Source organism: Panthera uncia, assembly GCF_023721935.1.
Source record: "Panthera uncia isolate 11264 chromosome B3 unlocalized genomic scaffold, Puncia_PCG_1.0 HiC_scaffold_1, whole genome shotgun sequence".
Classification (NCBI taxonomy): Eukaryota; Metazoa; Chordata; class Mammalia; order Carnivora; family Felidae; genus Panthera; species Panthera uncia.
This window is the reverse complement of record NW_026057582.1, coordinates 106,092,372-106,164,195: the sequence shown is the minus strand read 5'-3', so window position 1 is coordinate 106,164,195 and position 71,824 is coordinate 106,092,372. Positions and strand designations below refer to the sequence as shown.

The window sequence follows — 71,824 nt, the reverse complement described above, 5'->3', positions numbered from 1 at the left end:
GGCCTGTTCAGTCTACACTAATCACTACATCCCATTCCCCTTGCCAGGTGTTGCTTCTGGGAAGGGATCCTGTGACCTAATTCTGGCCAAAGGAATGTGAAGGAAAATTGGGGGCGGGGCTGCAGGAATGTTTCTTTTCCTAAAACGGCTCCGGTTGGGAACAAGAAGAGAGAAGTACTTCTCCACCTCTGGGCCTGCTCATTGACATTTGTCAACTGGCATCGCTGCAGCCACCCTGTGACTAGAGGAGCGACATCACCAACACACTGGGCATATCAGGGCAGAAAGAAGTGGTATCAGGCAGGGTCCAGGCAGGAGTCGGACACCATACAGGCTATGTTAACAGCAGACATTACTAATTGTTAACTAGGTATAAAGAATATTAACTTGGGGCGTCTGGGGCTCAGTTGGCTGAGCGTCTGACTTCAGCTCAGGTCATGATCTCACAGTTTGTGAGTTGGAGCCCCGCGTTGGGCTCTGTGCTGCCGCTCAGAGCCTGGAGCCTGCTTTGGGTTCTGTGTCTCCCTCTCTCTCTGCCCCATCCCCACTCATGCTCTGTCTCTGTCTTAAAAATAAATAAAATATTAAAGATTTTTTTTTTTTTTTTAAAGAATGTTAACTAGGTCACTTGAAAGGTAAAAAGGGAGGTAGCAACTGCAGGAAGCAGAATCATTCGCGCTGATCTAGAGGAGAGGGCCGCGGAGCTGACATGGGGGCCGAAAGCTGCGGAAGCTGCTGGCAGGTGCTGACGTCTCCGAGCTCGAGCTCGGAGGACGCGCGCTGGGGGCCTGGTCCAGGTTCTGAGGGAGTGTGCGGTGAGGCTGTATCTGCGCGTGTTGGAGAAACAGCAAGCTCACTGGGCCTGGCTGCTGGAGGCTTGGCCTCTGCCGGGAGGAAAGGCCCGAGGCAGGAGCTGGAAGCCTCCGGGAGGAAGTGGGAAGCCCCTGCTCCGCCGCGCGGTTGCCCTCCAGCGCCCCCTCTTGGCCGACTTTGAGGGAGCGGCGGGCCACGCAGAAAGGTCTGGTTGCAGCGACCCAGGCCCAAGGCCCAGTGCAGGAGGGCGGCTTTGCCCCTGATCCCTGGTACAGATGGGGGGCGCCTAAATTCTGGAAGACATGCTAAGCCACTGAAGTAAAAAACCATGGAGCTGTCCCCACCCATAACCCGTTCCTGTGGGCTTTCCTGTCACTGACCCAGCGTTGGTACTGCCACGCCTGGTCATATTCAGCTCTGTCCCCCACAGGTCTCGTGCAGGGCTGCGTGTCTGGAAACATAAATGAAGTCAAATGGAAGCCTCTCTTGCAGCTAGTGGGGGGGTTGGGGGGGGAAGGGACTCCTGGGGTGAAGCCCTGTTCCTCACTCATTATGCCATTTCAGGCCAGTTTTCAGCTCTCCCGGCCTCCATTTTCTCATCTATGAAATGGGGTGTTAAGAACAGTTATCTCATTGGATCCCGCTGAAGGCAAGGTGAGAAGCTGATGTCTACCCGCCTTACACACCATAAATGCCATTACCTGTCCTTGCTGGTCATCAGCTTTTAGGCTGCTGTTCTGACAAACGGGCTTTGGACTGGCTCCCCCAGCACCCAGCACCTCATAGGTAGAGCGCCAGGCTCCATGCCTTACCTCCCTGGACTCAGGTCACAGGCTCAATGACCTGCCTAGTAGCCACCACCAAGGCCCAGGACTCCTCCCTGTGTCTCTGGGCCAGTCCATCCTGCTGCCTTCCTATTGCCGCTGCTCTGTCACATATGCTACGTTGGCTACAGGGGCTGTGTCCTAGCAGCCTGGACTTCCCTTCCTTCTGCTCCTGCTTCCACATTCCACTCCCTTCTGGGCAGCTTGTGCCATTCCCCCCATTCCCGAATGGGAATGGAATGGGGGGAAGTCCACGGAAGCGTGGCCTTCATGAGACAGGTCAGGGATGCTCATTTCCATGCTGTCATTCTCCAGCACAGCACTGGTATCCTAGGGCTGTTGTAACCAATAACCACACGCTTGGTGGCTTAAAACAACAGAAATGTATTCTAGAGGCCAGAGGTCTGAAATCCAGGTGTCAGCATGGCCACACTCCCTCTGAAGGCTATAGGAAAGAGTCCTTCCTTATCTCTTCCAGCTCTGCTCACTCCAGTCATTTGTTGGTTTACGGCGACATCATTCCAGCCTCTACCTCTGACTCGTCCCGGCCTTCTCTCTGTGTCTCTGTCTTTTCTGTCTCTATAAGGACACCTCATTCGATTTAGAGCCCACCCTGATCCAGTACAATCTCATCTCAATCCTTATCTTAATTACATCTACCAAGCAAGACTCTATTTCCAGTGAGTTTGGGGGACATGCTATTCAACCCACTATAAGTGGCAAGGCCCAGACCCAGAGAGGAAAGCTAAAGCTAGAGCAATGGCTGAACCCACTGGACACAGGGGGTTCTTCTTCGGGAGCCAGCTGTCACGCGTGAGTCAAACCTCAGCCACTGTAACCACTCAGGCTTTGGCAGTCAGTGGTCACACTAGAATCTCTCCATAGGTTACATTACACCACCCCTTCTGTCTCACCTACAGGCTGTTGGTAAAGTCCTTCTGTCCAAGCACACACTGTAAATAAAGCCATTTCCGTTTGGGGACTGGCGGTACAGCAAAGGGAAAGAATTAAACAAAGAAAGGCAAAATCTTCATCATCCACAAAACAATACGCAAAAACCAGGGCATTCCTCCGGACCGTCGATAAATAATCCAGACCACAAAAATAATAGATTAGACAGCTTGTGTAATGGTAGCATGTGAAAGACTGTGGAACTTTCTAAAATTAATTTTCTTCATTTTGGTTTATTAAAATTGCACTCATCTATCTCCCCTGTTAAATATTTTATTTTTTCATATTAATGGCTGCAATTTCAGCTTGTGCCTGTTTCTGTCATTAACACTGTACAAACTTAATATCATTAGTAGTTTTTCCCTTAATTATGTGACTAGAGAAGAAAAACATCAAAGTTTCCGTGAAATTGGAATAGTAGATCTAAATTGCCTCATGTTTATTTTAACATTAACAGTAAATGAAGCTAATGGGCTTTTATATTATTAAAAGCACTCATTTGTGTCCTGCCTGTTCTAATATATAACAAAGCTTTAAAAGATGTTAAATAATTAGTTATTTAATAGGGATGGGTGGAATAGATCAAACAAAAGGAAAAGTTGAGGGTAACCAATGCACATGGTTGAGGGGTCTGTCCCTTTTAGGGCTTTCAAAAGGGATTCCCTCTCCTCAGGATCCCTGCCCCACTGTTAAGGGAGAGCTCTAATTTACAACTACCCTGGAGAGTTAAAGCAACAAAATCTATTGCCGCAGCCCTGCAGAGGACACACATGTGGGGGGGGGGGCAATAATGTTTGCAATTATTTCTGGACAATCTCCATTCATAATTCAATACCTGCACAAGGCCCATGTGAGGCTGGGGCTCAGAGGTCCTCTGTGGGAGGGAGGCCGCGGGGCTGCTGCTGGCCTGCCTTCTCCCTTACAGTTTCCTCGCCTCATAGCAGGATATCCCTGGCTTCAGGGGATGCTGGTGCAGGTAGGTATTCATCTGCCTTCTGAGCCTAGTGAGACCTAGGGAGGGGCTCTAGCCTGTGGGTCTGGAAGAGGTACCAGGCTGTCACCACTCTCCTGCTCAAAAACCTGCAATGGCTCCCTTGGCCTGCTCTGTCAAGGTCAACCTCCTTCTTGGCACTTGAGGCCCTTACCTCTCTGACCCTAGCTCCCACTGTTCTCAGTGTTTGCACCCTGTTCCGTCAGCTGGTTCCCTCACCGGACCCAGTACACGCCAAGCTGTCCTGTCTCCTTGCCCCTGCTCATACTGTTGCCCTTACCTGAAACCACATTCACCCTTTCTTTTGCCTATTCATATTCTAGTCCTTCTTTATAGTTCCAATTCCAGATCCTCCATCAGGCCTCTCCGGGTCCCCCTGGCTCCCGAATTCCCATAGAGCAATGGTCTTCAGACTTGAGTGCGCTCAGAATCGTGGAGAGGGCTTGTTACAGCACAGATCACTGGGCGCCACCCTTAGCGTGCTGGGTTTCCTCGGTGGTCCCCTAGGTCTCAGTGTCTAATGAGTTCCCAGGTGATGCTGACGGATGCTGCTGGTCCGGGCACCACACTTGGAAAAGTACTAGAGCATATACTGTCCATCCAGTCCATGAGGCACTGTACTTGTACTAGCTTGAAAGGTTCTCTGATAGCGGCGCATGGCCACTGTCTCCTCACATAGGCAGCAAGTTCCCGGAGGGAAGAGACACCGGCATATTTCACTATATCCCCCGAAACGCCCCGAGCTCAAGGATGGGTTCATGGTGGATGGAGACAAGGACTCCTGATGAACCGACCGACCAGTTGCCACGGACTTTCATTCCATCCTTAGAGAAATCTCCATCTTACAGGTGAGGAAGCTGAGGCTTTGAGAAATGAAGTGGATGAAGGTCACACAGATATTAAGTGACGAATTTGAACCTGGGTTCCGCGCCAGAGCTCTGGCCAATACGTCTTAGTTGAACGATTTCAGACACGCGGTCTTGGAGGACAAGGAGACCAGATGCTTTTGTCACTGCTGTGGTAAGGAGCTTGGGCTTCCAAAACAACTATACCTGGTAAGGGGGGAGTGGGTGGGTGTGGAATTGAGATAACCACCCCCTCCATAGATTTAGTGATCCTTTAGTCTGGGGAAGGTATGCATGGTAAATAAGCTGCCCTCCAGTCACTTGCTGCACTGTCACCCTGATGTTAGGGGCAGTCTCAGAATCCTTAACTGATTGGCATTTCTTTGGCTAGGCGATACGTATTTGCCATTCACAACGCAGCCCAGCTTCTCTGCTGCACAGTCAAGAAAACAGAGGAAGACGTTTCCAGAGAGGAAATGCAGCCATGGTCAACAACAAATTAGTGATGTGTAATTCCGTATCTCTTGTGTGTAACAAATCATCCCCAAACTCAGCAACTTAAAAAAAAACAAACATTTATTGACTCATAGTCTCTGTGTGACACAAGTTTGGGCGCAGCCTATCTGGGTGGTTGTGGCCCAGGGTCTCTTGTGAGGTCACAGTCAGGATGTTGGTGACAGCAGCTTGTCATCCAAGCATTGACTAGGGCGGGAGGATCTGCTGCCCAGGAAGCTCTTTCACTGAGCTGTTGGCTAACAGTCCAAGTTCCTCATCACGTGATGCTCTCACAACATGGCTTCCCCCAGAACAAGCAATGGAAGAGAAAACAATGAAGAATTTACAGCACCTTTTATGGCCTGGTCTCTGAAATCACCCATCATCACTTCCACATTATTCTATTTGTAGGAAACAAGCTACTAAGTCCAGTCCACATTCAAGGGGAGGAGAATTAGGTTCCATCTCTTGAAAGGAGGAATATCAAAGAATTTATGGACACCACATGTTGGAAAAGGATCTAGAACTCAAGAGTGTCCAATTTTTTTCCAGTTGTTAAATAAATTGTGCAAAAATACATTAACTTTATATATATATAGTGTAAAGCATAATTATGAAATGAGCCCTGACCACTAGACTTAGAACTTCACTGGCACCCCAGAACTCCTGTGTGGCCCCCCTTGGGATCACAACTGCTTTCCTCCCAAGATGTAATCACTATTCTGACTTTGGTGATTTTTATTTTCTTGCCTTTCTTTATAATTTTACTACCAATTGTGGGGTCACTAAACAATGCAGTTTAGTTGTTTCTCCTGCTTTTGTTTTTTTGAACTTAATGTCAATGGAATCGTACTGTAATGATGCTTTGGTGTCTCGCTTCTTTCACTCATCACTACGTGTGAGTTTCACCCATGTTTTTGCATGTAACTGCATTTTATCCTTTTTGTTGTACAAAAGCCTTCTTATCTTTAATGATTCTTTTTGCCTTAGACACTATGCTGTTTGATATGGATACAGCTCTATCAGCTTTTTTTCAATACTTGCATGAGAGGTTTTCTTCCATCCATTTGGATGGATCTTTGTACTTTAGATGTTTTCCTACATTATTTTGTGCTATTTGCCCCACCTTACTGTGTCCCTTGTACTCTCCTTTCTTGTATTTTTGTATTAATGGAATATTTTTGGACCATTCAGAATTGCCCCTCCAATTAGTTCAACGGGTGTGTTCTCTGTTTTTATTCTTTTAAAAGTTCACCCGGAAATTACAACAACCTGTACTCAAAAACTATCATTTACCAGTGCATTACATTACCAGTGCACTACATTAACCAGTGCATCCTCCAGGACTGTACAAGGATGTTAAAATACTTTAAAATCCATTCAATCCCTGACCTAGATGTTGGTGTTTTCATTTTTTAAATGTTATCTTTTTTAAAATCTCAAATAACACTATTGTTACAGCTTAAAGCAGTTAGTATTTATTTTGTCTACCTATATACTTCCCAGCTTCTATGCTCTTCATCTGTCTATACACTTTGTTCCTCATTCTGGAATAACTTTCCTTCTCCCTTTCGTACAACCTTTGGCATTGCCTTTGGTGAAGGCTCTGCGAATGGCAAATTTTTTTCTTCTTACTTTTTATATGAATAGCCTTAATTTTATTTTATTCGTGAAAGACATTTTTACTCACTACAGAATTCTAAGTTGGTGGTTATTTTTAATCGACAATATGCTAAAATATTCTACTATCTTCTGGCTCCCACAGCTGCTGCTGAAGGTCAGCTGCTAATCTACATTTTTCTTTTGAGTAGATTGTAACCTGTTTTCCTCCTTCTCCAGAAGCTTTAAAAATCTTTCCTTTGTTCTTGGTGTTCCCAAGCTCCACTCTGAGGAATCTACGTGTGAATTTTATTTATTTAAACTTTATGGGTTTCATTAAGTGTCTCAAAATGATGGATTAAAATCTTTTTTCAGGTCTGGAAATTCTTAGCCATTATTTCCTAAATGATTGCCTCCATCTCATTCTCTTAAGCTTCTCCTTCTGGAACTCTGATTTGACGTATATTAGATCTTATCATTTTATCTCCCATATTTCTTAACTTCTCTTTGATAGTCTCCATCTCCTTTTTCTCTTTGCTGCATTCATCCAGTTCATGGATTCTCTCTTCAACTATGTCTAATCTACTATTATACAGATTCACAGAGTGTTCAATTATTATGTTTTTCATTTCTAAATGTGATATTTCCTTCTTTTACAATCTGTTAAGTCTCTATATCTGTTTTTTGTTGTTGTTGTTGTTTTAACATTTTCCTGTTCCCTGCAGATATTATCATCCTTATCTTTTTACTCCTTCTAAATAGTTGTTTTATATTTTGTATCTGATAAGTCCAATATCTGAAATCTTGCAGATCTGCTTCTGCTGTTTCTTCGGGTTCTCATTCCCGGTGCCTTGCTTCCTTCGGTACTTGGTTATTTTTTGTCTGAGTTGTTCATTTTCCTTGGGAAATTGTTTTTGGTAATGCTTTGGAAACTGGGATGAAAAGATCTGTGTTTACTTCTTCCAGGTACCTTAAGGTCTTGCCAAGACTACAAGACTTTAAAGACTACATAGGTTCATGGCTACAGTTATTTTGACTATTCAGGTGATATAGATTTGGGCTACAAATCCATTTTTCATGGGTGACTTTTTACTCTCTATTCTGCTCAGAACCAAGGCAATTTTTCTTACAGTCCCTGGGTGTGGGAGAGATTGGGCAATTTTTCTTTTGGTTCACACATGCACTGAGGGTTTCCCTTTGGAGTTCCACCTTTATGAGGGAGAACATCCTATTAGACTCCCCATCTTTGCTGATGGGTTTTATATTCTCTCCCCTGAACCCTTGGCAATGTCAAAACTGAAGCTCAAGTTTGCTGGTTGGGCAAATGCCCTAAGGCACAAGTAGCTGCAGCATTCTCAGAGCCCCTGCTGTCAATGAGGTTTTGGCCTTGTAGCTTTTTACTCTCTTGTCAGCTCTTTAATGCTTGTAAGAAGATATCTTTCATTGTATTCAGCATTTATAGTTGTTTCTACCCTGAGGGTTAGTCTAAATGACCCAAACTGTCATATTGCTAGAAACAGAGGGTGTTCTATGCTTTCTTCACAACGCTAGATTAGCATGTTTTCTCAATTTGAGAAACGAAAGCAGGAAGCAGGATGGCCCAATCCAGTGGGTAGTGGCAGTGATGGATGGTGGCTGTTGGGCAAAAAGTCCTGCTGAGGACGGTGGGGGTTCCTAGCCCACTAACTGTGAGCCCTGCTCATGCGCCTGAGTAATTGGTATGTGTTCTCCAGGAAGGATGGTCCTGATTCTCCTAACCTCCCACTGTTTTGTCAGTCCTTGGAGGCTTTTAAGCAGGAGGATGACACAGTCAGATGTCACACCAGGATAAAGGTCGTGGCTGCTGTGTGGAGTTGGAGACAGTGCAAATTTAGATGGACAGTCCAAAGGCTGTTGAAGTGGACAGGGTGAGAGATGATGGCAGCTGGGACTGGGGTCAGGGAGGGGGAAAGGAGTGGAAAATTGATTGATATCAGGAGGTGCCATCAACAAGAAACATGCTGTTGGCACGGTTGTTCCAAATCCATGGCCTTGACACCGTGAAGATTATGGGTTTTAAGACCTGTGGTTCTTCATAAGTCTCAATTGACACGAATGGCCAGAAGGCAGCTTGATTCCAAAGAACCGGTCCTGTGACCACACTGAGTTAACTGAGGGATACAATGCCCCTTCCTTAAATGGACACGCCAGATTGCCAACCACAAAAACAGTGGGAAGCTGATGCATCCACCCATCCCCAGGTATGCACAGGGCCCTTCTTCCTTATGATTCCCTTGCACCCATTCATCTTGCTGTCTGTCATAAATGGCCACTCCCAGGTAAAAAGGGTTACAAAGAGGACGAGAAAATAAAGAATGGAGAAATAATAAAAAGTAGGATAAGAGGGGCACCTGGGTGGCTCAGTCAATTGTGCATCTGACTTCGGCTCGGGTCATGATCTCACAGTTCATGAGTTCGAGCCCCGCAATGGGCTCTGCACTATCAGCACAGATGGCTCTATTCCCCTGTTCAGATCTTCTGTTCCCCTCTCTCTCTGCCCCTCCCCCATTCTCTCTCTCTCAAAAATGAATAAATGTTTTTTTAAAAATAAAAGTAGGATAAGAGAATTATAAAAGGTCAAAATTAAAATGAGAATAAGATGATAGAAATTTTTAAAAACAAATATTAAAGGGAACTCAAGGGGCGCCTGGGTGGCTCAGTCGGTTAAGCATCGACTTCAGCTCAGGTCACGATCTCACGGTCCATGAGTTCGAGCCCCACGTCGGGCTCTGGGCTGACGGCTCGGAGCCTGGAGCCTGCTTCCGATTCTGTGTCTCCCTCTCTCTCTGCCCCTCCCCCGTTCATGCTCTGTCTCTCTCTGTCTCAAAAATAAATAAACATTAAAAAAAAAACTTAAAAAAAAAAAAAAGGAACTCAAGAGTTGAAAATAGGGAGTTTCAATGGGATTTAAAAAATAAGATATTAGAATCTGGGAGATACAAAGCTGTATAAGTGAGAGGGACTCGCTTGGAGCAACCGGCAGAGTGGCTCAGTTCTAAAAGTCAAAGTGACAGTAAATTAATTATTTAAGTGCAAAAAATGGGAGAATTGGTAAAGGGAGTCCAAATAGTAATGCGGGATTAGAAAAAATGAGGTAGATGGTAAGACCCTAAAATGAGAGGAAGAGAAAAGATGATTTAAAGGTAAAATGAAGTTCAAAAGGCACATGCACGCCGTCTTTGAAGCAGCATTATCCACAGCAGCCAGGATATGGAAGCAACCCAAGTGTCCACTGACTGATGAATGGATAAAGAAGATGTGGTGAATATACACACTGGAATACTACTCAGCCATCAAAAAAGAATGAAATGTTGCCATTTGCCACGACATGGATGGAGCTAGGGTGTATTATGCTAAGTGAAATAAGCCAGACAAAGATGAACAGCAGATGATCTCAGTCAAATGTAGACCTTAAGAAACAAAACAAACAAAACAAGAGACCAAAACTACAACAGACCCAAATACGGAGAACAGACAGAAGGCTACCAGAGCAGAGGAGGGGGCGATGGGTGAAGTAGGTGAAGGGGATTAAGAGGACACTTATCAGGATGAGCCCTGGGTGATGTATGGAAGTGTTAAGTCACTATATTGTACACCTGAAACGAACATAACACTGTATGTTAATTACACTTTGTTTTTAAAAAAAGATGAAATGAGGGAACAAAAAGGAAAAATCCAGTGAATGTCAGGTCTAAGAGCTCCTGGGGAGAATGAGTGGGCCTCGTCCAGAAGGCTCCTATTCTCTCTGCCTCTCAACCCCTCCTGCAACAAAAAGAGGGGGCATGTAGTTGGGGGGTTCCTATGAGAAGTGGGGGGAGCCCCAGTCTGAGAGCAGAGAGAGCTGGGTCCCAGTGGGGTCTGACTTCATCCCTGAAAGGCTTGAGCCAGCCCCTTCCCGGCCAGACCTCAGTTTCCCCAGCTATAAAGAGAGAAAAGCCCAGTTGACATGTGTGGAGTTCCTTCTGTTCCGGTAGTTCTGGGAGGGGAATGGGTGCCAGCAGCAAGCAGGAGACAGGATCTTTGTTTTGTGGCTTCTTAGGGGAAGCACTAAATTTGGAGTCTGAAGTCATGGTCCCAGAGCAGCATTTCTTCAGCTTTTCCCCATCTGTCTCCCTGGGCACTCAGCTCCTTAAAGGCAGGCCCTTGTCTTATGCAGCTCTTTATCCCAGGCTCCCGCCCCCTGTACAGACCTTGCTAAGACCCTGCTCAGTGCATGTACGAGGAAGAAGATAATAAAAATGATAATTCTACCTCCTTCTGGTGCTTACTAGATGCCCTCACTTCATCTGAATGGGTTCATTTAGTCTTCATAACAGCCCTATAAGATAAGTAGAATTCGTAGCCCATTTTACAGATGGGTAGACTAAGGCTGAGAGCACTGAAATAACTTGCCCAAGATCACCCAGCTAGGAAGAAGCCAACCTGGGGTTTAGATGCAGGGATGGTGGCTCCAAAGTGGTGAGATTCATCGTTCTGCTATGTGGTGAGTGGGAGGGAGCAACTGTGGGCCCCACAGCCCAAATGGTACAGGTATGATTTAGAGAGGAGGTTTTCTTGTGTCCTGCAGGAGGAGGCAGCCATAGTTTGGCCAGGGCATGGATGAGGTGACCTTACCTTATTGTTGGCATCGGGACCCCAGCTCTTCAAAGTGCTGGCTCATCCATCCGCTAGGGTCTCCTCTTTGTTGCTGCTGGAGCACATGGAATCTTCTAGAACAGAACAGAGCAGCCACTTCAGTATAAAACCCAAGGAAGAAATAGCCAAGGGACTGGTGTCCCTGGCAAGGGGAGATGGACATTTCCCTATGGGGAAGGAGCTTTGGGCCTGGAGACTGGAGAGCCTCCTAAGGGGCCTTGCCCCCTTCCAGTCCATTCTTCTCACCTTCTTCCTTCCCAGGGTCTCCCCACAGCTCCTAGCCCTTCACTAGGTACTCAGGATGCCTAGGAGCTTGCGTCCGCGCCCCTCTCCCACTCCAGCCTCTTGCTGGGCCTCCCACCAGACCCAAGCGCTGTCAGGATCCTTAGGACCCCCTCATTGGGATGGTTAAGATCCCACAGCTCGGTCTCAAGTCCTGGGCCAGCAGAGTTGACAGGCAAACCAAGTTCCGTCTGTGTTTAAGGCAAACTTCCGGAGAAGGCTGCTGGTTCTGCCTTGTAAATGTCTCCTCATTAACCAATGAGGACACTTCGGCCTCCCTACCAGGATGTGGACCTGACCCCACCTCCGCACAGACTCCTACTGATGAGAATCAGTTCAGTTCCACGGCTCCCGTGAACTCTCCCCTCTGCCTCCTCTGAATGGTTCCAACTTCCTCCTTCTGGGCTCCCCTGGCGGTCACCTGCAGGGTGTCCCTACTGGAGTCCCCGAGAGAGCCCTTCCCCTCCCACTGAAAGTCTTTCTAGTCCTGTCAGCTATAACCTGTGACCTGGTAGAGGCCTGCCAGACCAAGCTGGCCCTGCCTTTGGGAGACACAAGGAGGGCCTGTCCCCAAGGAGGGAGGATGGGTACGGAGAGAAGCCAGAGAGAATTCTGGCATGGAGCCTGGTGGACTATGGAAGCCCAGCATGGGAACTGGTGCTTGGCCGCACCACTCATTCATTCACTCAACAGTGCCCGGGGTGGGGGGCTGCTCCATGCCAGGCACTGGACAGACACTGGGAAAGAACCAGGCAGATGTGGTAATTCCCCAAAGGAGCATACAGTGTAGCAATGGTCGAGACACAACCATCACAAGGTGCAAGGTCAGAGCTGCGGCCAAGCCACTCCTCCCTCCTGAGCCTCAGCTTCTCGTTTCTAGAATGGACACACCACTACCCACCTCCTGGGCAGGTGGGCTGGTCGAATGAGTACACACAGAAAGCCTCCCACATAGTGACAAGTGCGTGTGGCATTTTCCAAACCAAAGGTTGCGTCTCAAGTACAGGTTGCAAAAGCATTAAGTGAGTCATGAAGAGTTTCTTTTACGAAAGAAATGGAATAATAAAAACATTATATGCATCATATGTAATGTAAAAACATTACGTTTGTGAAACTTCTACTTTAGTTATAAGGGTGTGTGTATACACTGGGTCATATGGGAAAATGCATTATTTTTCAAAGAAGGTTGAAGGCCACTGGTGGTTCAGAGCAGGGTGCTGGGGTGACTCGGACCTAGTTCAAATCCCAGCTTCACCACTTATTACACTGCGTGATACAGACACCTCCCTTCACCTCTGAGCCTCACGGGGGACAGCACATGCGAACAAGTTGCTCAGAACAGCACCCAGGACATCACAGGGCCTCCAAATATCACTACCTGGTCTTTGTGTATCGTTTGTGTACAGCCGGACCTCGGGTAAGGGCTAACCATCTCGGATTTAAATCAAGTAAAAAGGAAACTAGCATTTGTGTTGCTGGGGTTTCCTCAGTCAACAAATTACCTTTTCAGGCATTGGTGCACCAGGCACCAGCCTCACAGCAGCTCTGTGAGGTGAATTCTAGCATTATTCCCATTTCACAGCTAACGGAACGGAGGAGTAGAAGTTCAGACTGAATGTGGCTCTGGCCGGCGGACCAACCAAACGCACACTCCTGCCCAGCACCAGAGGCACTGCGGGCCCTGATTCCTGCCTCCTCCAACCCCGAGGCCCCTAGTGGCTCCAGTTTTGAGGCTCCTTGTCTGCTGGAGCCCCAACTCAGGAGATGACCCCTCCCCCGGAAGTCATGAGCCAGCGCAGAGGCCCGAGGGCGGGCCCAAAGTGCCAGTGTCGCCTAAGCAGGGAACACAGGCAGCATCCCAGCATGATGTCAGCCGCTGGCTCTCACCACATCGATCATCCAGTCCTTAAGACATATTAAAATGGATTTAAAAAGACATTTTGCATTTTCTCTCCTTAACACCCACATTATTGCCACACATCGGCTTTTGTTTTAATTAAAATCGGTTTTGAAATCCTCCATGAAACTTCAGTGGGATTGTTAAAGGCGGCAATTTCCTTATCGGCAGTGCGTCCCCACAACATACTGTAATAGTTATTTTGCAACAAAGCACAAGTCTTATTAATTTAGCTCAATCAAATCAGCACCACGTTAATTTATGGGGCTGTAAAAATCTGGCAGTGCTGCTCTAGATCAAGGAACTTAGGGCAGGCAAGACACCAAGTGGGATGTTTATTTTGTACAATGGTCCCTAACTGCATTTCTGTGATTTAAAAGCTTTCCGAGGCGTGCGATGATAATATTACATGCATATAGAATTGTGTGTTTGCTATGCCTCATTACTCCCCACAGAGACCCAAAATCATTTGGTATTCAACTCCTACCTAAAATATTTCCTTTTACATACAAATATTTTTTCTGCTTTAAATGGCTTCTCTATGTTAAATTTTTTTTTTTTCCCAGGGCTGTGAAGCAAGATCATTTCCTACGTAGGATTCTATTTTGGTCCAGTATTGATCTTTAGTGGTGGTTACTAAGTGGGTATTAGGCTTTCCCCCCTTCTTTTCCTCCAGCCAATCCCTCCAAGGCGGTTTCAGAGGGGTTAACTTTGCATTTTCTGCCCTTTTCTCCCCGCTCCCTTCCATATTCCCGCTTTGGGGGTTACTTTTACTAATGTCTTCTTTGGTGACTAGGAATGCTTCTCTCTCTCACTCATGTCTTAACAACAAAGCTTCACAATAATAATTACAATGATTTACCGGGAGATGCAGCTTAGCAGCCAGCAGAGAATTTGACAGGCATGGTGGGGAGGGGGACTGCAGCAGATGTGAGGTGGAAATCAGGAGATGGAGGTTCAGAGAGAGCAAGTGACTTACCTGATGTTACACAGCAAGTTAGGAAGTGCACTGGGCTCTGGGACTCAACCTAATTTTTCCATCAGTTGAATGAGGACCACAAGAATTGGAGGGAGGGGGGCGCCTGGGTGGCTCAGCCGCTTAGGTCCGACCTGGGCTCAGGTCATGATCTCACGGTTCATGGGTTCGAGCTCTGAGTCAGGCTGTGTGCTGACAGCTCGGAGTCTGGAGCCTGCCTCAGATCTGCGTCTCCCTCCCTCTCTGCCCCTCCCCGACTCATTCTCTCTCTCTCAAAAATAAACTAGGGAAAAAAAAAAAAAAAGAATCGGAGGGAGGTCACTCACGTGACACAGGGCTTGGCACAGAGTGGGTGCTCTGGGCGTAAACACGCGGCCCGTCCTCAGCAAGGCCCGGCCCGGTTTTTCAAGCACCTGGGTCTGAATTGCAGCGATGGACTCTGCAGGTGTCAGGAAGAGCAACCGACAGCCTCAAACACTTGCACCTGCCACACTTGGTGTACGAGACGCTTCCTTCTTGCGTCTACTCCAGGACAGCACAGTCTTGCTCTGGGGACACGGACCGGGCACTGAAATATGATGCAAGCATTAACTAGTGTCTCAAGACAGGCATGCACGAAACCCCATTCAGGGGATGAGAAAACTGAGACTAGCAGAGACTTTTGAGGGCCGCCCTAGGGTCAGACAATCAGTGGCAGAGGGAGATTCCAACCCATGGCTATGGCCAAGGTCAGGGCCCTTTCCAGCACACTGGTTGTGTCTGGCACGTTGGCCAGTCTGCAGGGGCCCAGGGAGATGGGGGCTAAGGTTTGGGCAGGCAGTTCCTGCTGGTGGTATAAGCATCCGCTGATGTGACAGCATTTGAGAGGCCCCAGAAGGCACTCCTTGCTCCCTTCCTGGCTGTGGCCGAGCCTTAGAAAGAATTGTCCCTGGGTTAAATCTTGCCTTTTCCCCCACACATGTGTGTATTTGCTTTAATTATATAACCTGCACCATCCAGTCCCATTCCTTCTGTGTCCTATTAGCGAGAATGAGTTTCTAGTTAGCCTAGAAACAGGAGAGCTCCCAGTGCCTGGGAGGGGCCTCTGGGTTGGGGGTGGAGATTCTGATGTGTGACTCCCAGATGCCACCACACCTTTAGGGACAATGATGTGGGACTCAGCACCTCCAAGGCCATTAACATCCACACCATTGTTGGACAAAGCCCTCGTTTGAAATTCACCCTTCCTGGGTGCACCTGCAAGCAACATCTTCAGGAAAGCATTATGACTTCATTTTGAGTGTTCAGGCATCCTCTCTGACCTACCAGTGCCAGGAGGCTCCAGAGCCACCTGGAGATGGAGGTGTCTCAGCCACATAAGTTAGCGGAGGCGGAGACAGCGGTCTCTGGGGCTGGGAGTGTAGAGAGGCAGAGGTGAGGTTCCCGGAGATGAGATGGAAGGGGTGTTCAGGCCTAGGCCAGATGTGGAGTTCATGGCCTCAATGCCTCTAGTGAGGAAGGGGGCCGGAAGAGTCACAGCCAGGAAGCTCAGTTCTAGGCAAATGCGAACCCTTTGGCTAAGTTCCAGAAAAGGACCACTGAGATGGGAAGGTGAGGTGTGAGCCTTAAGTCTGCTGGGTGAAGTCTCAGAAGAGGCTTCACCCCAGGGTAGTGACGTCAGAACCAAAAGCTTCACCCTGGACTTCATTCAACAAGTTCTCTGGAAAACGTGCTGTGTGCCCAACACTGGGGCGCGCTCGGGAAAGGAGAGGAAAGCACTCCCCACGCAGTCCTTGTCCTCCTGGAGCAGGCTCTGGGCCGCCTGCTGTCCTGGTGAGAATCCATCTTCATATCCTGAGGCATTTGCTTTCTCCCTGCTTAGGGAGCTGGGCCCAGGAGGAAATGAAAATGCTTGTGGAGGAGGCTGCTCTTTGGACATCCCAGCTCCACCTCTGCAAACAAATGTCAAGCCTGTGCAAGGCCAGGCCCCATGGTTGAACCAATCTGAGGGTGGCAGTTGCCACAGAAAAGAGGCAGCGACTTGGTTGCTTTCAAAATGGCTTCTCTCAGACAAGGCCACAGCTAGGTCACAGAGCGCCTTTGTGTGAACTTGAAGAAGGAGCCGTCTTAGGGCAGACACAGCCCCACAGGACCTCAGATTGGCGCAGGGATCCCAGGATGGACCTCACCTTTTATAGCGCCCTGGGCTGGGCACACTTGTGCAGTGAACAACCTGGACAACTGTAGTTGGTGGCTTTGCCCCAGAGCCCAACTGCATGGTCAAAGCCGCCAGGCCCTGACGATGCAGGCCAAGGCTTCCCCTACACCTATGGATCACCCCAGATCTAAACCAAGACTCTCCCCCCAAAGATGAAGGAAGCTGTATCCTAACACCTCCTCCCCTTCTGACACAACCCGCTCGCCCAGGCACCGGTATCACACCCATGACCTCCTCCATCACTGCGTCTTTCCTTTCACGGAGGGACAGGTGGACGTGGCAGGGGGAGGGGGAAAGACCGCTGGAACCACTTTCCACAGCCAGTGCCAAGCCTTCCCCTCTCTCCGCGGTTCTTTAAGAAGGCTTTCTAAAGAAGAGGAACCTTCCGTGGTAGCAGATGGCGGATAAGTAGGAATGGTAAATAGTTTTAATTACTGCATAATGTAAGTGAGACAATAAAGGGGAGACAGTGGAAGCAAGCTGCTGCCGCCGAGGCCCTGAAACTGTTGTGGGGCCCAATTTGTCTGGCATGTGCTGTTCTCAGTCTTGGGAGGGCTTTAAAGAGAACGCCGAAAATATTAATTGCCCGCCTCACTGGCCCATCCATCTTCACAACCGAGTAACACGCTTTTTTAATTTCAGGGGAATCGTTTTCAAATGGGAATCATGCAAATGAGTATTTTAGCTATTCATTTGTTTTACTGCGAGCGCTTTGTGAGCAAATGGCCTACAGCTTGCAATGAATTAAAAGACACGGGCACTGGAGACCGATTTTTAATACAAAGTCTTGACTCGGAGACGACCCCGACCAGCAGCACAGAAAATGTTGGCATAGCAACTTTGGGCATTTTCATGCAAATTGGCTTCTATATAGATGATACGAATGCAATGTTTTCCTTCAACTAATCATCATAAAATTAGTTTCACTATATTTAAATGCCTCCACTTAATGCATTATATCCATATGCATGAAATTGCCTCCGCTAATGCAGTACATAAAATGCCAAAGATACAATGAATAGCCAAATTGCAAGCAGTTATGTTATCTCCCATAAAACGGCTCCCCTCCCCCCTTCTTTTTTGTGAGTGTGGGTGTTATTGAATGTGTGGGCGCCAAAGGCATCTATCACAAATTGCTATTAACACACACACACACACACACACACACACGCACACACACACACGCACACACACCCCAAAGTCCTCTTCAGTTAAGTAACGTTAAGCTTGTAACCCAATCTAACAAAAGCCAAATGAAACTGGGCCTGGGCAGGCTGTGTTCACCTGGGCCGGCCGCCCTCTCCTCGCACAATCTGCAGCCGTAGGAGATGGCAGAGCAGAGAGCACCGCCTGGCTTTGGGGTTAGCTCCAGTGTGGGTGGTTTCACGCCCCGCCCCTGTCACCCGGTGGATGGGGAGGCCCCAGAGAGATGTGTCTGAGCTAATCGGGGACCAAGAGGCCATCCGGGAATAATAAAAAATGGAGCCACTGTTGGTGAGAAACGGCCTCTGAAGACTGGCCACGGAAGCCTGGGGAGAGGAGGACTCTGGCAGAACATGATCAAAGTCAACAACTGAGGAAGGACAGGAGAGGAAGGAAGGCAGGGATATCCATGGAATCCCTAGGTTCTGGGTGCTGGGCTTGGAACTGTACGTCCTCCATGGCATGTCATCTTTACAGCAGGGAAAAGGTCAACATGATCATCGTTGGTCTTAAGGACTCTGAGATGAGTCTCAAAGAAATTGAGGAACATGTCCAAAGTCACGTGAACAGTAGGCAGTAGAGGAAGGATTTAAACCCAGGTCTCTGGGAGTCCAAAGCCTCACTTTCCTCTGTGCCAGGCTGCCCCCTGCAGATGGCATCAAGTAATGGCAGGAATCGGTTAAATTACTCTTTGCTCCAAGAGGAGCTGTCCTCTCTCCAAGCGAAGTAGGGGCTGCGAGGGTGGAAGGAGATAGTGGTTGAAGGGGACTTTTCTTCAATGTGTAAACCTGATTCTCCTTGGGTATCTGATGAGTCCTCAGTACAGATGCCAAATCCCCCCAGGGTCACACGATGTGTTTATTACGTGGACAGAGGGCTGTGCACCCCAACTTACTATCTGGGCCTCTACCCTCCTCCAATCCCACCAAGGGAGTCCGGGTTCTTCCCTGCCCCAGCCTTGGTGGGTTTGAAATTTGGCTTAAATATACGGATGCTATTCATGTTCAGGGTGGGAGTTAGGAGACAGAGAAGCAAGAGGTGAAACTCGAAAAACACAAGCCCTTCTTTTCCACCCGGAGATGGTGTTCCATCTCCAGAAGGCTCCAGTTCTCATTCCCTGGGGGACTTTGTGTCTGGCTTAAGTAGGGGTGGCATTTCCTCACAAGAATGCGTGAGGTTGCTATGGAAACAGTATGGTGTTTCCCCCCAAAATTAAAGATAGAATTACCATATGATCCAGCACTTTCACTTCTGGGCGCCTCCCTAAAAGAAGCGAAAGCGGGGACTCAGATGTTTGCTCAGCCGTGTTCACGGCAGCATCACTCACAACAGACGCAGTGTGGAAACAACCCAAAGGCCCACGAGGGGATGAAGGGGTAAGCAAAACGGCATATATACATACGAGGGAATATTATTCAGTCTTACAAAGGGAGGACACAGGCGACAATAAGGATGAACCTTGAAGACATTATGCTACGTGAAGTCAATCGGTCACAAAAAGGCAAACCCTGCATGACTCCACTTATGTGAGGTCCCTGACACAGCCACATTCATAGAGAAACCACACTGGTAGTTTCTAGGGGATGGAAGAAGGGAGGACAGGGGCGTTGGTATTTAACAGCCACTGAGTTTGAGTTTGGGACGATGAGGAGAGTTTTGAGGATGGATGATGGTATATTTGCACCACAATGTGAATGTACCTCATGCTACTGAGCTGTACACGTAAAAATGGTGAAGGTAGTAAACTTATGTGTATTTTACCACAACTAATAATTAAAAAAAAAAAATGCATGAGGTAGGAAAACATCTCTTCAAGACCCCATGCAGGCCACCGAATTCAGGAGCCAAACCGTCCGGGCAGCTTCATGAAGAGGTGAGAACAGTTCCTCCCGACTGCTCGGGACTGCTCACCTCTAGTGAAGCACTTACTTCTGTGTTCAATACGAGCCAGTTGAGTTAAACTAAGGGGTAAAGTGAGGGAGACACCTATGAGTGATACAATTAGCCAGGGTCTAAGCCACAGATCAGGAATCCCTCCAATCTCATTGAGTTGGTCCATTTTCATTTCCTTCTTGTCCTTCTCCCTTTTGTCTTCTATCTTGTATGGACAACCCCCTCCACCCATCCCCAGCATACAAAATACTCCTCTTACATTTCTGTCCACTGGCCTATTTTGTTGTTGTGCCCCCCCCCCCAAAGTGTTTTTCTCACCACCTGGAATTGTTAATAGCTACTGTGGCTTTACAAACACTAAGTCAAATTGGCGTGCTTTCTTGCAAATTGAGTGATTTATGTGATGCACCCCCTTACCAATGCATATGCTGAACACCGGTCCTGTGATTCTCCTAATGACCACCAGGTGGCATGATTTGGAAAACCCAACCTGTATCACTAATGGCAAATACCACCTCAGGTGGCTGTCCTCCTGTGAGATCTGGAGGCATGGTGTCTAGGTGGCGATTAACCAGGACTTGAAGGAGGGCACATCTGTATTAAAAAGCCAGACCTTTCAATGACTGCAAGTATAAGGGCTCTGATGATGCCCCATAGTTCCAGCTGCTTTTCATGTTCCCTCTCATATCTTAGCTCCCAGAAGAACCATTATTGGGTTATGTCTTGGGTATAACCTGCCTCTAGGACAGGACTGCATGCTTCAGCCCTCGTAGTACTGGATGGACCACTCTCTCCCAGGGCCTAGCTCCTAAGGTCAGATGATATGTCCCATGTCATTCTGTTTTGGCTATGTTTTCCAGTTTCAGCTTTTAAAGAGTTTTCTCCTGGAAAACGTCCTGTGGTGAGAACAGCTCCTTCCGATTGCTCGGGAAGGAACCACCTTCCCAAATGCAGCTTCCTGTGCTAGTTCCTTCCTGCACCTCCTCCTGCTGCCTGTGGGGGAACCTGGGGCTCCTGCTACAGTGGAATCCTGCCATCCCTGACCTGTGTAAACCTGTTGTCTCCCTTCCTAGAACTTTCTTTTGTGACTAATCGTATTCTCCTGGTTTATAAGCAGTCAGGGAACAAAGAAATGATGACTATTAAGAATTAGTGGGAATTCAGCAAGAAAAGGCATATGCTCAACTCACCTGGTTTCCCTCTGATGGGACGCTTTTAGACATAATGCATTTTGATTGCTAGGAAGCATTTCTTAAGTCTCTGTTGTTAGCCTTGTAGACAAAATGGAGGGAGGGGGCAAGATGAGAGTTTAGAGATGCAGATTCATGGCTGGTTAGTCAACCCCACACAAACAGTAGGGGAAACTGATTGGAAGGCAGTCACTGGTGAAGTGTTGTAAGGCCTACCCTTATCTCTGTTCATTTCTACCTGTTACTGCCTTAAAGGGAGACTCTCAAAGCACACGTTCCCTGTTTCCAGGCATTGCAGAAACCGTTGCGTGGCAAAATTGGGGCTGGAAAAGTCCTTAATGGGCTACAAAAGAAAAAAATATACAATAGGCTGGATGCAAGCAGGTGAAGTTCAACAGACAAAGAAAACCGTGGTTTCCCATTTAAGTTCAAACAATCAGTTGGCTGAGCATAGGATGGGGGACACTTAACAGCACGTTCTTGTTTAAAATCCCTGGAGTTTCAGCAATCCAAAAACGGATTCCTAACTAAAGATGGGGCCCAGCTGCTCAAAGGAACTAGTGCCAGCTGCGATGGTATGAACACAAGCGTGTGGCAAAAGGGGGTCGTGGTGCCCGAGCTGCTAAGCACGCCGGGCTGAGTGACCGAGTTGGTCAGGATAACGTAGTCATTTGATGATGCTTGAGCCGCAGAAACAGGGACAGATCTGGTCTCTGCTCAACGACTCTTGGAGGGGAGGGACCACATCCCGTTGCGTACATTCCCAGTATCTCTTATGGAAGAAGAGAAGGTGATGGTCCTGTTGGTCAAAAGAATGGATACATGAATGATTGGAGGGGACGGGAGGCTTTCTTGAAAGACTGGAAAGGTTTTCCCAGTAGAGGGAACCAGGGCCCAACTGTGATGTCTGCAGTACTCTGAGCCTACCCACAACCCTACGTGTGGCAGCCCCACTCCTGGGATTCCAATTATAAGTGATTTGCATATCCTGTAGTGGAAGGAGACATCCACTGCTGGGTTCAAATTCGCATTGGGCTCCACACGGGGTGTGGAACCTACTTTAAAAAGGGGTGGGGGGAGGATGCTCCAACAAACCGTGTAGAATGGATGGATTTTCCCTGAACACATCTCATCACCCACTGGTTTCCCACTGATAATAAACACCCATCTGTCCCCTAAACCCTGCTCTTCAGGTGCAGAGTCTCTCCTAGGGGAAACCTCCCTGACATCCCCCAACCATGATTTTCCTTGTCTCTTCTGCTTCCAGCCCTGGCTGTTACAGAACTGGGCAATTCCAGGCCTCAAGGAAGGTTCTCCAGACTATCCCTCACGTGTGGCAATTCTCTGTCATATTTTGGCTCCGTGGCATTCTCAGTAACTACCAGATAAAGACAGCTCCTTGGAAGAAGCAGGTATTTATGGGGGCAGCCATGTTTACCTTCCAAAGAAGATTCAGGAGACAATGACACGCTGCCCCTTCCCATCACATTTGTCCAAGTATTTCCTTAAATGGTGAGGGGATTTGGTTCTTTAACTCTTTCAGGATGCATTAATGGCCATGTGAGAAAGATTCCTTTTGAGGCCACTGGAACCTCTTGCTGGTTTTCTCAGAAGTAGAAGTCCCTTAGCTGGGAGTCTCCAATCCCTGGGAGACCTTGGGGGAGGTTGCTTTCCCTCTCTGTGCCTCATTTTCTCTAACTATAAAATGAAAGGATGTGGGTAGAGAAGCTCTGAGGTCCCTACCAGCAACAATGGCACAATGATATATTTTAGTGTGGGCATACCCCCAATAACTGAGGCTGAAATATCAAAACAAGATCTGGGGTTAGTAAACAAAGCTTATTAAATGGAACCCTCAAACAATTATTCTTCTGATCTCAATCAAGAGACCCAAATAATCTGGCTTCTCAATTTGCAATTTCCTTGAATTCCTGCTGTTGATTAGTTCGGGTAGCCAGTTAATGGATTCTGGCACACCAAACCCATTCGTTTTGTTTTCTTAGAGGCAGGCTCCCATCTTGGAAATCAGAACCAGGAGGTAATGGCTTTTGATGTATTGTCAACAGGAGAGTCGGGAGTTCTCACACAGCGTCATCACCGCCTGGGATCCCACAAGAACAATGACATTGAGGCTGGGGATGAAGAAAGATGGGGAAGATGTCGCAGGCAGAGGGTGCCACTGGGCATCATGGGGCATGGGCAGGGTAGACGTCTGGTGAGACAAGGCTGGAAGAGGCAGAGCCCATAGGCAAGTTGGTTAAGATCTGGGGTGTCCAGTGGTGTCCATCGCAGGAGAGCAGAGGGGTCAATAATAAGAATTCACAATTGGGTACTGAGGGCCCAAACCAGAGAGGAAGTAGAAATTCTAATTTCAAGGACCATGTTAACTTGCTGTCTTGGAGAGCTGGCAGATGCCCGAGGCAGGAGCAAAGGCTCAGGACCCAGTTGGCCCAGAGTATGTCCATTCATTCAACAATATTTATTGAGGACCTACTATGTGCTAACTGCTGTTCTAGGCACTGTGGATACAGTCATAAAAGGCCAACAGAAGAGCCTTGCCCCTGTGGAACTAACTCCCGTGGAGGAGGCAAGTAACAAATAATCACATCACATATTGTCAGGTAGAGATGGACAAGAACCGTTACAAAGTAACACAGAGAAAAGGCATGGAGAGTGATGGGAGCTGCTATTTAGATAGGGTGGTCAGGGGCGCCTGGGTGGCTTGGTCGGTTGAGTGTCTGACTTCGGCTCAGGTCATGATCTCACAGTCCGTGAGTTCGAGCCCCGCGTCAGGCTCTGTGCTGACAGCTCAGAGCCTGGAGCCTGCTTCCGATTCTGTGTCTCCCTCTCTCTGTGACCCTCCCCCGTTCATGCTCTGTCTCTCTCTGTCTCAAAAATAAATAAAAACGTTTAAAAAAAATGTTTATTTAGATAGGGTGGTCAGGGAAGGCTTCCCGGAGGAGGTGACAGGGAGCAAAGACCTGCATGAAGCAGGGAGTGAGCCATGTGAATACCAAATACATTTCACCAAAAGCTGCTCTTTGTACCATGGGTGACGGAGCTGCTATAGCATTCAAGCTGTGAGTGCTGTAGAAAATGCAGCTAATCAAGGCCTCAGCAGAGAACATTAATTTAACTCACTGAATAAGAGATGCAGTAGGCAGCCCAGGGCTGGGACAGAGGGTTCAAGGGGCCTTGCGACCCAGGTTCCTCTCCTCTTTTTAGCCTGTGGCTTTTGTCCTCAAGGCCATGAAGCAGCTTCTCACTCCCAGGCACAGAGTATAAGTCAAGATGTGAAGGGGGAAGAGAATGGGCAAAAAGATCTAAAAGGATATCAGCTGATTCTGTCCCCATTAGCTCCAGCCAATGACTTCTGCTGTGTCCTCGTGGCCAGGACTGGGTCACATGGCCACCTCTGCACCAGTCACTGGGAGGGAGAGAGGGGCTGTGTGTGGGAGCCAGGCCCACCCATCAGCACCATCGACCCTGGGCCATTCTCTCAGGGCCTCCCTTCATGGAGGGCAACTCTCTGACGGCTTTCGCCCTGAGTCATCTGAAAATCCCAGCTCTCCTCTGATGAGTAACAGCCCTGTAGGGAATCAGGAAAACCCAGCTCCAGTTCAAGCTCTGCCACAAACTTGCTGTGTGACCTTGGGCCAGCTGCTTCTGGTCTCTGGGCCTTGCTGGAGCAATCACGAGACTGCTCTCTGCATTAACGGTCTAAGGTTCCAAGAGCCGCCCTTGTCTCTGCCACCATAAATTCTACCACACAGAGACCCTGAGAACTCAGCTGGGTCCTAGAGGGGCCCACAGAATGGCCATTTGACCAAAAGAGACACCAGCTCTCAGAGGCAACCCAGCTGGCAGGGCCAGGACAAGGATTAGGTAAGTGAGGCACTTGCCCAGAGGAATACAAGTGGGTGCCAAAAAGGTAGTAATTAAGATACATAATATTGTAATGCAATATTTTAAAAAAATTTTAATGCTTATTAATTTTTGAGAGAGAGAGAGACAGAACGTGAGCAGGGGAGGGGAAGAGAGAGAGGGAGACGCAGAATCCGAAGCTGGCTCAGGCTCTGAGCTGTCAGCACAGAACCCGACGCGAGGCTCGAACTCACAAACTGTGAGATCGTGACCTGAGCCGAAGTTGGACGCTCAACCGACAGCCACCCAGGCGCCCCTGTAATGCAATATTTTTTAAATCAAAGCTAATATAAAAAAAATCCATGTTGAACAAAATATCAAAATTTTTAATAAAGAAAATCAATATTACTGATTTTTCCTTTGACTTCCGACTCCCAGATGGTTCAGCAATGGCATGACATCGTTACTGACCCTCTTTAATTTAAAATTGTGAAATTTTGCTTATCATCAACATTTTGCATTAAGTTTGGTTTTTAAAATATATTCTGTTAAAATACTACTATTTGACCGCTGAGTATTTGGGGCCTTTATTTTGCGCCCAGTGCAAATCCCTGACCGGCCTCACCCTGCCCTGCCAGCTTTAAGGAGCCTTTGAGAGCCTGTTGCTGGACAGTGGCCAATCTGTGCAGTCAGGCATTTGCCCTGTCTGGGGACTTCAGGGTCACACAGTGGACATGGGCAATTTTTAGCACTTTGCCACGAGGTGTTTGGATTAAAGGCCCTGGTATTTCTTTAATAAGAAAAACAGGCTGCAGCCATTAAAAATTTAGTCCTACAAATAGCTCCTAGTAGCTCCTCTCTGAGGTGCTGTATTTATTTAATCATAGTAAATTTGGGCCAAATCCTCTCCTGGGGTTTCCAGCACCTGCCTCTATACTCCTGAGGAGTCTGTCACTAGGACCATGCCATTCGCACAAAATCCCTCTGCCTTTGGCTCCCCTGGCCCGCTGGCTCACAGGGAGATAAAACACCTTAGCCTCATTACTCAGATGGCTAATTGCGAACTGATTTAATTAAAGTATACAGATATTTCCCCAAGTTAGTTACATTTCATATCACTCCATTAGGAGTAATTGGCTGGAATGAGAAGCGGCAGAAAGGGAGGCTGGCCAGGTAGGTGGGGAGCAGGGAGCCCCCTTGGTCTGTGGAACGTGTGCTGCCTGACTGTGGGGGCGGTCTGAAGGCGTTCCCGAGGGTACAAGTTCACTGAGAGACGCGCCTCCGCTCAGAAGCCCACTGGGGACGTCCCTGGGTCATTTTAACCCCAGGCACTAGATTGCGCACAGCCTGGGTCAGGAGCCTGGGTTTCAAGCCCATTCCGTACTTAGGGGTTCTGTGACCTGGAGCAGTCACCTCACTCACTTGACTCTTGGCTTCTTCCCCTATAAAATGAGAATAATAGTACTGCCTGCCTCAGACGGTTGGTACCAGATTCAGGGGAACAAGCTTGGAAAGCCTTTATTTTAGCATAGTACCTGGCACATGGTTAATGCTTAATAAATAATAATACTGTTATTTGGGGCCGGGAGTGTGGTTACGGAGTGAAGCAGTATGGATAGGAGAAGAAGCATCTGCCTTGGAGTCAGAAACCTTGCGGTCTGGTCTCAGGTACGCCCCTAACTGTGCAATATTGGGCAAGTTGCTTCCTTTCCAGGGCCTCAGTTTACTTTTCTGGCCAATTAAGGGAAGGAGGCAGAGGCTGAGGTTTGCCCACGCTATATCCATTCTCCCCTTCTTCCTTACTAGCAAAGCCCTGACTGGGGCAGCAATGCCCAGCTACAACATCCATAGTTCCCAACCTCCCTTATAGATAGGGCCGGCCCCATGAATTCTGGTCAACGAAGTGAAAGTCAAAGCTGTTCCCTTCTAGGGTGGGGTTCCCAAGAAGTCTCCTTTAAAAGGGGCTGACTCAGCTGGCAAGCACCCCTCCCACCCTCCCCTCCTTCCTTCTTTCTCCCACCTGGAATGTGATCCTGATGGTTGGAGCTCCAGTAGCTATCTTATGACCAAGAGGTAACCTTGAGGGTGGAAGCTACTTGCAGAGCCACTTGGCCAAGCAGAGAGATAGAAGATGCCAGAGACTCTGATGACATCTTGGAGTTGTTGCCCCAGCCATGACCACCCTGGATTTCACAGCACCTGAGAGAGAAAAATTGACCTGCCCTTTTGTGTTTTGTTTTTGTTTCTGTTAAGCCTGAGCCTTTTTGGGTCTCGATTACTTGCTGCTGAATGCTATCCCTTATGGATACAGGGTGTCCTGCTCTATCAGAAGAGTAAAGCTTGATCTCTGAGCTGGTCACAACTTTCTGTCCTCTTTCTGCCCCAGGGGGATCCCTCAGCCTGCAGCAATGTTACCTCACCCCCACCTCGGCTCCAGCCCCAATCTGCTCACCCACTTTAGGATCTTCACTACACAGCCGAGATCCCCATATTCCTAGGCTATAAGTCTCAAAACTTGAGGAGGTAAGAAGCAACCTCTTCCCACAGAGAGATCATGTACCCAATCTACCTATTTTCCAAGCACCTATACGGCCAGCCCATTTGCTCACTGCCATGGCAGGGGTAAGACAGCTTCGGACAGCTTGCAGCTCTGGTGTACTGGAAAATGCAAGGATTCACTGCTGAAATAACTGATTTTCATCCCTGTTCTGTCCCTTACTGGTTGTGTGACCACTAGAGACTGAATGTGCCCCCCAAAATTCATATGTTGAAACCTAATGCCCAGTCTGTTGGGATTAGGAGGTGGAGACTTTAGGAGATGAGAGGTCATGAGGGTGGGGCCCTCATGAATGGGATTAGTGGGCCTCATCAAAGAGGCCCAAGGGAGCTCCCTGCAGCCTCTGCCCCATGAGGTTACGGTGAAAGGATGGCCGTGTACAGAGAAGCAGGTCTCACTAGACACCGAATCTACCAGTGCCTTGAGCTTGAACTTCCCAGCCTCTAACACTGTAAGAAATGAATTTCTGTTGTTTCTAAGCTACACAGCCTGGGCTATTTTGTTATAGCAGCCCAAATGCACTAAGATAGTGACCTGTGGAAAGTCTCTTAAGTCTTTCTGGACCTTGGTTTTCTCATTTATAAAGTGAGCAGAATAGGGCCGTCTGGGCAGCTCAGTTAAGTGTCTAACTCTTGATTTCGGCTCAGGTCATGAACTCATGGTTCATGGGATCAAGCCCGCACTGGGCTCTGTGCTGACAGAGCAGAACCTGTTTGGGATTCTCTCTCCTTCTCTGTGACCCTCCCCCTGCTCATGCTCTCTCTGTCTCTCAAAAACAAATACATAAACGTTTAAAAAAAAAAAAACACCAAATAAAGTGGGCAGAATAATACCATACCATTCTGTAGGGGACAGGATGTAGAAACGAAATGTGGGAGAGATGCACTGTAAATCAAAAAGTGTAGTACTCATCAGAACCTGTCATTATCATCAGAGACATTTTTTAAGCCAATCCACAAGATTTCCTGAGCTCCTTCTCTGAGCCCTGTAGGCATGGTGAGAGGAATACCAAAAAAGTACAAGCCACTATCCTCCATTTTGCAGAGAGAAAAGGGGAGTTCAGAGAGGTTAAGTAACTTGTCTAAGGCCACACAGCTAAAGAGTGGACGTGCTGGGATTTAAGCCCAGCTGTCTGAGTCTAAAACATTCCACAGCCTCGCCACATAGAGGTGAAAGGCTATGGCCAAATCCAGCCACACCTGATTTTAAAAATAAAGTCTTCTTGGACCACAGACACACTCATATGTTTACATCTTGTCTCTAGCTGCTTTTGCACTATGGTGGCAGAGTTGAGTAGTTGCATAGAGGTTGTGTGGCTCACAAAACTCAAAATATTTTCCACCTGGGCCTTTTCAAAGTTCTCCGAACGCTAATCTCTAGCATCCTATTTGTCCACCGTCTGGCCCCCAGTGAACACCCTTTTCCACGCCTGACACCGCAGCCACCGGTGATGCAGAGACACATCCGACGTGAGTCTGGTTATTTCTCAGGTTACGAGTGAGGCTGGCCCCATTTCACAGATGAGATTTCCTCCATGAGAGGAGCCTGGAGATCCACACCAGGACATGGAGTGGAGGAATGGAAGGAGAATGTGGAGGAGAGCCGTGGGCTCTCCTCGTGTCTCTCTCCATCCCCTCTACCGACTCCCACTTGTCAGAAAGTCAGGGAAAGTTGATAGGCTGGGTGCTGGCCGCATGCTCTGCACGGACACCTCATCCACCGCCCTCTGCCCTTCCTCTGCCTCCCAACCTGCTGCCCCTTCCAGACGGGCTCAGAGTACCAGGGCGTCCACCTCGCCTACCACGCAACCCCCCAGAGCCCTTCCCGGCCCCTCTGCCCCCACCCACCTCACTGGTGTGTTTACTTAAGGCTGGATTCTATATCTGGAAGTTCATTAATTTTTCGTGGGTGCCAAAACGCGGATCATTTGTGCTTATCCTCAACTAAATAAGTCAGGTCATAAGAGGTAATGCCATGGGTAGTGGAATGTAAACAAACACATTCTACCTCAATAAACATGCTAATTTCCAGCTATAATATTCACAAGTAAAAGATCCATCACGCCGACCCTATTTGGCAAAGGCAGCGGGCCTCATCCGTCAACGGGGGAGGCTCCCGCCAGTTCTCCGCGGGAGGGAAATAGTACAACTTAACTTGCTTGATGACGCCCTCGGGGGGAAACATGAGCCTCATAAATGAGTCTGGAAATGTGATAAAAGGATAATCTTGCATAAATGAGCCTATATCATCATTACCTGCACCGACCAAGGCCAGGCACAGGCTTTGAGTGATGGAGTCACATTTCATATAAATTAAGGCCGAGGAGCTAGTGCACCAGGCCAGCGGGGGCTCTCTGTCCTTGCTGTGTCCCGCTGCCCACCCTCGCCCGAGGCTGCCACACAGGATGCGCGGAGGGCCGAGCAGGAGGTTCAGGGCTGGCTGGGGCTGGGGCACCGGGATGGGAAGACTGCCCAGGCCCAACCTGAACACGAGTACACCCTTGGCAATTGGTGACATCAGAGCGGGTATTGGTCCTTCCTCCCACCTCTCAGAAAAAATTAAGGAATCCATTATTTGATTTGCTCAATTTAGTGGACACCTATTAAAGGGCAAGGCACTGAGAGGCACTTGGAAAATCAAAATAAGATGAAGCCCTTGTTTATAAGAATTCACCGTGGGCTCAGCGAGGCAAAGCAAGTCGTCCCAGCCTGCTTGGTCTGTGGTCAAGTGTGGAGGGTGCTCAGAGGACAGAAGGGCTCCCCGGCCTGGCTAAGGCAGAGAAGGTCAGGCCTTCGGGGCATAAAGGAAGACAGGCTACTACTCAGTGAGTGGTGAAGAGCTGGGTCTCCCTCTCCTTGCTGCCCCTCCCCAAGGCCCTCAAGGACACTGCCCCGCGTGCAGCTTCTGCCGAACTCCTCTGTTCGGCCTGTGAGGACTTTTAGCAAAAGAAAGGGAGATGAGGGGCACCTGGATGGCTCACTTGATTGAGCATCCGACTTCGGCTCAGGTCATGATCTTACAGTTCGTGGGTTCAAGCCCTGCATGGGGCTCTGTCCTGACAGCTCAGAGCCTTGGGCCTGCTTCAGATTCTGTGTCCTCCACTGTCTCTGCCCCACCCCTGCTTGTGCTTTGTCTCTGCCTTTCGAAAATGAATAAACATTAAAAAAAAATTTTTTTTAAAGAAAAAAAAGAGGAGGGACAAATACACAGAACCCGTAAGCTGTCTCGGAAAAGATCTGGCGGAGATCTTGACGCTCTTTCCTGATCCTCCCTTGCCCCTCCCCCCGCCCCGTGATGTTGTGGGTGCCCTACCCAGCTCCCTTATTCACACGGCTGAGGCACCCGTCCTGGCAGTGTTGACAGCCACCGCTCACAGCCACCCTCTTCCTCAGAGAACTGTCTTTGGCCAAAGAGGAGCCACCTCACCTGGGAGGTTATCCCTGCCTGCTCCTCTGATGTCAGACTAGGTGACTCTGGGGGTACAGAGGCTGGCCCCCTTGACTGACCCCTTTGTCAGGGGTCATGCTCTGAGGCGCGGCTCCCACCAGGACGGGTCAGGCTGAGGCCAGACTCCAGCCGAGACCACATCCTTGCTGCCCCCTCCTGCTTCCCTTACCCACTTCTCCCGAGAACATGCCCCTTGCCCCTGATAAACTACATGCATCAAAATCTCCATCTCAGGCTCTGCTTTTAGGTAGCCTGACCCAGGCTCTCCATTTTCCTCAAAGACAGACTTGGAAACAACCCACCACAAGGCAGCACAGCAGGGGCAGTACCGGGTAATGACGAACGTGCTGGGGGGCTCAGAGAAGGAGAATCTAGCTATGCCTCAGGGGGTCAGGGAGGGCACCTTGGAGAAGGGCTGCCCACCTTCCCTGGGCTGGGTCCTGCATTCTCCAGGTGGGTGAGGTGGGAAGGGGGTTCCAGGCAGAAGGAACAGCATGTCCTTCCGTTTCCCAGGCACTTTCCAGCATCACTTCATGGCAAATAGCAGCATCCATGTGACATGGAAAGGGCTTGCTCTAGAAGCCTCCAGAACCACCAGGGCTGAGGGGTGGCCAGCCCGTAAATGCTTATTATGGGAATGAGGGAATGCGTACAAGCAAGTGAGTAAAATCATTCTGAACATTCCCCCAGCGGACAGTATTTCATCCGTCCCGTCACTTACCCTGTGCCACCTGCTCCCCCACTAGACCAGAAAATCCTTTCCAGTAGGGGCTGGGGCCGGGCATCAAGAGTGTCTCCCTGAGGCCTAGCTCTGCTTTTTGCAGTGGATGCTCAGGAAATAACTTATCCCATGGCTTTGAACCACTGACCCGGGAGGAGAAAGGATCACCAAGACCAAATGTTTAGATGTATCAAGGCCTTCATTCATTCATTCACCAAACAGCTTTGTGATGTGATAGAAAATCGGTGAATCAGAAATAGAGACGAGGGTGCCTGGGTGGCTCAGTGGGTTAAGCGTCCGACTTTGGCTCAGGATCTCACGGTTTGCGAATTCCAGCCCCGCATCCAGCTCTCTTCTGTCAGCACAGAGCCTGCTTTGGATCCTCTGTCTCTCTCTCTCTGTCCCTCCTCTGTTCTTTCTCTCTCGCTCACTCAAAAATAAACATTAAAAAATTTAAAAAAAGAAGAAGAAATAGGGAAGAGAGGAAATTATTATGTGCTAACAGTGCACAGAAATTGTCCTAGGTGCTTTCACATGCTGCACTTAAACTTCATGATAACCTGGAAGGGGGCATTGTTACTGCCAGGAGCAGATGTGCAACTGACATCTACGTGTACCTAGGTCCAGAGTCCAGGGTCTTTCCATCCTCTCTCCCTCCCTTCCTCTCCACGGGAGGATGTTGTAAAATCAAAGTTGTCAAGGTCTGGAATCAGTTAACCAGATCTTTCTGGAGGCAGAAGATCAGGAAGACCTCTGAGTCTCTCTCTCAGCAGAGAATCCTCTGATTTAGGCCACCCGGGCCCAAGGAGCTCTGATGGGCAGATCCCCTCCCTCCACCTCCCAGACCCAGGCCAGCTCTCCTCAGGTGCATCCAAACACCTATAACAGACAGAAAGCCATGCTTCCAGGGATTGTAGGATTCAGAACCGACTTGAGGGGTTAATTTTTTGAAGGAAAAAAGAAAGGTATAAACACTGCTGAAAAACTGAGCCGACAAGCTCAGGGGAAACCCGAGCCACAGAAGTCTTAGTCAAAAGTGCTGGCTGAGAAATCGCTGGCCCCTGCCAAGCCCAGGGAAGGGAAGCTTGCACATTCCCGGGCTGCGTGTTTCAAATACTTTCCGCGGTTTCGCCAGTGGAGGGCCAGGAGAGAGGAATCTGTCATTACCAACTTGGGTCTGCAAAACAGCTTGGCTGGCAGGGAGCAGTGAACTCGCAGGAGGCAGGAAGCGGAAAACCTGAGTCATGAGCTTCAGGGGACGGGGGAATGTGCAGGAGGGAGGAGGTGAGAGGCAACCGACCACAGACCAAAGGGTCTGCGCGGATCCTTTGACTCCCAACGCATTCTTGCCGGCTCACCACCGTGACTGCCCCTGCCCTGTGGGGTAGAGACTCGTGCAGTTTCCCAAACGTTCTTCATCAGTGTAAACATTTGTGGAGGACCTACTAGGTGCCAGGAATCCTGCTGAACATCCAACACAACGACCCGAGGAAGCAGAGCGGGCACCGTATGCCCGCTTTTCAAACAAGGAAACCGAGAGCCAAAGAGGCACTGGAATTGCCCCACGCCACACAGCAGATGGCCAAAACATCAGTTCGTCCTTTGTGTATTGAGGGCCTACTAAGTGCCGGGCACTGGGTCAAGGACTGGGCTGCAAAGATGGAGATGTCAAGGCCTTTTCAGTGAAGGGCTCAAAATCTTATAGATTAGGACCATTGTGTGTGTGTGTGTGTGTGTGTGTTTTCAAGATACATTTATATCTGCTACCCAAGTTTTCTTATTACACCGTGTGTGGGAGGAGGGGTGAGAATGCTTCGGAGATGTGACAACATGGAGGTGAGGGGCAGGAGGGATGTGATGGCGGAGTGCTGGGTGACGAGCCGTGAGGCCCGGCCTCACAGTTCAGGCTGTTGCTAACGTGCTGTGTGACGCAGGGAGCCGCTTCAGTCCCTTTGGCTCTTGATTTCTGAAGAGGACACCACCCGTGCGTGTCCAGCCTCCCTTTGGAGGTACTGTTCGCGACACACCGTTGCCTTCATGCCGGTGGCTTCTTACTGCAAGCCGCCATCCTCTGCCTGAAGATCTTCTCTGGCTGCAGGACGATGCTGCGTCCAAGGTGGGGCAGGCTAAAAATGGGGGGGTTCATGTCCCCAGGAGCAGCCGTCAACAAAAGACTGATGGGAGTTGGGGGATGAAGACAGGCCTTCCTGTCTCCTTGAACAGGACAACTCTGAAGGGCATGTTCACAGCAGCCTCCCTCCCGGGGCTTCCTAGCGGCAGGGGCCCCAGCTGCCCACAGGGGTACTCCGCCCATCAAGCACCCTGTGTTCTCTCCTGTCCTTCCACCTCCCACATCCCTTCTGGCTCTGTCGGTTAAGTGTCCGACTCTTGGTTTCGGTTCGGGTCATGATCTCACCGTTTGTGGGTTCCAGCCCTGCATCAGGCTCTGTGCTGAGCCCCCACCTTGGAGCCTGGAGCCTGCTGTGGATTCTAGGTCTCCATTTCTCTCTCTGCTCCTCCCCCGCTTGCGCTCTCTCTCTCTGTCTCCCAAAAATAAATAAATAAATGTTAAAAAAAAAAAAAAAAAGAAGCAAGCAGCCTCTAGCCAGGAGCAAGGCCTGAAAGGTAAGGCTCAGGGTCGCGGAGAGCACAGGGGTGAGGGCACCAATGCAGGGCTTCTCCCAGGCCATAAATCCCCTGTTGACCCCTACCCACAGCCTAAGCAGCCCCTCAGGGTGCCCTGAGGGGAGGGGTCCTGTGGAGAGAACTGCAGAGGAGGGGGCAGCAGCAGGGCCTGAGGGCCACGGCCCCCTCTCTGGGCTCCTCATCTTAGCTGCGCCCGCCTCCCCAGCCCCGCCTCCCACTGCCTCCACTTTATACCCCGCACCTAGATGAAATCACACACAACGCCCTCTGCTCTCCTGCCTTCAGCCCTCACACCTGCCATTCCCTTCAGCCAGAACGCGCTTCCCTCCCTCCGCACCAGCCAACCCCTCCTTCAAAGCAGTTCGGACATCTCCAAGTCTATGCAGCCTTCTCCAACATCTGCCCTGTTCTGGTCATCAGGCGTCCCCTGCTCCTCCTGCCCTTCCATGGGGTCTGGGACACCCTCCAGCACCGTACCCAGTGTCCTCCCTGGGGAACCACTGTTGGTGAGTCTGTGTTATGTCTTCCCAAAGGTCTCTGAGGGCAGGACTCATGCTTGTTTTCTTTTTATCCTCAGGTGCTGGCTCTTACAGCTCTATAAATGTTAGCTGAGTGAATAAGAGTAGGAAAATTACTCAGAGCTTGTTGAGACCCCATTTCCTCACTACAGGGAGCCCGATGGGGAGACCAAAGGCCAGGGATTTGGCACCGCAGACTGGAGCCTCAGAGGATCAATTCTGCCACCACTGCATAGATCCAGAGGCTTCCCTTCATAGCTAGAGACCTGCAAAGAGGTGGCCCTGTGACGGGTCCCTTCTAGGGACAGTTTTGTAGAAGTGCAGTGGTTTTAAAAGCTTTTCTAGCTATGGAGTTCAAACAAAATCCTCCCCAGAAGTCCAATAACTGCTCTGGTTAAAAGGGAAGGGGAGGTGGGGGTAGAGTCCTCTTGACAACCCCTTATCCTGGAGACAAACCACTCGAGAATCCCCTGGGACTCCATAGAGCTGTTTCAAAGCCACTGCCAAGTAAGAAGAGCTGGGTTGTGTCCAAGGACCTAGGTTCTAGTCCCACTCTGCAACTTGCAGGCCGTGTGACCCTGGGCCAGTCACTTCACCTCTCTAGGCCTCAATTTCCTCACCCCCATGATGGAGAAGTTAATGTCTCCCTCACAGGGATGCTGAGAGGCTCAACGCTGATAACCAGGGTAGCTCTGTACCTTACGGTCAGCATAAAATTTGTTGTCAGGGGGCCCAGAAGGACATGAGAAATCTTGTGTCATTTTGAAACAGGCACTCTTGGAGGCACTAGGCCCTGGGCTACAGAACAGACACATGGCTGCAAGACTCATGGTTGCCTTTTTTTCTTGGGGCTTCAGGCCCCTGCATGCTCGCCAGGCGCCTCTTTGCCCCAGACCTCATTACCCAGCCAGCTGGGGCCCTCACGCAGGCATTGTTTCTCGTCCCTGGGTGTGGAGCTGGAACACGTGGGCACGGAAAATTCCTCCCCTCGCTGCTCCACCAGCCAAACCCCAGTCCCAGCCCGGGATGCGGACCCCTAAAGGGAAATGGAGGCAGAGTGTTCTGGCCCCAGGAATCAGCTAATGGAACCTTGTTAATTACTATGTAAATTACTTTAATAGCCTGATCCCCACCAGACAGTTGTTCAGGGGCTTAAGACTCTAGGCTGGGGAGATGGGATCTCAGGTGAGGGGAAGGAGCAGCCTTTCCTTGGCCCAAAGAGCTCCCATGTATGGTTTCCCATGGGGTGGGAGGAGAGGCACAGATTGGTAACCAGAGGGGAGGATGACCTTGCATCTGAGCATGGCCCATGAGGATCCTGAAAATGACACTGACATGTAGGAATCAAGTCCATCTTGAAGACTGGCACTAAAAAGCACCTCAGATGATCTCTGGTCCTCACGCCTTCTGTTCTTCTTCCAGGGAGAACAGAAGCCCAGAACAGGTGAGTGACCTGTCCGAAGTCACACGGCAAGATGATGGCCAGGCAGGGGCCGGTCTCCCATCTCCGGCCCAGGGCTTCTCAAACTGGCTCCTGGGGATGCACTAGACCCGGGCGCCCTGCCTGAAACATCCAATAGTAAGACTTTCCCAACTTTCAGAGGAAAAAAGAAATGCAACCAGAGGCATTTTCTTGATTTTAAGGTCTACCTACAGTTTTTACAAAAAGATACACTACCCTACAGGCACGATCCGTAGCTATATTTTCTTCCAGAAACATGCTCTTGTACTGTGGAATTAAGCATGCCAGAATGTCATAGCATTCTATAAGGAGGCCGTGACTTTAAGATTCTCTGACCTGAAGGGAACCCTCAGTCCCGAAGCACTTCTTTTCATCTCAGTTTTCCAGATAAGGGAAGAGACACAGAGATGCTAATGACTTCTGAAGGACCAGTGCTCTTCCCTCCCTGCCATTTGTCAGAAGTATGTGTAAACCAAGAGTGACTAAGTGCTGAGAGGGCTAGGAAGGAAGGCGGGCGAGAGCGAGGACACCCCTAGTATGGGGCTGCTGCCAGGACGTTGAGCTGTATTTGACAGGCTCCCCGACCTCTCCGCGGGCTGCCTGCAGGCACACGGCTCCCTGCTGCAGCACAGGCCAAGTTTCAGACAGTAGGTCTGCTGGCAAGACGAAGGCTGGGCTGGAGTGGTTCTATCATAACATGGTGGCTCTGTGGCCACTTGCTACCTGTGTGACCTTGGGCATGTGGCATCGTCTATCTGAGTTTTGACTCCATCTGAGAAATGAGAATAAGAACACTTGCCTCACAGGATGGTTGAAAGAATGAAATGAGATGGGCTTGTGCACCTGGTACGGTGCCCGGCACTCACTTTCTCCCTCCTGGTCTCCCCTCTCTCTGTAAGATGTAGATGTGAATATGTTTTTTCATGTTTACTTAATTTTTTTAGAGAGAGAGAGAGAGAGAGAGAGAGACAGACAGACACACAGAATCTGAAGCAGGCTCCAGGCTCTGAGCTGTCAGTACAGAGCCTTGACACGGGGCCTGAACCCACAAACCATGAGATTGTGACCTGAGCTGGAATCAGACGCTCACCCAGGTGCCCCAAGATATAAAGATTTTTAAATTCGGGTCAGGTGCAGGGACCTGGAGTGTGTCACTAGGTAAATGCAGTGGGCTATCAAAGCCCCCACCCCCCCTGCCCCCCTCCCTGGGTACCCAGTGCCTTCCTTGCACCTCCAGGGAGTGTAGTGGATCAGAGGCTCTCAGCGCCCCGTGAGGCTCTGCCCAAGCCTCTCCCTCACGTGCCCTGCAGTCCCAGCTCTGCCCTATGCCCGGCACTGGCTGGCGGTTCCCTTCTGCCAACCCCCAACCCTCCTGTCAGCACCCCCAACTCAAGAAGCCTTCCCACTGCCTCCAGAACCTGGTTTCCTTGGTCCTCAATGCCGCACACAGGGGCTTCCTCCTTCTCTTCCCTCGAGGGCTATTCTACCACCACCTCATCCTGGGCTCTAGGTTCTGAGTATTTCCTGGGTCTGCTGGCCAGAAAAGGTAGGGCCATCTGAGACTTGGTTTCTGTCCTTGGGAACGGGGAAGCAATACAGTAGTCCCCACCACAACCACGAGAGGGGAAATGCTGTGAAGCTCTGCCAGCAGCAGGGATTGCTAACGTTTGTGATAGGTATAAAGGTACAAACACGGATGCCCACAGATCAAATACGCCAGGCTCTCTTTGAGGTGTCTGATGATCCCCGCTGGGGCTGTCAGCTTCTCCTCCACACCTCACCTTGGAGGTTATTTCCTTGGAGAAACACCTTTCCCTCCACCCGAGCTTGGCTCTGTGTCCCTCTCCCACCTGGGCACTTCCCAGAGGGGACCATCGTGGCCTGTGTGCCTGCCTGTCCCTGCACTGGGCTGAGCTCTAGGAAGGGAGGGGCCGCAGCTCATTCACCTGGCTCTGGACTAGTTTTGACTGCAAGTAACAGAGTCCAACCAAATTTATTTAATCAAAAAGGGGAAACTTCTGGAAGGCCATGAATGTGCTTTAGGAGGGGCCCAAGGAGATACAGCTGGCCTCAGGAAGGGCTGAAACCAGAAACAGGTCACCCTCCACACTTCCCCTTCCTCTCTCATCCCTGCTTCTTTCTCCTCTCCATTAGAATTGTCTCATGAAAGTTTCTGCTTAGCCCCTAAAATGTTAACTATAACATTACCGAGTGTGAGAAACAAACGGTCCGCTGTGCACGATTTTAAAGTTAAGTGGTCAGGGCGCCTGAGTGGCTCAGCCTGTTCAGTGTCTGACTCTTGGTTTAGGCTCAGGTCATGCTCTCGCAGTTCATGGGATCGAGCCCCGTGCCAGGCTCTGCGCTGGCAGCATGGAACCCGCTTGGGATTCTCTCTCTTCCGTCTCTGCCCCTCCCCTACTCATGCTGTCTTTGTCTCTCTCAAAATAAATAAGTAAACTTTAAAAAATAAAGTGATCAAAAGCTGCTTGGATAAGCTTGAGGCTCTCACCTTAAGCCCTTCCCCACACAGAGGTTATGAAAGGGGAGGAGTCAGAAGTTAAGGACTTTGAGAAGGAGGATGCCTTTGGAGCTGGTCTATATGGTGTGTGTCCTTTCCACCACTAACAAGACATGATAATGGCCTTTAGCCTTAAAAAATCAAACTGCCAGTTATTTTACCAGAAAAAGATGGGTTTGTTTGGGAATAGCAGAGAACTGCAATCTGGACAGGCTGGCTGCAGCAAAATCATAGGCAAGTCCACAGAACAAAGAGAAGGAGTGCTCTTATAGAGGAAAAGGGGGACACTGGAAATGCTGTTATAAACAAAATGTCCCTTGGAGTAAACTGGGAGTTGGAAGTATTGTGGCTTTTCATTGGCTGAGTTGTCACTGTCTCTCACTGGCTGGGCTATGGGGTGGGAGGAAAGCCTTTTTTTTTTTTTTTAATGTTTATTTATTTTTGAGAGACAGAGAGAGACAGAGCATGAGCAGGGGAGAGGCAGAAAGAGAGGGGAGACACAGAAACAGGCTCCAATCTCTGAGCTGTCAGCACAGAGCCCAGCGTGGGGCTCGAACTCACGAATCGTGAGATCATGACCTGAGAGCTGAAGTCAGAGGCTTAACTGACTGAGCCACCCAGGTGCCCCAGGAAAGTCTTTCTCCGTCCTGCTGGGGCAGTAAGGTAGTATCCACCTGCATGGTCCCTGTCTTCCTGTAGGATTTTCAATTGGCAATGTGTGGTAGGACTTAAGAGCTCCCTATGCCCAACCCCCGAACTTCATTTTAGTGAGTTTTCCTTTATTAGTTTTCACATAGCTAACACCGATGGAGCGTTTATCGTGTGCCAGGCCCCACACCGAGCACTATACATGGGTCATCTCATTAAGCCTTCAAAACAGACAGCTGAGGGAGGTTCTATTAATTAGTATCCCCCATTTTACAGATGAGAAAACTGAGGCATGGGAAGGTGAAGTAACTTGCCTAGTAAGTTTCAGTTTGGATTCAAGCAGCCCCTGACTACCAAGCCCTGGGTTATACTGTGCCATGGCTGTGGCACATGGCATTCTTGTGTGTGTTACACACTATGGTGACAGTGTTGATATAGGTGTGCACATGCGCCTGTGTGTGTCCCCAGGGGTGTTACACACATGTGCATGTGTGTGGGTCAGCGCACTGCCCCCGTGGGAGACCGAAGAGGGAGGCAATGTCACACTTCCTCACACTTCATCTCCCATGCAGTGCTGGTGAAACTTTACCCAGCTTCCGCTCTTTGGTGGCCATCTTACTTTCTTCTTTTTAAGTTTATTTATTTACTTTGAGAGAGAGAGTGTGAGAGTGGGGGAGGAGCAGAGAGAGAGAATCCCAAGCAGGCTCCACACTGACTGTGGACGTTCGAACTCACAAACTGTGAGCTCATGACCTGAGCTGATATCTAGAGTCAGATGCTTAACTGACTGCACCACCCAGGCTCCCCAAGTGACCATTTTTCTTGATGAAAAATCTCGTTAGTGGAGGAATGGTTGTTGGGCACTGGGGAGCCCTGCATGCTTGACAGCTTTGGCAGATGAAGGCCCAGAGGGAGGAGCAGCGCCCATAGCGCTCACTGCTCCCGTGTCAGGGATCTTGGGGTAAACCGAAGCCACCGCACGGGAAGGAGGAGGGGCCTCCAAAAGACCCGGGACATGGCGGCAGCTACCTCCCCTTGGCCTTTGCCACCCAGCCGGCAGGCTCCCCTCAGCCTTGTTGCTAGACGCCCCAACGCCAGAGCTGCCTTCTGAACACCCACTCCATCCTGAACATGGCCCTGCTCCACAAACCTCTAGAGCTCCCTCCTACCCTAAACATGAAATCCCATGCTTGTGCCCAGCTTTCCTCCAGCACCAGGGCCCAAACGGCCTCTCCAGAGAATCCTCTGAGGTAGGTGCCAAGGCTGGCACAGGGTGAGGGGAGAGATGTCCTCACTCTCAGGGTCCAGCCTGCCCCACTTTCCCCGCATATACTCCACCACCCTTGGCACAGGAGCGGGGATATCCGCGGGCTCCTCAGAACTGAACTAAAGGTGCTACAGGAAATTCAACTCAGATTCAACAAAGGCTCTGAGCGCCAGCTTGGTGCTGTGCCCCTCCGCATATACCCTGTCACTCAGCCTCACAGCACCCCATTTTGAAAGCACCTCACTGTCCCCGAGTCTGTCACAGAGCCAGCACGTAGCCGAACGGCAGCAATGATGACCACCGCGGACTGAGGACCTACTGTGGGGCGAGCCTCATAGTGGGGCTTCCCTCCCTTACTTTGTGAACCCCTGCGAGAACCCAGAGCGTCGGTCCCCCCTTCAGGAGGTCGGTCCCAATTGTTCACTGACGCCACATTTATGAATTTGCCGACTCAATAAAATGTATTTAACTCCCATTCAATACTTCTTCTGCTTCCAGGGTCGTTTGCAAACATGTGCAGAGTGGCAAAACACTCGAGTGGCCCTATTCACACGTTCCCAGACGACGTCCCACAAAGTGACGCTCTGCCTTTCTTGTCTCAGCTCGAGCTGCAAACAACTGGGTCTACTTAGTGCCCTGCTCTTCACATTTTTGTGCTTTTATTCTTTGGTGATTTCACTGTTTCAGGTGGCCCCACAGGTAATGCTAAGGTTCTGTCTAGTGGTCCTACGTGCAAAAAGGCCGTGGTGTCCTCACAGAGAAAACTGGTGTGTTAGCTAAGCTTCCTTTTGTCAGTGAATCAATAATTTCTATTAAATAAGGTGTTTACACAGAAACATAAAACAAGGTTATGTATTGATCGCTTGACAAAAATGCAACCTGAAAACTGACCGGGTGGCAGGAAACCCTGTATTTTCCCTAGGAGAATGGCTCAGTATTTGTTAATTCCGTGCTCCCAGGTGCTTTATAGAACGTGGCTACGGCAAATAACAAGTATTTTTGTCCTTTGCTGGTGAAGAAGTTGTCACCCACCTGGGCTTCCACAGCTAGCGAGTTGCAGGCCATTCCGAGAGGAGTCAGAAACAAGTGACCTCCCCACCTGGTTCTTTCACGAGGTGTGGGGTACATGCTGGTGGCCTGGGACATCAGTGGGGTGTCAGTGGGGGGCAAAGTGAGGCCAACTTGCTATTAAATAGCATTATCTAAAGTTCTTTTTCATTTATCTTTCAATCCTTACGATTGGATACAAGTGAAAGCCTGGGTCTGGTGCAAGTCAGTCCTTAATGAGTCCCAAATCCTCCTGCTAATCCCCCTTTTTAATAAAGAAAAACCCTCAGGTGTGCAGCCTCTAGGAGGTAGGAGGCTCTAGCTGGAATTTAGTAACACTTATCTTTATACTTGCCTTCAAACAGAATACTGGCCATAAATAATGGCTCATGATAATAGTTTTTAACTTTCAACAAAGGGACAGAAACTTTCTTTCCAAATAGATACAATTAAGTACAGGTATAAATATTTAAAGAAAAATGTTAAATAAATAAGTGTAAGGAAAATTCAAGGTGGCCTCTACTGGTTTCTGAAGGAAGCAAAAACCAAGAAAGTAATATGTGAAAGACTGATGTTTTAGGGGTGCTGGCTGGCAACATTCTGTCTCTTGATCTCGATGCCGAAAACACAAAGGTATATTAAAACTTTTAATGGTTTGGGGCTCCTGGGTGGCTGAGTCGGTTAAGTATCTGACTCTTGATTTTGGCTCAGGTCATGATCTCACAGTTTTCTGAGATCGAGTCCCATGTTGGGCTCTGTGCAGTGTGGAGCCTGCTTGGGATTCTCTCTCTCCTTCTCTCTCTGCCCCTCCCATCCCTCAAAATAAATAAAGAAACATTAAAAAAAAAAAAACCTGTTAATAGTTTAAGCCACTATGGCTTAAACCAACAACAAGTTTATTATTTTATCATTCTGGAGGTCAGAAGTCCAAAACAGGTCCGTAGGACTGTGTCCTTCTGGACGTCAGAAGGAAAGAGGATTCCCTGTCTTTTCCAGCTCCCACAGGCTGCCTGCACTCCTTAGCTTGTGGCCTCATCTCCAATCTCCGAAGCCAACATTGAATCTCTCTCTCCTGCCTCCCTCTTTCCTTTATAAGGACGCTTATGGTTACACTGGCCCACGTGGATAAGGCAGGCTACTCTCCCTATGTCAGAATCCTTAATCACATCTGCAAAGTCCCTTTTGCCACGTAAGGTAACATATTCACAGATTCTGCAATTAGGATGTGGATATCTGTTTGGGCCTTTATTTTGCCCACCACATGTGTGAGTGTGAGGGTGTGGAAGCATATACAGGGAGAATAAGGGTGTGTGAATGCACGTGCCCAGAAGCACATGTGTATGGGTGGCGGGGGGAGGGTGTACAGAACCTGCAGGGCTGGGCACTTGGGAGCTAAGGCTCCTCCGTGCTCACAGCCTTCCAGCACAGCCAAGCGTGCAGCTGAAATCTGCCACTGTCCCCTCAAAGCCTCTCTTTGCAGTGAGGTCACCTCTTCCCTCCCAGCTGGGACCAGGGTAGAGGGGAGGGCTGGGGATCCCATGATGGGGTGGGTGGTGCTGGCATGCCTAGGGCCCCTGCTGAAGACACGGAGGCCTGTGTGGGGAAGACGGCCCTGGTCCACTCTCAGCAATCACTCTGTTCAACTGCTCTTTGATGAGCTCCCCCAGCAAATGTAGGGCAGGTTCATCATCTGTATTCAGACAGAGCCATTTGATCACATTTCTGGGCACCACCCTGACCCCATCCTGGTTTGGCTGGGCTTGGGGGTTTTACAAACTGCAAATCCATCTGCCTTCATAACTGCGCCGTTTATTTTCAAAACTGAGGTGCCCCTTGGCACCTTATTAGTGATTACAAAACACAGTAGCAGCAAGCTCTCATTTATGTGCTGCCTACCTTCCATGTCAGCATGCTAAAGCCATCACACACATTATACCCCTCAACCCTGTGCCGAACCCACAAGGGAGGCATTTCTGAGCGAAGGAATCCAAAGATCAGAAAGGTTAAGTGACTTGCCCAAGGTCCTGAAGCAAGTGACCATGGGAGCTAGGGTCTGAGTGCAGCCCTAAAGGTAATCCACATTGCCTTGTTTCTGGGAAGAGCATGCCTGGGGCCCCATTCCTTCGCTTAGGCCTGCCTCTCCTGGAAATTCTCCTCCAAATGTCCCCATGTCCTGGGGACGGGGGCGGGAAAGTGGCCCAGGTCTGGGGCTGTGCCTCTTGTCAGGTTAGCCCCAGATCTCTTGCTGACAGGCTTTATCCCCTTCAGGCCATGGGCCCAAAGCCTTGGAGAGGGAACTAGCCTGAGGGAGTGGTCTCCAGCCATCTTTCAAGGATATGGACTAAATCTCAGGCTAGAGATTTTTATACCTACTTTCCCTTCCTTAAACACAAAGAAATGGGGTGCCTGGGTGGCTCAGTCAGTTAAGTGTCCAACTTCGGCTCAGGTCATGATCTCACAGCTCATGGGTTCGAGCCCCGCATCGGGCTCTGTGCTGACCGCTCCGAGCCTGGAGCCTGCTGCTTCAGATTCGTGTCTCCCTTTCTCTCTGTCCCTCCCCCACTTACGTCCTGTCTCTCTCTCTCTCAAAAATAAATAAAACTTAAAAAAAAATCAATATATAAAATATAATTGCCAAATTGCCTAAAATGCACAGTCCAAATACTCCCACAAAAATACTCCCACAAAAACCTCACAGTGAGGGTTATGTCAAAAAGACACAGGAGCCAACCGCAAGAGCTCCAAATAGGCGGAGCTAGGACAATTTAAGCAACAAAATTAAAAGTTATCGGATTATAACCCAAAGTATAAAATACATATCCATGAGTCCATAGTGCTATAAATTTATGATCGAATAAATAAATAAGAGAGACAAGACAAAACCCTGGTGCAAAACAATCCCAAATAATATTTTATACACACACACACACACACACACACACACACACGCTCACCACTCAAGGAACAAGAACATAAGACCCCAAGCCTTAAGTGTGGGTTGTGCACAGTGACTTCCTTCCAAAGAGCACAGTATGGGAAGTGGAGAGAATAGCTTATTATGGAGACAGACACTACCTCCGCTATGCGATCAAGGCCAACCTCAAGAGTGTAAGTTATGTTGGTAAATATGAGGAGAAGGGCACTTTATCTCTGTGTTCTTCCTCCCCAAAACTCATACCCCTGTTCTAGGCATGAGGAAAACAGCAGACAAAGTCCAGGAGAGCGGCGTACCTGACCAGTGCTACTCAAAACTGTCAAGGTCATCCAAAACAAGAAGAGTCTGAAGATGGTCACCCCCAAGAGGAGCCTAAGGAGACTTGACAACCAAACGCAGTGTGACATCCTGGATGAGATCCTGGACAAGAAAAAAGGTGGTAGGTAAAAACAAAGGAAAACTGAATCAAGTAGGGACTTCAGTTAATAAGAGGCACCAGCATTGGTTCATTAATAATAACAAATGTACCATACTAAGGTAAGATGTCAGTAAGAGGGGAAGCTGGGTGGGGAGGTACATGGAAGTTCCCTGTACTATCTTTGCAATTTTTCTGTAAATAAAAAGCTATTCTAAAATTAACAGTTTATTTGAAAATAACACATTAAGGGGCGCCTGGGTGGCTCAGTCAGTTAAGTGGCCAAATCTCGGTTTTGGCTCAGATCATGATCTCGCAGTTCTTGAGATCAAGCCCTGCATGGGCTCTGTGCTGGCAGTGTGGAGCCTGCTTGGGATTCTCTCTTTCCCGCTCTCTCTCCCTCTGCCCCTCCCCTGCTCATACTCTTGCTCGCTCTCAAAATAAATCAATAAACACTAAAAAAATAAAAAATAAAATAGCATATTAAAAATTTTAATATATACATTAAAATTTTTAAAACATAGTATTTATTATTTGAGCTTTAAAAGTAACATAAAAATAATAATAATTTTGGTATACATTCATGTACTTTAATCAATTTCTTAGCCATATCTGTTTCTAATATCATGTCACTGGTCCTTTTCTAAAGAATGTGTGTTTTTTTTTTTTAAATGTGGTCTCTTCCCCCCCCTCAAAAAACTGCCTATAATCATTTTCAAAGTTATATGTTATTATTAATAAAATGGAAATTGTTGATACCCTTTGTTGACTCTCCTCTGTAGAGCACAATACTTTTAATTTTTTTTTTTTTAACGTTTATTTATTTTTGAGACAGAGCATGAGCAAGGGAGGGTCAGAGAGAGAGGGAGACACAGAATCGGAAGCAGGCTCCAGGCTCTGAGCTGTCAGTACAGAGCCCGACGCGGGGCTCGAACTCACGGACCGTGAGATCATGACCTGAGCCGAAGTCCGACGCTCAACCGACCAAGCCACCCAGGCGCCCCAGAGCACAATACTTTTAACATGAGTATCATTTCTCTGCAGATACCTGGGAAGCTCTGAGCAAATCCTAACAGATGGAAGATATTCTCAGTTCTAATTTCTTTAGATAGGAATGGTTAACTATTTCAGCCCAAGTATTTTCATGGGTAGTGTCTTTTTAAATTCCATTTAGAATATCTTTCTTTAACAAGCCATTATGAGAAGATAAAACTCACCACATAACTTGGCTTTGTAATTCTTTTCAATATTTTGCCAATTGTAGATGCCGTAAACCATCAGCCTTCTGTCTCTTCAATCCAATTTAAAATATAAATCTGCCCAATTAAACATAGGAACTCCATCAAAACATTCTTCCCACAAGTCAAAAAAAAAAAAACTATAGAATTTCTACATTACATCTTGACCATCATTTGACCTCCCCTAAGCTAATTTATTCAGCGACTTCTTTGCTTTTGAGGGATCATGTAAATGTTTTCCAGTGTAAAATCACTGAAATTTGCTTACTGCCTTGTCTATAATACCTAAAATTTGATATAGGGTTTTATTTTTTAATTTTTGTTTAACATTTATTTATTTTTGAGAGACAGAGAGAGACAGAGCATGAGCAGGGGAGGGGGAGAGAGAGAGAGGGAGATACAGAATCTGAAGCAGCCTCCAGGCTCTGAGCTGTTTGTTAGCACAGAGCCCAGCGCAGGGCTCCAACTCACGAACTGAAAGACCATGACCCGAGCCGAAGTTGGACACCCAACCGAGCCACCCAGGCGCCCTGATACAGGTTTTAGAAGTTAGTTTATCTTGGCACACTCGTGGAACACTGTGATTAAAGATTTTCAGTTTCTTTTGAACAAAATTGAGAGGACTCATTTACAAAATGTTCAATTCCATTATAAACACTTAAAGTGATTTATAAAGTATTTCTCCAAAGGCTCAAACGTTTAAAAAATTCGACTGATGGCAGACAGCAAAAATAAAAACAAAAGCAAAAACAAAATACATCTTGCTATGCAGTGCTGTGCCCAAATCATATTGGAAGACGGAGGCAAAAGGAAAAATCAATAATACTGATCCTGTCTATCCAAAATTTTGATATTTTGTCCATGAGGATTTTCGAATTAATTTGTATTTTTAAAATATTATAGGGGCACCTGGGTGGCTCAGTTGGTTGAGCGTCCAACTTCAGCTCAGGTCATGATCTCACACTCCGTGAGTTCAAGCCCCACGTCGGGGTCTGTGAGGACAGCTTAGAGCCTGGAGCCTGCTTCAGATTCTGTGTCTCCCTTTCTCTCTGCCACTTCCCTGCTCATGCTCTGTCTCTCTCTGTCTCAAAAATAAATAATAAGAACACTAAAAAAAATTTTTTTAAAGAATAAAAATAAATAAAATAAAATATTATATTAAAATACTATTTATCTTGACTACTATATTTTTCGGTCCTTGAATTTTTCATGAGAGGTGGATGCCTTCTCTCCACCCCTACTCCTGGCCCTGCTGCCATATTGAACTGTGTTTTAAATTAAATATCATCTTTGCCACAAAAATATTGTAGTGTAATTACCCTTCATGTGTGCATGTTCATACAAATAAGTGAAATTTCTATTTCAATTGATATACCATGGCAGCCTATTCTATCCCTATTTTCAAATATGTGCACCACCACGGATTCCAAGTTCATTTCTGCTCCATGAATTTCCTAATTGGATATGAATATTGTTTTTGCCATGCTGCTGTGTTCTGCTGAAATATACGCTCACATTTGCAAGCACAAGTAACTCTATCTTCAGTGCTGAACTCTGTAAACAAATGTGCGAGAATATTTACAACGTCAGATGCTTCACCCTCGCCAGAATGAACTTACCAAAACTTGCTTTGATTCCATTATTGAAATAAACTGAATTTCTATATGAAGCACTTGGTGACCTTGATTTAAAACCGCTGAAGGAGTATGTTCGGTTGCAAGGAGGAGAGACCCTCTCAAACTAGCTCAACTTGGGGACGCTGCGATGGGGATGGTCCCACCGGGAAAGATTCTGGGCCCCTGACGGCATCAAGGAGTGGCTGTACCAGCACTGGGTTGCCTGCCTCCATATTTCTTTGATTTAAAGGAAGGAAATGAAACTAATTTGTTTAAGTTGCTGTTTGGGGAATCTGCCAGAACATCACTCTCACTGAGCCAGCATCCAAATCTCTCCTTTCCCACTGAATCCAGTGCAGGCTGATTTGACGGAGCCACCAGGAAGCACATATACAGCTCAGAGTGATGACCCCTCTCCTGCCCCCAGACATGTGTTCTCTCAGCCAATAGCAAGAAGAAACAGCCCTTAGATACAGGACACAGTTCTAGGAATTACAAGACAGGAGGATTCACATCCCAACCCTGCTCTGAGAGGACAGGGAGGGAAGGGACATTATTAAGCATCTATCATGGGTAAGAGGCATCAGCTGTGATGCCTTATTTAATACCGTGTAAAGAACGTGTTTGTTCCTTTTTATCCATTAGGAAACAGGTTTCCTAATCCATTTAGAAACTAAATGAATTGCTGCCTTGGGCATTTGGGCAACTACAACAAAATATCACAGACTAAGTGGCTTATAAACAACAGAAATTTATTTCTCACAGTTCTGGAGGCTGGAAAGTCCCAGATCAAAGAACCGGCTGATTCGGGTTCTGGGGAGAGCCTGCTTCCTGGTTCAGATGGCCTTCTTGCCGTGTCCTCCCACGGTGGAAGGGGTGAGGAAGTTCTCTGGGTCTCTTTTATAAGGCACTATCCCCATTCATGAAGATTCTGCCCTTATGGCATCATCACCTCTCCAAAGCCCCACCTCCAAATACGATCACATTGGGGATTAGGCTTCAGCATACCTGGGGGGACGTTAACATTCAGTCTGCAGCAATTGCCCAGGGTCATATGGCTAGGAGGAGATGCTGCAGAGCTGGGAATGGAATCCAGCACCTGACCCGCCCTCCCTGCAGCACATGGCTACCTTGCAGTCTGGGGACACCGTGCCTATCTTTAGGGAGAACTGCTCTTACCCTCCTCCACCCCTGTGGATCCAACGGGGGCTGCCAATTACAGGCCCCCAGGGGTTGATACAGAATCCAGCTCGGGCCAATCAGCGGGGCTGTGAAGTGTAAGGCCAGGTTGACACATGGAGGAAGTCAGTCTTGAGTCAGAGAGAAAGGTGTTGACAGGCCCAGAGACAGAGAGAGAGCCTGGCAGGGTCTCCTCTACCCTGAAGTAGTGGCACCCTCCCTCGACCCATGGTTTGGTTGTGGGAACTGGTACACTTTTTGACTGAGCTAGCTTGAGGTGGATTTCTACCACTTGGCTCCCGGTGGGAATGCAGTATGGTTCAACCACTTAGGAAAACTGTTCAGTCGTGTCCACGAAAGCTGAATACACGCGTACTCTGTGACCCAGGAATTCTACTCCTGGGCATATGCCCAACAGAAATGAGTGCCCGTCGACACCTAAACACTTGTGCTGGGGGGTGTCTGGGTGGCTCAGTCGATTAAGCATCTGACTTCAGCTCAGGTCATGATCTCACAGTTTGTGAGTTCGGGCCCCACGTCGGGCTCTGTGTTGACAGCTCAGAGCCTGGAGCCTGCTTTGGATTCTGTGTCTCCCTCTCTCTCTGCCCCTCCCCGGCTCATACTCTGCCTCTCTCTGTCTCTCAAAAATAAATAAATGTCAAAAAAAAAAAAATTAAACACTTGTGCTAGGGAGTGTTCATAGCAGGACTATTCGCAACAGCCCCAAACTGGAAACAGCCCAGATATCAACAGGACGTTAGACAAATTGTAGTATATCCATATTATGGATGCTATACAGCAATGAGAATACACAGTCTATACAGATGCATACAACAGTATGATTCAATATTGCAGACACTAGACTGAGTGAAAGACTACATCCCCTTTCTGTGATATTTAAGAACAGGCAAAACTAACCAATGGTGATAGAAGTCAAAAGAATCGTGACCTCTGGGGGCAGGGGTGGTACTATCTGGGAAGAGGACACAGGAGACTTCCCAGGGTGCTGGAAATGTTCTAGGTATTGGATAGGGTAGTAGTTAAATTTGTAAAAATGTGACTGAGCTGTACATGTAAGATTGGAACGCATGGCACACTTCTTCATATGTATATTAACCCTCACTAAAAAAAAAAAAAAAAAAAAAAAAAAAAAGAAAGAAAGAAGAGAAAAGAAAAAGAGGTCAGCATGTTAACTTCTGAGGCCAGCCTTCACAGGGCCACATGTATGCAATGAATGGTTGCTCCAATGCCATTCTCCACAGTGTGAGCAGATGGGGGAGCTTTTGCAAAGCTTTTGCAAAGCTGGATGCTAAGTGTCTCAGGGCTCAATGAGTTGGAGATGCAAACTAGTTTACATTTCTAAAGCAAACAGAGGGGCACCTGGGTGGCTCAGTCATTTAAGCACCCGGACTTCAGCTCAGGTCATCATCTCACAGTCCATAAGTTCGAGGTCATGATCTCACGGTCCGTGAGTTCAGGCCCCGCGTCGGGCTCTGTGCTGACAGCTCAGAGCCCAGAGTCTGCTTCAGATTCTGTGTCTCCCTCTCTTGCTGCCCCTCCCCACTCACACTCCGTCTCTCTGTCTCTCAAAAATGAATAAATGTTAAAAAAATTTTTAATAAAAAAATAAAAATAAATAAAGCAAATAGAAAGTAGTAGTAGAGAGAGACAGAGGCAGAGACAGAGAGATAAAGCAGCAAGAGAAAGAAGATCCCTCTCAGTTTTGGTGCTTCCTTTGGAAATGACCGTCCTCCAAGGAAGGATTGTATTCTTGTTCTAACAGATCTGGACAGTGCTGAGCTTCAAGAACATTGGTAGGGGGTGAGAGGGGGAAAACAGATCCCGAGGACCCTGCTCCTATCTGGTTCAAGGGTCCTCACACTCCCCATATGTATTTCTGATCCAGGGCGCGATTTGCCTACTAAAACTGAAGTTACATTCAATTCTTGTCCTAGACATTCCTAAAGTAGCGGGGGGAACAGAAGGCCCAGACAGGGATGGAGAGGACAGGAAAGGAGGACACCATAAAATGTTTTTAGAGATTGCACCTTTGTCTAAGGTTAAACAAACAGTAACACGGAGCCAGAGTTGTTGAACTTTTTCTTCTGTGTCAGACATTCAGCGCCCTCGATTTCATCTTAACCTGTAGGTTACCATTATTATTCCACTTTTACAAGCGAGCAGATTAAGGCTCAGAGAAGTTCAGTGATGTGCCCAGAGCCACACAGCGAAGACGTGACTTGCCCACATCCCTCCTTCCCCGCTCCTCCCACCACAGAGTCATTCTCCCCAGTGCAGTCAGAACAATCTTTGAAATACATGATTCCTTGGGGCGCCTGGGTGGCTCGGTCGGTTAGGCATCCGACTTCGGCTCAGGTCATGATCTCACGGTCCGTGGGTTCGAGCCCCGCGTCGGGCTCTGTGCTGACAGCTCGGAGCCTGGAGCCTGTTTCAGATTCTGTGTCTCCCTCTCTCTGTGACCCTCCCCCGTTCATGCTCTGTCTCTCTCTGTCTCAAAAATAAATAAACGTTAAAAAAAAATTTAAATACATGATTCCAATCCTGCCTTCCCATTTCAAATGTTTCACTGTATTCCCCAAGCTATCACAGACAGACCTCATCCTCATGCTGGGACCTGGCCCCTAGCTCGCTCCCATCACTTGGCCACTTGCTTCTGCCACCTGATCCCCAAAGGTTTGAGCTTCCTCTTACCACAGTACTCTCGACCTGTGCTGCCCCCTCTGCCCAGAATGTCCTACCCGACCCCCTTCCCCTGGGAGGACTCCCTCCATCATTCCAGGCTCAGTCCAAGCATCATCTTCTCAGTGAAGCCTTCCTGGACTCTTACATTACCATCCTCTATCCACGCTCAGAGAATGCTGCCTACTTTCAACATCGCTTACCACAATCTGTGAGTATACGTTTGTGTGACTATCAGTTAAATGTCTACCTCCCCCCACTAGAATGTAAGCTGCCTGGATCTGCTTGGCTCACTTGTATCCACAGAGCCTACCGGGGTGCCTAGCACCTTGAGGGTTCTCCAAAATTTGGTGAGTGGCTGGCTGGCTGATGGATGGGTGATGGATGGGACAGAGAAAGTGTTCCAGCCCAAGTCCATCTGACCACAGGACCCTGCTCTTTCTACTCTGTTTCACCAAGTCTGTGGTCCTAGGACCTCTATGAACACCAAGTAAAATCAACATGGCTAAAGCTACAGCACATCTCAAAAACCTCTGATCACCAGTCCAGAGAAAGGAAATAACCTTTCAACGTCTTGCAACAGAGTGGCCCAGGAACCCCGGCCTCCTCATTATTAAAAAGAATAAAAGTGGTGTTCCGATTTCTCAGGAATGATTTGTGAATGTGGTATTTTGAGTCTGCATGTTTAAAACTATTCTATGGTCTTCATGTTTGTCTGGATCTAAAAATCCTTGGTTCATACTTTTTCTCCTGGGGTTTCTTGAAAATGTCCCATTGTCGTCCTTCTTCATGTATTCCTATTAAGAAGTCTGATGCCAAACTGATTTCCTTTCCATTGTAAGGAATTGGTCTTTGTAAATTTAAGGCCCAGAGGATTTGTTTCTTTACCCCTAAGTCTAATATCTTGGAGCAGACTGTTTCAGGTCTATTTCCCCATGTACAGAGTAAGCTCTTTGAACACACGAACTCAGATCTTATTTCATTTCCAGAAAATGTTATTGTTAGGAGCACCTGGGTGGCTCAGTCAATTAAGCATCTGACTTCAGCTCAGGTAACGATCTCACAGTTCGTGGGTTCGAGCCCCACAGTGGGTTTGAGCCCTGCGTTGGGCTCTTTGCTGACAGCTCAGAGCCTGGAGTCTGTTTCAGATTCTGTGTCTCCCTCTCTCTCTGCCCCTCCCCTACTTGCTCTCTGTGTCTCTGTCTTTCTCAAAAATAAATAAACATTAAAAAAATTTTTTTAATATATTAAAATAAAAAAAGAAAGCGTTATTGTATTATAGTTTTAAATTTTTGTTCTGTTTGTCTTTTTTTCTTTCTTTCTTTCTTCAGGGACTCTAATTATATAAATGTTGACACTTCTCTGCCTGCCTTCTCTAGCCAACAGTTTTTCTTTGGTATTATTAAATCTCATTATTTCATGTTGGTATTCTTAGCTATTTTCATTCCTCTCCTATTATATATTCAATCAAATCTATTCTCCCTTGGGCACCTTGTAATTTTTGTCAGTTCTGAGATTATTTTCCTTTCTATGTCTTTCCTGAATTTAGTAAACACTCATGTTATATCTATCATTTCTGCTTCGTCCATTTCCTTTCTGAGCTTTCAAATTTGTGATGTCAGGTGGGTTTTTCCCTCATATCTGCAAATATTTGTTTAAGGATATTTAATTCAAGTCAGGGTGTTCTGTAACAGTTTTGCTCTCCATCACTGGTTTTGGAAAGAGAATTTTATCAGCTGAAAATATTTTGATTCTCATTTTTTTTGTTCTGTAGTAGGTTTGTGTAGATGTTGGCTTCTACTTTCTATTTTTTTTTAAATTTTTTAAATGTTTATTTACTTTTGAGAGAGAGAAAGAGAGAGAGGCAGAGACACAGAATCCGAAGCAGGCTCCAGGCTCTGAGCTGTCAGCAGAGAGCCCGACACAGGGCCTGAACTCATGAGCCATGAGATCATGACCTGAGCTGAAGCCTGATGCTCAACCAAACGAGCCATCCAGGAGCCCCTATTTTCTGTCTATTTTTAATATGATGTTTTTCTCCACCAGGACTTACAGGTGGTCCTATGTAGACAAGGGTAAACACTTGAGAGGCTCTCTAAGTTTCTTAGTTCCAGAGTGTTGCCTTATGTTAGTACATTAAAGTGAAGTGGTTTGGGTAGGTTTCCTTTGTTTCTTTGGACCCTAATTTCTACCACTCGCTCCTTATTTTACTTCACCATCAACCATTTGGAAGATTCCTCTCCCTTCAAGCCATCTCTTTCCCACAAAAATGACTCTTCATAAGACTTCCACCTTTGGTCTCATACTCTGAAGCCCCTTTATTCAATTCCTCAGTAAACAGCACTCTGATTCTTCAGTACTTCCCCACTCAGGGTGAGACTCTTACTTTTGGGGAGTGGTTTTATCTAAGCTCTACCACCATCAGAACTTGATGCAATCTCCTCTTTTTCTTGGGGGTCTTCACTCAACTCTGCCCTAGCAAAGCCTCTGGAGCTGGCTCTGTTGGTTTCAAATGTTTCTTCTGCACTGAGCGATATGATATGTCTTTCTTCTTTGGACTATTAATAGAGTGGATGACATTGACTTATCTTCAATATCTTGCATTCCTAAGACCCAGTTACTTTTTATATATTGCTGGATTCAATTTATTAATATTTTGTCATGGAATTTTGTATTTATGTTCATGAGAGATACTGATCTTTTCCTAAATCTGTCTGGTTTGGGCATCAGGATAAAATTAGACTCATTACAATGAATTAGGAAGTATTCCCTTCTATTTCCTGGAAGAGATTTATATGTCAAAAGATTGGTTTCATTTCTTTTTTAGACATTTGGTAGAATTTGCCAGTGAAATCTTTTGAGTCTGGAGTTTTATTTTTCAAATGGCTTTTAACTATAAATGCAATTTATTTAATAAATATATGACTGTTTGAGTTATTTATTTCTTCTTGGATGAGTGTTTAGTGGTTTGTGGCCTTCAAGGATGTAGTTCATTTTATCTAAATTGTCCATTTATTTTGTAAAGTTGTTTATATTATTATTCCCTTATTAGTCTTTTAATGTGTATGAAGTCTGTTGCGATAATTCCGTTCTCATTCCTGTTATTGGTAATATGTTATCTTCTTTTTTTCTTAGTCAACCTAGAAATTTACCAATTCATTTTTTCAAGGAAACAGCTTTTTGTTTCACTGATTTTTCTCTATTGTTTTCTTATTTTAATTTCATTGAATTTTGCTTTTGTCTTTATTATTTCCATCCTTCTGCTTGCTTTTGGTTTATATTTCTCTTCTTTTTCTAGTTTCTTAAGGTGAAAGCTTAGATTGTTGATTTGAGATCTTTCCTCTTTTCTAATATAACCATTTAACACTATCAATTTCCTTGTAAGCATTGTTGAAGCTGCATCTCACAATTTTGGTTATTTTTTTTTTATTCAGTTCAGAATATTTTCTAATTGCCATAACACTTTCTTTTTGACCCATGAATTACTTAAAAGTGTATTTTTTTAAAATTTAAAGTGTTTAGAGATTTTCCAGTTTTTGCTCTGCTATAAATTTCTAGTTTGATCTCATTGTGATCAAATAACACACTTTGTATGATTTCAATTATTTTTAAATTGTTAAGACTTTTTTTATGACTCAAAATGAGGTCTTCATTGTAGGTTCAATGTAGGTTCTTTGTGCACTTGGAAAGAATTTATTTTCTACCGGTTTTTGATTGAATGTTCTATAACCATCAGTTAGTTCCAGTTGGCTTATGGCTCGACTCTCGTATGTGCTATTTACCTGTTCTATTAATTACTGAGCAAGGAATAGCGAACTCCTCAACTATAACTGTGGAGTTTTCCATTTCTTTGAGTTTAATCAGATTTTGCTTCATGCATTTTGAAGTCCTGTTATTAGATGCATACACACTTAGGATTATTATGTCTTCTTGGTGAACTGGCCCTTTTATTGTTATGTAATGTATACCTTTATCTCTAGTAATTTTCTTTGCTCTGAAGTCTACTTTGTCTGATATTAATATAGCTACTCCAGCTTTCTTTTGATTGGTGTTTGCAAGATGTATCTTAATCTTCTTTGAATTGCCTTACTGAGATATAATTCATATGTCATAAATTCACCTATTTGAAGAGTACTGTTCAATGGTTTTTTGGATATATGTCTTAGTCTTTTAACCTATCTATATCATTTTATCAACATAATTATAGGAAGCATATGGTTGTACCTTGTTTTTATTAATCCATTTTGGCCATTTCTGTCTTTCAATTGGTATGTTTAGTCCATTTAGATTTAATGTGATTATTGATACGTTTGAATTTAGGGCTGTCATTTTATTATTTATTTTCTGTTTGCTCTGTTTTTTGTTCCTCTGTTTCCCCTTTTCTTCTTTCTTTGCGTCATTTAAACATTTTCAATTTTTTTAATGTTTATTTTTGAGAACAAGAGAGAGACAGAGTGTGAGAGGGGGAGGGGCAGAGAGAGAGGGAGACACAGAATCTGAAGAAGGCTCCAGGCTCTGACCTATCAACACAGAACCTGATATGGAGCTTGAACTCACAAACAATTAGATCGTGACCTGAGCTGAATTCGGACACTTAACTGACTGAGCGACCAAGGTGCCTCTGAACATTTTTTAATATTCCATTTTAATTTATCATATTGTATGTTTTACTATATCTCCTTGGTAATTTTCTTGTGATTGCAACTTACATACTTAATTTTTCTCTGTCTACTGTGAACAGATACTTTACTATCCTAAATAGAATGTAGAAATTTTACCATAAGTCACCTTAGCCTCCTTTCTTTATACGATAGCTGTCTTATATATTAGACCTACGTTGAAAATGTCATCCTAGAAGAGTCCTAATTCTTGCTTTCAATTGTCAATCATATTTTAGAGAACTCAAGAGAAGGTTAACAGCCATTTACCCAGATAGTTACCATTTCTGTTGTTTGTCCCTCATTCCTGATGTCCTAAGTTTCCCTGTGGTATCATCTTTCTTTCATCTGAAGAATTTCTTTTAGTATTTATTTTACAACGGGTGTGCTGACAACAAAGTCTCTTAGGTTTTTTTCATCTGAGGATATTTTTATTTCACCTTTATTCCTAAGGATAATTTCACTGGATACAGAACTCTGCATTGGTGGTTCTTTTCTTTCAGTGCTTCCAAGATGTTTCATTTCCTTTTAGCCTCTGGTTTCTGGTGAGATATCAACAGTCATTCAAATATATGTTCTCCTATAGATGATGCACTTTTTTCTCCGACTACTTTCCAGATTTTCTTCTTTATCTTTAATTTAAAAACCATTTGATTATCACATACCTGGGAGGTGATGTTTTTGAGTTGATCCTGTGTGAGGTTTGCTGAGTTTCTTGAATTTACAAATGTGGGAAGTTTGCAACCATTATTTTTGTATTATTATTTCCTGAACTGCACTCTTTCTCCACTCCTTCAAGGACTCTGATGACATGAATGTTTGACATTTTAGTATTGTTCCACAGGTTCCTGATATTCTGTTCAATTTCTTTCAATTTTTTCTCTCCATTGTTAAGTCTGAACAATTTCTATTGATCTATCTTCAGGTTCATGGACTCTTTCCTCTGTCATCTCCATTCTGCTACTGAGTCCATCCAGTTATTGTTAAATGTTGGTTATTATATTTTCCAGTTCTATATTTTCCATTCAGTTCTTCTTCATATCTTCTTTTTTTGTCGTTGAAACTTCCTATTTTTTCATTCATTTCAAAAGTGTTCACACTCACTTCTCATAGTTACAGTAGTAGCTTTAAAGTCTTGTTCTGATAATTTCAATATTTATGTTTTCTCAGGGGTTGACAACTACTGATCGTCTTTTTGCTGTAAGTTGAGATTTTTCCAATTCTTCATATCCCAAGGCATTTTTGATTGTATCCTGGACATTTTGAACATCATGTTATGCAACTCTTGGTCTTGTTTAAATATTAAGAAGAATGTTGATTTTAAAAACAAATTAGCAGACAGTTGACTGAGGCGAGGTTCAACCACAAGCTTCAACCCACTATTTATAGGCTCTGGTTCTAAGATCAGTTCAATTTTCAAAGCCTTTTGTAGTTCTGTTCAAGTGTGTCCTACATATGCAACACCAGTCTGAGAACTGGGTGGTGGTCTGCCCCCTAGTTCAGTTCTCAAAACCTCTCAGATTCTCTTTAGGATGAGATTGATGCATGCACAGTTTGGAAGTGATCCCAGAAGTTTACATACAAAGTTACACAATCACTCTCTGGTGCTCTCTCCTCTCCACACGCACCCCAACACTTTTTGGCTGTCTGCGGCCTCCCTAGCCCGTCCCCCGGCCAGATATCTGCCATTTCGTGGCTCTGCTATGCCCTTCTTATGACCGCATCTGTGTCTGACACTACGCAGGGGAAGGACACAAAGAGAAAAACAGCAAGAATTTGCTCAAGCTCTTCTGTTCACAGGTCTTCTAACAGAGAGAAGGTTGTCTTTCCCTTGGGATTTTAGGTTCCTACATACAGATGCTGTCCTCACCACTGCCACTGCCACCACTGCAAGACTGCCCGGGGGCTGGCATGAGTGAGGATGGAAAAAAGAAAAAATAAACAGAAAAGCTTCCTTCTCCCTGATCCTTAGGAGGCCTTTTTCTACTCTTCAGGCCAGGAAGAAAACTCTATTTGCTCTCTTGAAGCTCCTTCTGCCTGTACGTGGTGCACCCTTCCAGATTTCAGGCTGCCTTTGAGTCCAGGTCAGCCAATACTGGAGGGAAAAAATGAGAAACTCAACCCAATTCGGTTGTACTTCAAATTCTTGTTTCCCTCTCTAATCTATTGGCTACAATTTACTTTCCAATGGTCCACACACTCTGTCCAGGGAGAATAACTGCATTCAGTAGGAGACAAAGTAGATGGTGTTCACTCCATCTTTCCTGGAATCAATCTTTCATTCACTCGGCTTCAATTTCAATTATATTTGTCACTTCTAGAAATTCTCTGTGGTTCTTCTTCAGATTCACCTAGTCAGTTTTGATTCTCTCTCTAATTCTTTTGTCATACATGCAATCACTTCTTTATTTTAGGCAAGCCACACATAATTATTTCATATTCTATAACAGATAATTTCAATATCTTCAGTCAGCGTTGCCATCGGTCTGATTCAGTAATGTTGTTTTCTGCTGACTCTCATTTCATGTAGCTTATTTCCTCTTCTGTTTAATGATTTTTTTTTCCAGTATGACCTCCTGTTCCTTGGAAGTTTATCTGTGAGAAGTCCTTGAAGCCTAGATTTAAACTGTGTTTCTCCAGGGAGTATTTGCAATTGCTTCATCAGGCATCTGGGGAATACTTCAAATTGCATATTTACTTAGTTTTGTTATTTGCTTTTTTTGTTTTGGGGGGGTTTTGTTTTTGTTTTTGTTTTGTGTGTGTTTTATTTTGTTTTGTTTTGTTTTGTTTGGAGAAGGGGAGTGCAGGGAGCACTAGGCAGTATAAATTCTGGTGCCACACCCATTCGAAACTGGGCTTATCCTAGAGATTCTCAGGAAAGAACCTTCTTTCTTCCACTCCAACTCCAGTGAGGACAGAGGCAGACAAGTCTCTGTGGACACTCTTCCCCCCTAGTTTAATAGCCCTCTGGGATCCTAGCTTTATGTAGAGGACTTCTGACCTATTCTCATCTAATTCCCAGGAATTATCCTCTGTGCCATGAGCTATTAAACTCAGACTCTGGGTCACCAGGGATAGGCAGATATCCTGTAGGCAAACACTAGCTCCAAAATGTACTTACCCCATCAGAATCAAGATTTCTTAATGCTCCTACACACTGACATTTCCCTTATTTTATGTTATCTAAGCTATGTTTTTAAAACTATATTTTAAAAAATGTATCCAGGGGCACCTGGGCAGCTCAGTCAGTTAAGCGTCCAACTCTTGATTGCAGCTCAGGTCATGATCTCATGGTTCACGGGGTTGAGCCCTGTGTCAGGCTCTATGCTGACAACAGGTGCCTGCTTGGGATTCTCTCTCTCCCTCTCTTTCTGTCCCTGCCCCGTACTCTCTCGCTCTCTCTCTCAAAAAAAAAAAAAAAAAAACCTTTAAAAAATAAAAATAAATACAAATTAAAAATGTATCCAGCATAAAATTTGTCCCAGGGGATATTTCTCTACATATATACTGGAAATGGCAACTTTAGTTTCTGATAGAAGTCCAGATCATAGTTATTCTGATAGCTAATGAACTTAGTTTTATTTCTTCCACCTAATTTCACATTTATTACTGATTATATTTTCCTCCCTCTTTCTTCTTCCCCTTTTCTGGATTGGCCAAATTTCTCTTTATTCCTTATTTCACCACCACCACTAAGTCACATGCCTGTTTGGAAATTCCACCCTGCTTTTCAAGTTTGCTGTTGGTTTTGCCTGTTCACTTCTCGTATCCTTTTAGAAGATTTTTAGACTACCTTTCTTCTCTGTGCTCCAAAATATCCTTTCCCCTCCATGGATTTTCTGATAATTTAGATCACCACTATCCCAAAGAACTTTCTGCAGTGGTGGAAATGTTCTATATCTGCCCTGTCTGATTCAGTAGCCACTAGACATGTGTGGCCATTGAGTGCTTGAAAAATGGCAAGCGCAACTGAGGAACTGATTATTTGGTTTTATATAATTTTAATTAATTTAAATGTAAGGAGCCACATGTAACTCATGACTACCATACTGGACAGTGCAAACTTCAATACTTCATTTTTGACTCTTAACAGGTTTTCCTTTACCGCATGGCCTTTGTTTCGAGAATCCCTACTTAAAACGTCATTATTCATTTTGATTTAACTAACATACCCATTCCTTCCTACTGTTTCCTATACACTCTTTCATCCCCTATCTTTTTTCTTTTTCATCCCCTATTTTAAGATCTCTCTTTTAACCCACATTCCATCGGTTTGAGTATCTCCTTGAGTATTTTGTTCAGTCCTTATGTGTCCCTAAAATGCCCTGACAGAATTAATGGTATCTTAACTAGAATGAAGACTCTTGGGTCATAAACCTTTTTCCCTAACAGAGTGTGGATATTTTGTTGTCCAGTATTGCAGATCTAAAGATTAACGTTAGCTTAATTCTCTTTGAAAGCCACCTCATCTCACCTCTATGAACCTGTACAATGTCCCCTTTCTCTTTCAGTGGCAGGTAGTAATCTCGGAGCTGAAGCATACGAGAAATAGAACTTTCCTTATCTAACTGAATTGCATTTATATTTTGAGCCATCATTTCACTTGGATGGAGGACACCTAATCTTAGTGAAGGCTCCATCTCAGTTCTTGGGTAGGGATGGGAATTATGTAGTATTGAGGTGGGGGAGGAAGAACACCAGGAGGCCCCAGCTCTTGGTCATCTGCCTTGCTCTTCTCCCCCAGGATGTCTAAACATCAGACACTGGTGCCCACTGACTATGCACGGCCTTCTTCTGGGCTCCCTTGCAGCCTCTCTAGGTCCTCCTGTCCTCTGTGCCTTGTCTGTGCCACACTCTTGGGCACATCAGAAACACACTCCTGAGTCCACCCCGCTGCAGGCTATGGGAATCCCTCTTGGGCACCCAGGAGCCTTCTGCTGCTCCTGGCACTTCTGAGAGGCCACATCAGGCCCCTCTGCCTGGATGTGCCCACCGGGCGACTTCCATTTCCACTCCAATGTTGTGGTGCAAGGAAGTCCAGGCTCCTCCCACCTCCTTAGCTGCACCAGGGGCCCAAGGCCTCGCCATACTTAGATCCTCATACCCAACTAGGGGGTCCATCCTCTTCTCTCACCTCCCCTATGAGTCTTCTCCCTCCCCAGCTCATGGAATCTTTCTTTAGTTTGGAGGGGCTGGGGGTAGAGGCACATAGGGAGTGAGTAGCAAAGACTCACTCTTTGAAATGAATTGAAATGAATGAATTGAAATGAAATGAATTGAAATCCAGGTGTCCAGACATCTAAGACAGGCTCCTCCCAAGCCTGCAGTGAGTGTTCACACAGTAGAATGCATCCTGCCCTGTACAGAAATGCCCTGGGAGCCCCTCAGAGCAGAGACTTACTTGCTAGGTGGGGAATACTCGATAAAAGCTGGATGAGGTTGAGACCACCCAGGCAGGAGGTCTGCAGCGCATTCCCACTCTTTGTACACGGTTGAGTCCCCGCTGTGCTCCAGATACTGATCACTCCTTGGCCCACTAGCCAGGGTGCTCTGAGAGATGGGGCTGGGGAAGAGGTGAAGGACAGGAGATGAATGAGTGTGCCCCCAGCATACCACATAGCAAGGCCACCTCACAATGATGTGATGTCAGACGTCACGCTCAGTGCTTTTTTCCATGCATTCTCATATTGAATCCTCACATCACCTTTTAGAGAACAGAAGAGAAATTCTTCTTCCTTCCCATTTTATAGATGGGGAGATTGGGGCTTCAAGAGATTGAGTAACTTGCCCAAGGTCATACAGCAAGGAACGAAAAGCTGGATTCAAAACCAGCTCAAAAGCTGAGCCCCAAACCTGCACAACATACAGCCCGCCCCTTCCGCAACTGTTCGTGGTGATGAGACCCAGTTGGCAGATACGGGAAAAGCCCCAAGGAGGAAAGGAACTGGCTCGAGTTAGTGTAAGAGCCACACCCAAACCCAGCACTAGAGCCTGGGCTGTGTAACTGCAACACCGCCACTTACCAGAGGCTTCTAGGCTAATGGAAAGACATCCCTCCGTTGCTGTCCTGGGGTGGTGGCCACCGGGTAGGCATAGTGCCTGTCCTGGCCAGCAGAGGTCAGCCTTTCAGGGTCGGCAACAGCAGGGCACGCCCGCCAAGACACTCCTTGGGTGCAGGCAGTGTGCACGCTCCAGCACTGGGGTAAAAGCATAGTCCAGCTCCTGACGTTGTGGAGCTACCGGGTGTGCCACGCTGAGAGGACACGGCCAGCCAGAGTGCCACCTACACCTTGCACTTCCTCACTCGACCCGGGAGTAACGCTGCCCAAAGGTCAGCACCTTTACTTCAGAGAGCATGCGCAAAGCCCTGCTCAGGGAACAGCCGCAAGTGGCTCCACCCTCTGGTCTTCGTTGATTGGACCAGAGCTGGACACGTGACACACGCCGGGCCAATCAGCCTTTCTCCTGAGTTTCCAGAGGCACAAAGCCTAGCTCCCAGGAGCCGTAGGCGCTGGTGGCGGTCGCCCGGGCCAGGCTGGTGAAAGGGGGCTGGCTGGCCTGTGGGGACCGTGAGGACACACCTCTCAGCTCTCTGGGGAACAGAGCTAACCAACGGCTTCAGCAGCTGCGCTCTAGGCCTTAAAGACCAGCAAGTCCACCTGCCTCACATTACACGTGGGGAAACCGAGGCTCAGAGCGGGTGACACGGTCAAGGTGAAGGAGGAGGGGGAAGTGGCCACCTCCACAGTTGGATGTGAACCGGGAAGCCAACAGAATTACGACTAGGAAAGAGGCGTGCGCGCACACGTGCGCGCGCACACACACAAACCTTCCTCCGCACACACGGCATGCACACCAACACTAGAGAAGGTTCCCGTCACCCTCGCTCGCGATGCCCGCCTCTCCACTGCAGGCTCGCAGCCCAGTCGTGCGTCTGCGGAGGCGGCGCTCCCCACAAGGCGGTGACTGAGCAGGCAGGGCCACAAAGGAGACCCTGTCCTGGGAGGGACAGAGCCCCGCTGCCAGGCACGCTGGCTGGAGGATTCCCCGTTGGCCTTGCCAACTTTCTTACAAGTGCCCTACAGTCAAAAACACTTCCTTTCAGCCTGCCTCGCTCCTTCCCTACCTCCTCCCCCCATCCCCCCACCCTGGATGATCAGCATTGAGCCCGCTCTCTCAGCCTCCCCAGCACCCTGCCCTTCCCCTCACTGATATGTCCTCTAATAAACCTCTTGCACATCTAATCCTGCCTTGGCATCCGCTTCTCAGAGAATTTGGATTAATTCCAGGTCCTTTACCCTGCAGTCACGCTGTGGCTCCTGAAGTTATGAGACATTCATGAGCCACACACCGACTGAGACCGTGGCCCAGCAGGTGCCTGCCCGTCCTCACCATGCCCGGGACCCATTACCCCCTAACACCCAGACTCGGAGCATTCACCCCTCCTGGGATGCAGGCATCACCTCCCCCCTTCAGTGCCTGAAGCCTGTCCTCTCTCAGATAATCCCAGTTCTGAGACTCTTCCCTCACGCAGAGGTGAATGTGCAAGCCTGAGGCAGACTGGAAGGCTAGCAGAAAGAGATAGTTATGTATTAGTTTATGGCTATGTTTTATTATCCAGAAGTTTATCAAGTACCTACTGTGTGCAAGGCACAGTGACAACAGAATGGTCCAGAAACTGCACAGGATTTGGAGACACTTGGAAAGCAGGGTCTGAATTTGAGCATTCCCACTCAAAGCTGTGTGACCTTGAATGAGTTACTTAGCATCTCTGGTTCCTTGTTTCTACATCTATAAGTGGGTTGTGCGAGAGTTTCGTGTTACAGAGCACAAAAAACTGACAATAGCAGACTTCTACACATAGCCTATTACTTCTGTCTTTGAAGGAAAGAGCCAGGCCAGTGGGGTCTAACCCTCAATATGGGGCATGCAGAAACCAGCCTCCCATACACAGCTCAGCAGCTGGAGCCTGTGTGCTGGGTAGACATGTGCCTTCTGAAGGTCAGGACCCAACAAGAGTCTGACTTAAGGCTCACGTCTTTCTCTCCTACCACCAGACCTCCTTCCACAAGAGCAGACCCATTGGCTAAGGCCGAGGGCACAAGGGAGGCGGACTCCTCGTGGGAGTCGGGGCACTGCAGAGGACAGCCTGGCTGCCAGCGGGGAGGGCTCAGTGTTGGAAGCAGACATGGAGCCAGTCCTCAGGGAAGGGCTAGAGAGCTGGACATCTTTGACCTGAGTTACCTGGGTAAACTCTCTACATCCCAGGACACAGGTGTAGACAAAGCTACCAGGATGTTCAGAGGAAGGAGAGCTCAGACCCAAGTGGAAAAATCCAGGAATTCTTCCTGGAGGAGGTAGCATGTGGCAACTTTGGAAAGATGCACTGGGGACTAAAGGAGAGGGTAGGACACTCTGGGGAAAAGAACCGACATAAGGAGAGGATAGGACATGGGAAAGGATGACATAGTTCACCTGGAGTGGGACAGGAAAGAAAGAAAAGAGTAAAAACTGAGGCCATATGAGCAACCAAGCAGGGACCTTATGCCCTGCCCTGGCCAGGAGTTTGATATTTACTCTGTTTAACAGAGGGGCCACAGGATGAGATTTTGAGCAGAGGAGTAGTGCTCTCCACATGTATTAGCAAGAAGGGTGGCCCAGGAAATTCTGCAGGCCCAGGTGTCCCAGGCAGGCCCAGGAAGGTTTGGGCCGACTTTACCTTTGTTTTAAATGGCCCCACCTCCCTGTCTGCGATTTTATCAGGGGCTGAGAGTCAGGGAAGATCTGCATTCTCTGTATCACAAGCCTGTCACACATGCTCTGTGATCCACTCCCAACACACAGGCACACTCACACAGACATCCACACAAACGCACTCTTCAGAGAGCCAGGCAGGGAGCCAAGCCTGTTCCCCGAGTGCATGGACAACGATGGCCACCAGAGGGCGCCTCTGGCATCCCAGCAAAGAGCCTGAGACTGGGCTTCACCAGCCCTAGGCTGAAGGGGCCTTATAGACCAACAAGTCCTCCTGTCTCATTTTACATGTGGGGAAACCGAGGCTCAGACAGCACGGCAGGGACATAGTCAAGGTGAAAGGAGGAGAGAGTAGCCACCTCAACAATTAGATGTGAACAGATGGCCCTTAAACTGCAATTTGCAAGCCGACAGAATTAAGACAGAGAGAAGCACCCCCTGCCCCCACCAGCGCACACAGATTCTCACCACCACTAATCCGGAAAGGGTTTCCCTCAGCACCTGTCTCAACGCCTGCCTGGCCACCGTTAGATGGTCCCTCTTTTAGATTAAAATACCCATGTCCTGCCAATCTCTGTATAAATGTATACACCCCTCTAAGGGTGACAGATGGCATCCTTGGGCCCTGAAGTGGGAGGTCTGCACTAGATCCTGGGGTCCTGGCTGCAGCCCCGGGGACCCACTGCAACCTAGGAGTGGGAAGGTCCACCTCCCCCTCTCAGGATGTTGCCTTGCTTCTCCCCATTTCTGGACCACCCCGTCTCTACCTCTCCTGGTAATGAGATCCCATTCACCCTTCAACTTTTTCTGTAGCTCCCGCTGGAAACCTTCATATGTCTCTCCACCCTCTTCTCCATTGCTCTCGGGACCCACCTCTGCCAGGCCTCTACCCACCCCGATTCAGATGTGTCCCTGTTCTCGTGTTTCAGCCTCTAGCAGCCCCTCAAGGGCCGGGACTGTGAGTCCCTCATCGGCACACCCGGTGCCCGCTCAGATCCTCCCCGGATCCCCCACCGCCAGCTGCTTCTCCCCACGGCTCTTTGATGGAGGGGGACAGCATGGTCCCCCTGAAATCAGGAGACCTGTTTTAGTCGCTGCTCCGCCACCAGCTGGTATGGTTAAATCCCACCCCCACCCCCATCTCTGAGGTCCTCCTACACTCATTCTGCCCACGAGAGGAATTGGCCTAGACACGTCTCGGATCCCTTCACACTCATATGTTCTGAGTGAATCTAAGGTTTAACTTACAGTGGCCCTTCGGAGAAATTTCAGGTCCTCCTGGCAGAAAATTTCCAAGGCCTAGAGTGTGGACCTCCCACCATTGTGGGACTGCCAACTCCCATTCCTTGGACTATCTTCTATAAACAGCAGGGGACAGGAGTTCCTCAGTATGTGGGAGAGAGAATTACACACATGTGTTTGGACTAGTGCAGCAATGAGGCTGCTGGTGCAGACAATGCTCTCAAATTCAGACCACAAAGGGTAGAGGTGTTCCTTTCCAAGGATTCCTAATTTTTCTATGCTTGGAAAGCCTTTGGGATGCTATAGAATCTGCTTTAATGGTGGACCTTGAACGGTAACAGGCAAGAGTCCTCAAATTTCACTTGTCAGCATCTGTGCCTCAGACTGGCTTGGCCTTTAAAGCCCTGAACATTCATGTTACCCAAGCCCCCAACTCTTTCTGGACCTTCCTGGGCTCCTCCCTCTTGGCAGAAGCACTGAGTGTCGTGGTCACCGTCTTTTAATAAATAAACACAGGGCAGGCTGCTGCTGAATTCTGTGCTCTGGCTGGAAACTTGAATGGGCCTGGAACTTTCCAGTTTGTGTCTGCAAGGGGCTAGGTTAAGGAGTGTGTGTGTGTGTGTGTGTGTGTGTGGCGGGGGGGGGGGGGGATGGTGCTCAGGAGACCTGCCTGTCACCAGCCTGAGGGTCAGCATCTGGGAGGCCTCAAGGAGAAGATTTGGAGGCAAACAGGTGGGTCTGGTCTCAACTTCCTGGGGCTTCTTTAGGCTGCCTTGCAGGACAGCTAGGCGGGAATGCCCAGGCGTGCTGGCTGCCCAAACCCCAAATTCTTCCTCCTCCTGGTCGTCTTCACCTCCCCTCCCTTTAAGCAACAGATGTTCTTAGGTAGGGCAGGTCGGCCCAGGGCATACATGGAGTGCCGGCCTGGGAGTCAGGAGGTACAAAGCTGGTTCCCACCCCTGTCATCAGACCAGTCGCTTTCCTCTCCTGGGCCACGATTACCCCGTTGGTAAAATTGAGACAAGGATTGCTGCCCCACCCAGCACATTAGGAACTCCCACGCTCTTTCAGGCCTCTGAGCCTTTGCAGGTGCTGTTCCCCCTGCGTGGACTCCCCTTTCCCCAGGCTTCCGGTGGCCAACACCTGCTGTACTAACTTTTGGGTCCTCAGTTCACCTTGCTCACTCTGTCATCCTTGTGCTCAGTTTGAGCACGGGGGTGCAGCAACCTCTCGGAGGCCCCCCCCCACAAAACTGCCCTGGGCGGAGAGGTTTACTGTAGAGTTATTTGCAATAGAATAAGATTAGGTTTTAAATGTCCACAACTAGGAAATAGTAATAACAATAATGACGATGTCTAACACTCACTGAGTGCTTGCCGCGCATAGAACGACAATGAACCCTCACAGGGAACTTACGAAGTAGGCAGGGGGCACTTCACCACTCCTCCGCTTTATGGATGAGGACACAAAGGAAGAGGCTTAGTGAAGCTAGGACATGATACATTCATTTCACGGCATATTGTGTGATCATTTAAAATTACGACGATGTGTTGGTTTAATGCCATGAGGAAATATGTATGCTATAATGTTAAGGGGGGGGTACATGTATATGTATGTAAAAATACACATATAGATATGTAGACAATAGATATATAAAAATAAAATGTAAATTAAAGAAGAAAGGGGAATGGAAAGACACCAAAGCGTTCACAGTGGTTTCCTCTGGGTCACAGGTTATTTCTGTTTTCTTCTTCGTATCTCCCTGTAATTTCCACATTTTCTACAATAAGCAGACGTTCTTTTAAATCGTGAAACGAGGGGCGCCCTGGTGGCTCAACGGTGAGCATCCGACTGTTAATTTCGGCTCAGGTCATGGTCTCCTGGTTGGTGAGATCGAGCCCCGCATGGGGCTCTGCGCTAACCGCGTGAGGAGGCTACGTGGGGTTCTCTCTCTCCCTCCCTCGCTCTCTGCCCCTCCCCCACTCATGCGTGTGCATTCTCTCTTCCTCTCTAAGTAAATAAATAAACATTTAAAAAGTAAAATAAAATAAATCATGAAATGAAACAGGCATCATATATTGTCTGAGAGCACTTTACATTTTTTTTTTTAACGTTTATTATTGAGACAGAGAGAGACAGAGCATGAACAGGGGAGGGGCAGAGAGAGAGAGGGAGACACAGAATCGGAAACAGGCTCCAGGCTCTGAGCTGTCAGCCCAGAGCCCGACGTGGGGCTCGAACTCACAGACCGCGAGATCGTGACCTGAGCCGAAGTCGGCCGCTTCACCGACTGAGCCACCCAGGCGCCCCTGAGAGCACTTTAAAGACTAGCACTTCTGACCTGAATTGGATCTGAAGAGAAGGCAAAGGACAAAGAAACTTTGATCCTGGAGGTGCTTTTCCAAGCCCCTCTCTGACTTGGTTATCCTCACAAGATTCATTCATTCATTGATTCATTGATTCATTCATTCCCTCACTCTTCACTTCCTCATCCATCTGGGGCTCGGCTCGTGGGGAGAGATACAAAGATAATCGGGCTCATTTCTGGGCCTTGCTGAGCTCAGACTGGGAGATGTGAATGGCCTGAGAGGGGCAAGACAGGGGAAGGGTGGTCACTGGGCAGCAGAACAGGGGGCAGGGGGGGCAGGAAAGACAGCACAGGGAGGGGTTGGGGTAGGGAGCGTCCAAGATCGGAACCAGGTTCTAGCTTGGGCAGCACGGGATGGTGGGGCCCCCGTCAGGGACACTCTAGTCACAGCTGGATCTCCAGCTGGATCTCATTCAGATGAATGAGCCACTGGGCCTGAGATGAATAAATGAATGAATGAATGAATGAACAAAAAAGACGAATGACCAACTGAGGAAATACCTGAGCCTTTATCACAGACAAGGGATTAATGTCTCCAATTTATAAAGAACTTCTGAAAGCGGAAAGGAGAGAGCCGACGACCTCTTAGAAAAACGGGCTAAAAATACTACCCAACAATTCACGGGAACAGAAAGTGCAAATGGCCCTGAACCGTATGAAGGATGATTAACATGCTCACATAAAAGAAATGCAAATTGAAACTACTCCGAGATACCACGTCCCACCTATCAGATTGGCAAAAATCCAGAAGTTTCGCAGCGCGTTCTGCAGGGGAGGCTGCGGGGAAACCACTCCTCTCCCACGCAGCTGGTGGGAGCCTGCCGTGGGGGGTAATCCCTCTGCAGGGGCATTTGGCAAAAGCGAGCGACACTGCGTGCATTGAGCCTGTGACTCAGGAATCCCAAGGCTGTAAATCAACTCTGGCAGGTGTCCTGAAAGACGCAAGCAGAAGGCTGTTTACCGCGATTCTATTCCTAACGGCAGAAGACAGGAAGCGAGGAAGATGTCCGTCGGCGGAGGACTGTGGTCATCAGCCCAGTGGAGGAGTCTGGCTGTGAAGAAGCACAAGGGCGATGCAGACGGACACCCGCGGGCGAGATCGCGGGCGAGATGCACCGTGAACGAAGCAAGGTGGATGAAAGTGTGACTGTGTGTTAATGTGTTAACATTCATCTGAGAAAAGGAGGGAGGGATGTGAATATATATGTATAGACACACGTATGATATACGCATGTAGACATCAATGTAAGGAAAAAAAACAATTAAAAAATATATATATGACATTCTTTAAAAAAAATTTTTTTTTGATGTTTATTTATTTTTGAGAGAGAGAGAGAGACAGAGCATGAGCAGGGGAGGGGCAGAGAGAGAGGGAGACACAGAATCCGAAACAGGCTCCAGGCTCCCAGCTGTCAGCACAGAGCCCGACGCCGGGCTCGAACTCACAGACCGTGAGATCGTGACCTGAGCCAAAGTCGGACGCTCAACTGACTGAGCCACCCAGGCGCCCCTAAAAATTATGACATTCTTAAGGCAAAATCGGGGCAACGTGTGCGCTGGCTAGATATTTGATGATATTAAGTATGATGATGTTAGGTGTGATAGGGTATCTCGGCTTTAAAGAAAGAATCCTTATCTTTTAGAGACAATGTTGAACATTGTGAATAAAACAATAAGACATCTGGAATTTGCTTCAGATATCATTTGGTCAGTGTTGGGCAGAGCCGAGAGCCGCCTCCCCCTCCCCATTGCCTGAGGCACTGCTCTGAGGGTCCTGATCCCAGCGTGTGGGGGGACATGGTGGGGGGGGGGGGGACGACATAGAACCTTCCCTGGAGAACCTTTAACCTAATCGCACTCCAAAGAGTTCCCTGGTGGTGGAAACCCAGACTCATTCTTGTGGGTCTTAAGCTTGACCACCTCTGTAATGTTCTGGTTGAGCTTCTCTAAAGTCCTCGTTTCTTGAAGATAAAGTCACAAAAAGCAAATGTGTTTAAACTATGGCTAACTATGTGGAGGAAGGAGAGACAAGGTGGGTCCAAACTTGTGAGGGGAAGGCCCAGATGGGGAAATGGACGGAGGTTTGGGGTTACAAAGGGGGAAAACACTTTTCAAGAAAAACTTTCTCAATGACCCAGCAGGGCGATTCAATGGCATTGACCGACTGTAGGGGGCGCTAGAAGAACATAAGCATCCCTGGGTGGCAGCAACAGAGCAACTCAAGCCTCGGGGAAGATTTTGGAAGTTCTGAAAGTCTCCCAAAGACATGTATGGCACTTCATCTGTAAAAGCCAAACGGTGGCCATACCTGCCTCCCGTGGTTATTAGAAAGCGTGATCACATAGATGAAGCAATACAAAGGAGTTACGTGCCAAAAAGAAGCCAGGACAACCAAATATCAGTGGGTCGTTAGACGTGTCTCTGTGCTAAGCCCGCTCTTGCAATGTAGAAGAAAGGGCACTCGGGTTCAGAGAACTCTCATTTCAATTCTGTCTGCACTACCGCAGGGCTGTGTGGCCTTGGGTAGGTCACGAGTATCAGTTTCCACATCTGCAAAATGGGCACAGCACCTCACGCTGTTGCTGAGGATTCAAGGAGAGAAATTTGTTGATGTGTCTGATACCCCCTAAGCACAGGCCTTGGGAGGGCTCGGTGAGAGAAAGAGAACTGGACAGGAAGGTGAGCTGGCCTCTGGGTCCCATGGTGGGGAAGCTGCCAGGAGCTCCAGGCTTTGGGGGGACTCTGAGAGAGCAGACTGACTACAGTCTGGATTATGTTGGCAGAGTTGGGCCTCAACCCCGGGTTGGGGCAGTGCTCAAAAACCATGGGAACCAGTGCTTGGCATTGGCCTGGTTATGCTTCCTACAAACTAGGGGACCCAGTCAAGTGGTTTCACTTCTCTACATCTCGCTTTCCTCTTCTGTAAAGTGGGGGATACTATGCCTGTCTCACAGGGTTCAATGTGTGTCTGCAGCTGGGTCAGTAGTTAGCATGTCCCCAGCAGCCTCTCCCCAAGTCCAGCTTTGCCCCCCCCCCCAGTGCCTCCCACAGCAGGGAGACTTTGGGGGTACAGAATCTGAGAGTGGGGAGAAGGTGGAAGCCCTACATAATGAATTAGTTCCTTTCTCCAGGCCAGGGAGGGGAAGGGACCTAACCAAAGTCTCCCAGGAAACTGGAGGCAGAGCCAGGCTGCT

The 71,824-nt window shown here is 47.7% G+C and overlaps 1 long non-coding RNA gene across 1 annotated transcript; it reads right to left on the bottom strand.

Moving 5' to 3' along the window:
- Window positions 1–26,720: 26,720 nt before the first annotated feature.
- On the bottom strand, window positions 26,721–62,621 carry LOC125910088 (uncharacterized). Its single transcript, XR_007453846.1, has 5 exons — window positions 62,290–62,621; window positions 61,668–61,829; window positions 46,093–46,191; window positions 44,757–44,880; window positions 26,721–26,893 (listed from the first exon to the last, which is right to left on the bottom strand). It is a non-coding gene; the product is annotated as an uncharacterized LOC125910088 (long non-coding RNA).
- Window positions 62,622–71,824: the final 9,203 nt, after the last annotated feature.